The following is a 69,376-nucleotide window of genomic DNA, read 5'->3' on the forward strand; positions in this document are numbered from 1 at the left end:
TTCAAAAAATAAAAGAGAGAGAGAGATCTAGAAAAAAGCCAATTTTGCGAGCTTGGCATTTTCACCTTAAGGTGTATGGCCTTAGAATGTTGGGATTTTCATCTTAATAGGGCCTAAATCTTCATCCATCTAATCATGATTCCCAAAATCATAAAAATTACCCTCTTGACCAATTGACCCCTTTGTTGAAATCCATTACCCCTTTGGTTTCTAGGCTACCAAAATCTATCTCTATATCCTATAGATACACTATCTAAACTATCATCTCTCATATTTGTATTATCATCAACAAACTCATTAAAAGTTGCATTCGCATGCCTTTCGGGCCTCCTAACATTGGAACCCTCTAAAAAACCTTGTCTTTTAATCAACCAATTGTGTTATCATGCCATCCATATGATCTTGTACTCCCTAACCACCAAAGTCAGCCTCTCTAAACATTAAATATTGATGTGATCCCTAAAAGCCTAATTGTCCCTTTTCATTGGTGGTGATGTATGACTTTTTTGTAGACATTGTTGGATCTATAAAATACATAAATGGTAAGAAAAAATATATCCTCACACCACTCATGTTTCACATAATTTTGGTTTTTCACTCTAATATGCTTCTCTTTGTCTTTTTCCACTCGTCTCATTTTTTTCAGTTCCTTTAGAACTAAAATTCAATAAAATCAAAAGGAGAAAAACTTAGTAGCATGTGTGTGTGTGTGTGTTGACTCAATGAATAAGAAATATATAAAAACAAGCAAATGCAAAAGTATAATTACACAAGTACGAAATGAATTCGTACAAAATATGGATGATTTTGAAGACACAAATTAAATCAATTTTGAATTTAATGATAGTAAACATCCAACAAAAAAAAAGTAAAACTAGAAACGACTCCATTGTCACTACCGATTTCTGCATCGACAGTGACACAATTTTCGCTGCTGATTTTTGGATCGGTAGCGACATGATTTCCGCTGCAGATTTCTAGATTGGTAGCTACACAATTTTTTTGTTGCTGATTTCTGAGTCGGTAGCGACATAATTTTCGTTGCCGATTTCTAAGTCAATGGTGGCTGGGTGCACTGGCAAATCCATGCGTTTTGTAAAACCCGATAGATCTTATCTTTGGCTGAACCATACTAGGAAGAATTAAAGGGTGAAAAACCGGCCAACTTTGGAGAAAAAATGTAAATCCCAATGAAAACTTGAACAAAAAGGCTGACCAACACTAAACAAAAATTAAAAGGACCAAACCAGTTTACTTTTGAGAGGCCTTGGAAAGAGGGAAAAATCGGTTATGAGATAACTTAATAAGGGACAAGGATAAGGTAGAACAACCCTCAAACACCCCAACACACTTATAGGAGCTATAAATACAAGGAGAGAGAAAAGGTGACCCTTTCTCTTCCCAAATACTACCTACAACAACTGCATGTGTCTAGTTGCATGCTCTTGCTCCTCTACCCCTTCTCCATAGAAAATCAAACCCAATCCAACTGCATGCCCCCTTCATTAAATGTGTGAGTTGAAGGAGACATAGAGAGTGAGGTTAGTGACTGAAATCATGGAAGGAGGAAGGGTGTAGCAGGCTGGCTAAGCTACAGAAGAAAAGAAGAAAAGAAAACCAAACAGAAAAAGAAAGAGATACCTCTGAAACTACACTTGGAACTTGTAAAAAAAAAAGCTTGAGGTAAGACCCATTTCATTTTTTGATTGAAGGATACCTCATGGTTTGGACAAGAAGAAAAAGGAGAGAGAAAAGAACCTAGAGGGCTGGCTAGATAACAGGTGAAAGAAGGAAGAAGCTGGATAGAAAGAGATGAACAAACCACCAAATCCCTTCCTAAAGCTGTTGAAAACTATGAGGTATGAACCATAACCCTTTTCCACTATTCTTGTGACTTTAGGACTGAAAAGGAAGAAGAAAACTCTAAGCAAATGGCCTAGGATTCTTACACCAGCTGTTGAGAAAATCTAGAGTAGAAAGAGGGACAAAAACGACGCTGAATAGTAGGACCTAATTCCAGAATACTTAACAAAGAAAAGGAACAATTTTGAATGCATAAACTTGGAGAGATGGCTGACCATAGTGAGGGTTGAACAGAGCATGGATTAAAGGGATAAAATGCAAAGATGATGACTTTGTTAGAGTTGCTGAATTATATGAAACCAAAACAGAACCTTTACTTGAGTTTATGACAGAATTTCTGCATAAGTGAATATGAAATTATGTGAAAATGTATTAGAAAGTGTTATGAACAGAATTGTACTATCATTTGAACCTTAGAAGCATATGGAAACTAGAATTGATTCACTTCATGTTGATGCCTTGAGTTTGTGTGTGTAATGGATGAACTTGTTTAATTAGGAAGCAAATGGTTATACGTATGAGTATGATATGTTGTTGGCTATACTATTGTGTTAAACTTGATTAAATGCATGCAAAAGATTGGATGAAAGAGACATATATGCTTCGACTAAGAATAGGAACATTGATGAAATCTCACATGATGAGCCTCTATAAGTTGGTGTGAAATAGCATGAATGTGGGACTTGTTTATGTGTCGTTGAATTGCTACAAATTATATTGATGAATTTTGGATAATACCATTGAGGACTTAAAGTGATGGTGGAAGGGATGAATTGGGGAAAACCTTGCTAAATGAACATGTGTTGTTTGGTGATGAGTGATTAATGAAGTGTGATTCGATGAGGTTCTATGCCCACCTAGGGTGAGAAACATTAGTAGAGGGAAGCCTAGTGTAAGCCTTACATTTGTTCGAAGGGAAGGAGTGAAACTAGAAATGACTTCATCATCACGATTTCTGAATCGGCAGTGACAAGGGTTGTGTTGATGATTTCTGAGTCGGTAACGACTTAGTTTCGTCAACAATTTATGCATCGGCTGTAAATTATATGCCCTGAAGATTTCAACGTCAGCTAGGAAACTGTGTTGCGTTGAGGATTTTTGGGTCGGTAGCGACTCAATTTTCATCAACAATTTCTGCGTCAGTAGTAGCCTATATTGCCTAGTGATTTCCGCCCCATATGTTTTTCCTAGCGAATCAGTTTCCCTGCTGAATTGTGGAGTCAATAGCGAATTAATTCTCACTACTGAATTATGGTGTCAGCAACAATCAGTTCTCGCTGCCGAGTTGTGGTGTCAGCAGCGAATCAGTTTTCATTACCAAATTTGTGGAGTCAGCAACGAATCAGTTTTTGCTGCTGAATTATAGTGTCAGCAGTGAACCAGTTTTCACTATCGATTTCTGTGTCAACAGTGAACCAATTTCCGCTACCGAATTTTGTGTCACCACCAAACCAGTTTCGCCGATGATTCTATATTCCAGCAAATCAGTTCGCTGATAAATCTGCATCACCAGTGAACCAGTTTCACTGACAAAGTACTACTGCAGATTACATATCAGAACTGGTTCAATGATTAAAATGATTGCATTGTATGATTGTAATATATAACGCTAGAATATGAACACGTGTGTTCATGAAATTTGTATGGTGATGAGTTGTTTGATTACCGAAATGCAAATGAACTGATTTGTAACCATTGATGTGTTAGGTGGTGCGACCAGGACCCGACCCGTAATCGAACAAGGACATCCCATGAAAGGAGCAAGTAGGTGATTTCCACCCCTCTTCTAGCATAATGTTAGCTTCTGAAGTGAATTTATTATAAAGGATCTATTGTTGTGCTCCATGGAATGATAAACTGTCATAAATGGTTATATAAGTATTACAAAGGATTTACCGTTGTATTATACAGAATGTAAATTGTCATGAATGATTATATAAGTATTACGAAGGATCTACTGTTGCATTATATTGAATTTTAATTGTTATGAATGGTTGTATGAGTATTATGAAGGATCTATCATTGTATTATGTTGAAGGTTATGACAACGAATATTTATATGAGTATTGCGAAGGATCTATTATTGTGCATATATAGTGTTAAATTGTTACAAAATTTTGTATGAGTATTACAAGGGATTTATTGTTGAATTATATATAACATTAATTGTGGTTGGATGAGTAATACAAAGGGTTTACTGTTGTGTTATACTGCATGCTAAACTATTACGGAATGTTTGTTCGAGTATTACAAAGGATTTATCGTTATGTACAAGGTTGTTAACATCGCGTTTTGACTCGTAAAATCGTATGATTTTACGAGTCAATATATGCTTAACGTGTTAAATCGTTTGAAAAACTAAAAAATGGTTAAAATCGGGTGAAATAGCACAAAAACGCAATTTCAGGACCATTTTAACGATTTCAATAAAATACATAAATTGAAGTATATGTTTCCTCCAGGCTCCAGTTGTCCAGCTCCTATTGGCTATTAACCAACTGAACATTAAATCGGCTTCCTTTCATCCTTTTCAATGAGAACAACGTTTGAACTCTAAATATTAAATCCCTGATCTCCTTCTCTATTAACCAACCATCATGAGATCAACTAACCCGCCATCATGAGATCAACGGCTCATGGCTTTAGAAAAATTAGCCAGCAATTATTGTTCCATCCAAGTACAGGCAACCATCTCCGAGTGGGAGGAAGCAGCCTTTTCCCAATGCTCAAAAGGCTTCGCTTTCTCCAAGGAAGAGGCTTTTTGGAGTGAGGCCTGCTGTCTCGACCTTTGCTGGAAAGAAGAAGATTGCAAATATTATCGTTGGGATTTCAAAAGTTTCAAAAGCGCTAGTTGGGTCTGCGAAGACTAGTAGGAAGAATTGGGACGAGATACCAACTGCAATGGGTTCAAGGGAGATGAAAGAGAAGGGTGAAGCCAAGAAGAAACCGGATCTGCAAGTAATTTTGTGAACTCAGGTAATATCCTATCCTACTTTTTAACGCTTCGTAAGAAGCCTATGTTGAAGAGTCTTCTTTTTAATGATGCCTATTACCCACTTCATTTGTAATACTCTGTGAGTTTGATTGCATGCCTTTGCAGTCTTACTAGTATTATTGAGCTTTTACTTTTGAATTCGTATTCGCTATATGGAATATATTTTCCAAAATACTATTGGTCTGTCAACTCCCTTTAACTACTTATTACACTGTCTTCTAAATTCATCAACCATGTTAACTGACTTTTAAAATGGAAACGAACCACCACACAACCCAACAGACAGAAAAATAGAAGAACCCTAACCTTGAAAAAATCTTAGGCATAAAAATAAAGTCCATTGGAGTCCTCGTGCCTTGTCCGATACACAAATACCTAGAACAACAGCTAGAAACCCACTTCAATCTCTTCAAACTATGGCACTGCAACTCTTTAATAACTGAATTCTTGAAAACCCATCAAGGAAACACAATCAAAGCAGTAGTGGGTAACATTGAGATTGGTGCAGATGCTGAACTAATTGTGTCATTGCCAAGTTTGGAAATTGTTGCTAGTTACAGTGTAGGATTAGATAAAATTGATTTGAGAAAGTGTGAAAAGAAAGGGATTAGAGTTGCTAATACCCTCTGATGTTTTGATTGATGATGTTGCTGATTTAGCAATTGGGTTGATATTGGGGGTTTTGAGGAGGATTTGTGCTTCTGATGCTTACGTATAGATTGACAAGTGGAAGGATGCTGATTTTGGATTGGCAACAAAGGTCTGTTAACCTCTCTCTCTCTCTCTCTCTCTCTCTCTTTTTGGTTACTTATCAGCATTTTAATATTGATTTTGTGTGATGTGGATTGTTGTCTTTGGATTCTCGGATTGATAATTGGTGAATGGAAGGTGCAGGTTTGTTAGGTATTGAAAATCTCGTATTTTAATATTGATTTTATTTGAATCATGTATTTTAAGATGCTTGAACTATGTATGAATTTTTATTTGAAGCATGTATTTTAAGGTGCTTAAACTATGTGTGAAAAAAAAATTCATTATGATTTTACTATCTGAGTTTATTTTGCATTTTTTGTGCCGTGTCAAAAATGCATTTTCGACAACCTTGGTTATGTATATTGAACGTTAAACTATTATGAAATATTTGTACGAGTTTTACGAAGGGTCTACTATTATGTTATAATGAATGTCAAATTGTTATGAATCATTTAAATGAGCATTACAAAGCATATATTATCATGTTATAGTGATTTCATAAACTGCTTATGAAACATTTAATTGGTTAATGATTAGCTTCGGTTAATGGCATCCTAAAAGGATGACCGAGTTGTGTTTTATGATTAGCTACGACTAATGGCATCCGAGACGGATGACCAGGTTGTGATTGATGATTAGCTTCGGCTAATGGCATTCTAAGTGGATAATCGGGATGAACAAATGATAAGCTTCAGCTAATGGCATAAGTGGATAATCGAGATGAACAAATGATAAGCTTCAGCTAATGGCATCCTAAGTGGATGACTGGGATGAAATCCTAAGAGGATTACCGGGATGAAGAAATGAGCATCATAAAGGGATGACCGGGATCAATAGATGATTAGCTTCGGCTAATGACATCCTAAGTGGATGACCGGGATGAAGAAATGATTAGCTCCGGCTAATAGCATCCTAAGAAAATGATCGGGATGAAGAAATGAGCATCCTAAAGGGATGACCGGGATCAATAGATGATTAGCTCCAGCTAATGACATCCTAAGGGGATGACCGAGATCAATAGATGATTAGCTCCGGCTAATGATATCTTAAGTGGATGACCGGGATGAAAAAATGATTAGCTCCGGCTAATGGCATCCTAAGGGAATGATCGGGATGAAGAAATGAGCATCCTGAGGGGATGACCGGGATCAATAGATGATTAGCTCCGGCTAATGAGATCCTAAGTGGATGACCGGGATGAAGAAATGATTAGCTTCGGCTAATGGCATCCTAAGGGAATGGTCGGGATGAAGAAATGAGCATCCTGAGGGGATGACTGGGATCAATAGATGATTAGCTCCGGCTAATGACATCCTAAGTGGATGACCGGGATGAAGAAATGATTAGCTCCGGCTAATGGCATCCTAAGGGAATGATCGGGATGAATAAATGAGCATCCTAAGGGAATGATCAGGATGAATAAATGAGCATTCTAAGGGGATGACCGGGATCAATAGATGATTAGCTTCGGCTAATGAGATCCTAAGTGGATGACCGGGATGAAGAAATGATTAGCTCCGGCTAATGGCATCCTAAGGGAATGATCGGGATGAATAAATTATTAGTTTTGACTAATGGCATCCTAAGTGGATGACCGAGATGAATAAATTATTAACTCTGTCTTAAGAATGACTAAGTTGAATAAATAATTAGCTTCAGCTAATGGCATTCTAAGTAGATGACCGGGATGAATAAACGATTGATTTCGACTAATGGCATCCTAAGAGGATAGCTGGATTTGGGAGTTATGAGTTAGTTTTAAGAATTGATGCATTCATGTGTACTATGTTTTGTATATACCAAGTATATGAAAGAACTACGATTCTTATGCTTTAAACAGAGAATAATGTTAGTTCGGTTAACGATATTCGAGACGGATGACCGGGTTTAAGTATTGTAATTAGCCTCGATAATTGATGAAATATTAAGGGTGGTATTTATGTAAGTAAGAAGAAATGAAAGAATTATACTCTTTTGGTCCATGAATGAAATGTATTGTTACTATTGTTTTATTATATTTTTAAATTGCTTATAATGCTTGAAATTACCTTGTGTTGTAACAGGGACATCATACCAACATAATGTGTAAAGAAATTCATTTCGCAACTCGCACATTTTGAAAAGAACTATATATTCGCATGTTATGGGTGATATGAGTTATGTATGAACAAACGTATTAATCATTCAATTAGTCATCCAACCCCTTTTGTAAAGACTTGTAATGAAAAATTAAAATGAAACACGGATGCGTATGTGATAACATGTAGATATGATGTGTATGAATATACAAATGTGATATTCTTCTTATGAGGATGTTATGTTATGAAATTACATGAGGTCGGGATAACAAAAGTACTAATTACGTAACTTGTTGTTCGGCCCTCTTATATGCACTCGTGATGATAATGAGATTAGAACAAGAATGTGAATTTATGAGTGTCAATATGATGTAATGTAAATCTATGAGTATAAAAATATAATATTATGGGCTTGTGTATTGAGAATCCGTTTTATAAAAATATTGATTTATGTTATCCTACGTGGATTGTGTCTTGTTAATGAATGGAATGCAATTACAAATCCGCAAAATGATATAGTGAAAAACATCCAAAACCTGACGACTTATATAAAAAAAAAATTCCATCGATTTTGGCTTTGAAAACCCCAGGTCGTTACAATGATAATGAGTTATTATAACCTAAATACCCCAAATATAAGATTATTATACTGATTAGGTCAAGTTCAATAGTAGCAAACATGAAATTATATATTAACGTAAAACTTACCTATTATATAATTATGCAATCAAAATTGAAACCAAAACAAAAGGATGTCCAAACAACCTCAAATTTAATATATGATGTTATGGTACCCAAAACCCCGAGATTATTAGTTTATAGGTGTTTTCAACGAGTTTTGATTCATTCCCCTTTGTAATTGTTATTTGCAACTAGAATGGAAATTTACACCTTTCAACGTCTTTCTTCTTTTTTGTATTATATCAATGTCATAACAAAAAAAATGAGTAGGAGATTGGGAAAACACAAAAAAAATTTACATATAGAATTTGAAAAAAAGAATTTTAGAATGATTTAACTTGATTTTTAAAGCCAAACTTTGACACCAATTAATGTGAACCTTATGAATATAAAGATCTAGAAACCCCCAAGCAAAATTAACACAATTCTAGCAAGCCAAAAATTAGATTTGATAAAAGAGTGTGACACAACAATTGCCTTGAATTGAGGCACCAACATTATTATAATTTAAACCCCCACTCAACGATTAAAGAATCGCGAACAAGAAATATTAGGAAGATACTACGAAGTAGTTATTCTTTGATATGTCAATATTCATTTATTTTTAGAGCTAAAAAAATATGAGTAGAGGACACATACTAACAGAGGGTTGCGTCAAAAATATCAATAATCATTAAACGAAAAATAGTTCTTACAAAGAAGTATTTATACTCCCTATATAACCTTAATGAACCCAAAGATGTGACTTAATTTGGACCCGCTTATAATTAAACTTAAAATAACTTAAATAAACCTAAAACCTGGTATAAATAATAAGTTTGATACAAAACCCAAAGTTATCACATATAATATTATGAAATAGCCTAAGATAAACTTAATTCCCTAACCTATTTAGTATTATGACCGAAATAAATATCCTAGGTATGCTAGGATCCAATTGTCAATTTTAGAATCTCAATTAAGCTAGGAAACATGCTTCTAGTTTGGTCACCCTTCTAGTTCCCCTTCTCCATTATGATAATTAATTATAGACTTAAATAATCCTCTCTATGAGAGGTAAATTATTGTTACCCCATATATTTTCTTTGTAGCACTAGGAAACTTCCCAATTTACTATAAGGATAGGAAGTGTAGTTGCCCTTGAGATTCTTGTTGCACATGGAGAAATTGTTCAAACAAGGTTGCTTTTATTGTTGTCAACCTTAAACCCATGGTGTGGATGAATTGGGCCCTTCTTGCTCTTAAATTAAATTAATTATGAGTTGCCCTATATATGTTATAGCCTGAAGTCTATATTGACCTAAATATGTTAAATAAGCTCATTTTGTACCTCCTTTAATTTCTTGGGCCTTGACGTTATAGTTGGCTCAGTTGACACCTTTAACGGATTCTTTGTATTGGTAGGTTAGTCTGAATCAAGGATGAAGTTGAAAAAAAAAAACCAAGAAAATGATAAAAAAAAACCAAGAATATATATATAAAATAAGGGTTAAAATTGAAAAATAACAATAAAAAGAATGGAGACAAAATATGATAAATGAAAAAAAAATAAAGAATAATGAAATTGAAAAAAGTTGCAATTTTAAAAATTATTTCAAGTAAAAAAAATAGTAACAAAAAAAAATAAGAACCAAATCCGAAGAAAAAAAAATTTAAGAGCTAGTTTAAGAAATTGAAAGGGTTGGTAGGGGGAATTGAAGAGAGAGAAAAAAAGCAATCCATTGACGCCAAACCGAAGGTATGTTCCTCACACATGTCGCCAAGGCATGTAGGGGTCACTGATGAGATTCCAACACCTCCCCGGAAACTGGTGTTTTGCCATCGGATGACACCGCACGCACCGTCTAAAGTGGATGAGCACCACCCACGTGTTGACGTGTGCAACACACGTGTCAACAATTTTTTTTAATAATATTTGTATTTATTAAAATATCAAATTGCCCCTCAATACACTTGATTACAACAAAAAAAAAACTATGATGAAAATATGAAAAACCCTGAAAGACAGTTTAGTAAAATTAGCTTTTAAGAGTATTTTAGTCATTTTACTGTTTTGAAAACAAAAATGAAAAGACTAAAAAGTCTATGTTCATCAATTTATTTAATTTTTTAAAAAGATAATTAAATTTTTTTATTATGCTAAAAAATATAAGGAGATCGATTTACCCAAATAATTTGATAATGGTAATTGAACCTTAAAAAAAAAAAAAAAATTTTTGCTCCCTAATTTCCACTCTTCGTTGCTAATGTGAAGGTTATTACACGGTAGAAATCCACGTGGAATGAATCTTGTTATATATTAAAACATTCAACCCTTTTAGTGTTTTTATAATTTAATAAAACATAAATTTTATTAAAAGAAAATCTGAAAGTAAATTTTAAATTTAGTTGTTTTTAGATCATTGTTCATGTGATGGTCAAGGAAAAAAAAGGAAGAAGGGGAAGATGTTAGATTAATCCCCAGCTATTTATCATTTCATGATTGAGTACCCCGCAACCAATTTGACTATCTGGGTTCTCTCTTCACTCAATTGCCTCCTTATATTAAAATGTTTTCAAATATATCTTTAATTTTCCTAAGTTTTGATCTAAACTATCAAATTTTTAGGGACCCAATTGATAAAACAAGTACTTTTTAGAGATTATATATAGTTTAGGATATTTTATATAGTAAGATATTTAAATATGAAGTGTATTGTGATTGTTAAAAATATTTTCTAAATGAAAATATATTAAAATAAATTTTTTATTTTTTTATATTAATATATTAAAATAATTAAAAAATAAAAATATTATTTTAATATTATTATTTTTTACTTTTAAAATATACTGTACGTAGATGAAAACAAAATATAACTTACAAAGGGCCACGTACAAAACGAAAAGAAAAAAGAAAAAAGAAAAAAGAAATAATTTCCCCAAAATTCGAACAGGGACACAAGCCAGAGAAAAAAGGGAGAGAAGGGTGAAAATTCCAATCACGATTTGGTCCTCTTTCTACCACCATCTCCCATCTTCCTCCCGTCCTTCCCATTTCTCTCTTCCGTCCTCATTTATTTCACATTTTAGATTTCATTTATACGAAGTAATTGACCAGTGACCTTTTCTCTCCACCTCCGTGCCCACATGATTTTCCTTGTCATTTAGCCGCTCTCCGTCTCCCCTCCGTCGGCTCTCTCTCAGATCTATATAAAAAAAATAATTCAAAATCTCCGCAGATCCACCAGCACGAAAAAAACTAATCCAAATTAATGGATGATTTTCCAGGTCTGTTAGCTCGCGACTTCGGGTACAAACCCCAAGGCAAATCGGCACCCATGGCTCCACCTCGGAACACAAACAGTGATAATACTAATTTTAACCTTGGATCCGGTGGCTCCGTTCACATCCGATCCTCCATCTCCAACAAATCCGCTCCTATTTTCGACGATCACGTCGGCACCGACGGTCTCTTGTTCAACAACGCCTTCGATGGTCCGCTGAAGTATTCAGAATCACGTGGCGGAGCTTCCACTACTACATCGTCATTTGATTATGATTCCATTTTCAAGGATCAGAATTCCAAATCGGCGTCGCTGCCGGTGTTTGATAAGCCTGTTTATGATGATGATATTTTTGATGGATTGCCTGGGTTGAAGAATTCGTCTACTGATGGTGGTTCTGCATCGGCTGCTCCCAAGTTTGATAATGTGTTTGCTTCCGTCAGTTCACCACCGAAGCAGCATCGAAGGCCGCCTGCGAGAGAGAGTTCGCCGTTTGATGATCTGTTGGGGAACTTAGGCAAAAAGGAGACGGAATCGAAGACAGAAAGTCGTAAAGTGGAAAAAGATTCGACGGCTTTTGATGATTTACTTCCTGGTTTTGGTGGCAGTAGCTCCCCTAGTGTTAACCGGTACTAATTTTTTTACTACTGTTGTTGTCGCTGCGGTTTTTGTATTTTGACAAGAGTGATTTTGCTAAATTAGCTTATATTATGTAGATTGGCATTGCTGTTTGAATTTGCATATTAGGCGATTTACATAGTAATTGGGTGACAGAGAACTGTGGTTTTGCATTTCTTGAGTTGGATGATTTAACAATACTGTTGGGATTTCGATGTGATGTTATGCCATGCCTTGATGCATTTTACAATCATGATGTGGTAGGGCTGCTTCAAGACACTCAAAAGACTTTTAAATGAAACTCTGTGTGGACTATATCAAGTTTTTCGTTTAGCAATTACATAAAGAATTGGTTCAAATTTTTATCTGGCATGGTTGTCTTAGAAATAAGTACTATTCGACTTTCATTCTATGCTTATAAGGTTGAGCTGATTGTGGAGAAGCTATTATAATGTGCTAATGTTCTAAGAAGCTGAGTTGCCCACCGAAGTCATTGCAGTCTCATTCCTTTTTATATGCTTGCATTCACCAAGTTTCATCGTGAAAGCAAAAATTGGCTCAAATCAGCTTCAAATCTGTGGGAATTTGGTGGAAAAGCATTTTGGTTGGGACAAAGGGAAAAAACAAGAAAAATTGAGAATTGGCTAGTTTTACAATAGCATCCATTAGCATTTCATTAGACTATCACTAGTTGTAGAGTGAATATGTGATGGCATAACTAATACATGATGCATTTGCCAGTATGTTGAGTTTGGAGGTAAAATTAGGTTTTGGGGATGGTTTAATTCTGAGTTGCTAGTACTTGTTGTTTTAATTCTAATAGATAAACCACCCCCCCGCACCTATGATATGGAACCATGAAATGTTGCCTTCTGGCTTTAAGTTCCTCTTTTAGGAGGTTTTTGTAAGCAGGCTTGCCATCCATTTATGTTCTGTGATTTAAACGAGTCAGATTACTTATATGCAAATAAACAAGATATTGGTTAGATGTCTGTATTATGTTTCCAAATGTGCCCTTTTTTTTGGAGAGTAATCATGTTTGCAACATGACAAGAAACAGTGTGTTTTTTATGCAGCATTAGACCCCATGTCTTCACTTTTGTTTCATCCTACTGTTGTCATCATTCCTTTTCCTTTTGTTTCTGAACCTATGGAGTCTAGCCATAGCTTAGACCACTTCAGGGAAAAGAACTACTGATGTTGGTTGTGAATCATGTTTAGTTAGAAAATTTTTATCCATATTTTATGTTTGATTAATTTGAGACGTATCTGTTTCTGTTTATTTGTTTGTGTTGTAAATATTAGTTGATTAATATTTTAGCACCATACTATTTTTTCACAGGTCAACTTCCGAGTCTGGTCAGTTCCAAAAGCCATCTTCAAATTCAGCCAGGCCAGTTCCTAGTGTGATGGAAGATCTCTTTGTAGTCCTAGAGTCAACTTCAACCCCTCCAACTTCATCATCGGGGCTGTTAACAGACCCATTGGAAGAAATTAGTAAAATCAGTAACACTGGAAACACTAAGATTAATAGTTCATCTGTAAATATGGCAGTATTTGATGACCTAGATCACCTTAATGATCTTGGGAAATCTGTGCCTCCTGAGATCAACAAGGGAGGGGAGAAAAGGAGCCCTTTAAGAACAAGATCAAGCTCAGGTGGTGCATATTCATCTGTGAGTAAAGAATCAGTTAACAAATATCCCTTGGAGAATGCTGTGGGCCACTCGCAGAAGAAGACACCAGATGATTATCAGGAATCTCATGAAGCCATATTTGATATGCCTGCTGCTTCAACAGATTTTCATAGATCTTTTGGTCAAAATGTCTCTCCTCCTTCATATGTGGATATCAATGCTAATGAGATAAATTCCTCTCCCAGATCTGAAGAGGTCTCTGAATCATCTGATGATGTATGGCTTACTGTGTCTGAAATCCCTCTTTTTACTCAACTCACAAGTGCACCACCACCTTCAAGACCCCCACCTCCAAGACCACCACGAATATCAAAGTCAGAGTTTGGCTCTTTTGCTTCCACAAACTCTAGAAAGAAGTTCAATGAGTATCCTTCTTTCCAAAATTCCACTTCATACTCTCAAAATACTAGACCAGACCATGCTTCAAGGAATTCAGTGACTTCTCAAATTGATGAACTTGAGGATTTTGTAACGGTAAGGACTCAAAATAATGTTAATGAATTTGCAGACGTTCTACCTGGTGATGATGCAGATAAAACTTCCTCTTCTGCTGCTTCTGCTGCTATGAAGGAGGCCGTGGATAAAGCAGAGGCTAAATTCCGCCAAATGAGGGAGAGGGAATATCTAAAGGCTGCTAGAAACAAAGAAGCTGGTCAGCTGGATAAAGATATGCAAGATGCTCAGCAGAGAGAATTAAAGGAAAGACATGAGAGATTTGATCGTGAGAGACAACAGAGGGAAAAGGAGGAGGAAGAGAGAGAGCAGAGAAGATTTGAGAAAGAGAGGGAGAGGGCTCGTGAAATTGAGAGGGAAAGGGAGGAAAAAGAAAGAGAGCAAAGGAGGCTTGAAAGAGAGAGGGAGCGAGCAAGGGAGATTGAGAGAGAAAGGGAAAAGGGCAGACAAGCAGTGGAAAGGGCTACTAGAGAGGCACGTGAAAGAGCAGCTACTGATGCTCGCCTGAAAGCTGAAAGGTCTGCTGTGGAAAAAGTATCTGCTGGGGCTCGAGAAAGAGCTGAGAGGTCTGCTGTGGAAAAAGTATCTGCTGGGGCTCGAGAAAGAGCAGAAAGGGCTGCTGTGCAGAGAGCACATGCCGAAGCACGTGAAAGGGCAGCAGCAGAGGCAAAAGAAAGGGCAGAAAAGGCTGCTGCAGAAGCCCGGGAAAGGGCAAATGCTGAAGTTAGGGAGAGGGAAGCCCGGGAAAGAGCTGCTGTTGCAAGGGCTGAAGCTGATGCTCGAATTAGAGCAGAACGAGCTGCTGTAGAAAGAGCTGCTGCAGAGGCTCGAGAGAGGGCTGCCGCTGCCGCTGCTGCCAGGGCAAATCAACAAAAGAGTGAAAATGATCTCGAATCATTCTTCAGTGCTCGAGCAACCAGTGCACAAAGACCTAGGACAAACACTTTGGTTAGGACCAAAAGCTTTCATTCATTCACTGACTTGTTGTGGTATCAGTGGGTTAATTTTCTGAACCTTTATTACAGGATCCTTTCTCTGACAGCCAGAACAAGGGAGGGCCTGAACCAGTTAGAAGGACATCTGTTGGGGCTACGTCTAGCGTGAGAAAAACATCTTCAACAACAAATGTTGTTGATGATTTAACTTCGATTTTTGGAGGTAGTTATGCTGTCCATGAGAATGTTTATTCATGATACCATGATTCTCTTTAGTTGTGAATTGGCTGAACTACTTCTGCTTTGTAAAGGAGGTACTGGATCATCTGGAGAGTTCCAAGATGTTGAAGGGGAAACTGAAGAAAGGCGAAAAGCCCGATTGGAACGCCACCAGAGGACTCAGGAGCGGGCTGTATGTTTTGCATGACATGATTTTATTGACAGTTTTGAGAGTTGCATCAGATACTTGTTTATTACTGCACATTAGTTCCACAGATTTTAATCAAGCCTATATGTTCAGGCAAAAGCACTGGCCGAGAAGAATCAACGTGACCTTCAAGCTCAGAGAGATCAAGCAGAGAGACATGTAAGTGGCCCAGCCTTCAGTAATCCTTTTTTAGCATTGTCTCTATTCGTATTGTCTTAAATCTTTGCTGAAAACTGGGGATGGGGGAGCCAGGGTGGCAGGGGTTGGATTTGGAGTTTAATGACTTTTCCCTCTAGAGTCAATACTGTTTTTGCTCATGCTATATGCAGCAGCATGAAGGCTTTTATTTGGCCTGAGTGGGATTTTCATAGACAGAACCATGTCAAACTTTGGTCATGTTTTGGTTTAACTACTATGGGCTGGCTGTAAGTAGGCTCTAACTATCTATAAGTTATCCTTTGAAATCAAAATTACAACAAAAGTCAGTCATAATATATCCAAAATGGTTAGTGGTTAGTAGCTAAACATATCTTGTTGAATGTACATTGACCCATATAATTGAGTCAAAAGAGGGTAGTCGTTATAGTGAACTACTTAAGATTGTGATTATGCTGGACTTGGGTGTCATACAGAGGCTCAGGCCTTGGACAACATTGTTAGCCAGAAGTGATTATGAGAATGATGTTTTTCTCCCAACTGTAAGTCCATTGATTGTTCTCAAATCCGGAAGTGAACCAAGCTGAATCCAGTTCCACTGTATCAGTTGGTTCTTCACTTATGTCAATGGTAAATACAAGTTTCAGCCCACCAAACAAGTTTATCTGTCTTATTGGAATTTGATTGTAACAGGTTTCATTTCTTAGAGAGTTAACAAACAGTATGTTGTTGATTGAAGCCTAGCTTCTTTTTTTCTTCCATTCCTTCCAGTATTCAAGAGTGTGAAAAATGTTTCAAGTTGCATCTTGTTCTTCTTTTCTCATGGCTTTTTATTTTTCCCAATTGTTAGATATCTGATACTGTTTTACATTGATTTCAGAGGATTGCTGAAACATTGGATGTTGAGATCAAGCGTTGGGCTGCAGGAAAAGAGGGGAATCTCCGTGCTCTGCTATCAACACTACAATATGTGCGTTTTTTTTTTTTGGATCCTATATGATCACATCCAGCATAATACTTATGTGGAGAATAATTTATGGATTACCTTTACTAAGTGGGTTTTTCCATATCCTTTATTGATATCTTTTATCCCAAAAAAAAAGCATACCCTTTATCTTGTGCATCAATATTAAACAGAATTTTTTTTTGGCTACTGCGATTTACGCATAGTAGTATTATGCAACATCTAGCTGTCCATGTGCTCATGTCCATTGTCTTTTTTCTTAGAACTGATTTGAACATTTAGGCTCCTGAAGTAATAAATAATTGTCCTTGTGGATTTGTTATCTGTGGAGCACCTCATTTCTGGTGAGTTTGCCAATGTTTCCTAAAATTATTTTCCATCTTATTGAAACTGAAACCTTGAAAGAGCTTATGAACACGAAATCTTCTCGTCTAAAGAACCTGAGCACGAGGATACCTTTTTCTTTGCTTCCTTTCCTTTCCTTTATCTGTCAATTAAGATGACAGATCTTGCTGCTCCCCTAGTTCACTTCATTCTTTACGTGTTACACATGCTACTTTCAGGTGCTGAGTTTTATCCTAGATGCACCTTTGATTTTAACTTGCTCTTAAGAGACTACTCCCTGCAGTTTTGTTAAAACAATGACTTTATAGGTTTGTCAAAATAAGAAAACTGATTTGTATATGCTGTTTCTTTTTTGTTAATTTGTGAATTAAAAAAAGAAGACGAAGAAGAAGGTAAGACCATCATGTAGCCTTGAAGATCCTAGGATGAGCTCTTCCATAAAACTTGTTATTAGTTCCGAACATCAGAATATTTAACATGTGATCGTCACTTCTATGATCTTTAGCTGTTGGTTAATTATAGCACTTTCTTTATTGATAGTCATTGTAAAGTAGAATATTGTTTTCATCTCTCTGTTTCTAAAATATTTTGTGCAATGATCAGGTTCTATGGCCTGAATGTGGATGGCAGCCTGTTTCCTTGACCGATTTGATCACTGGCGCTGCGGTTAAAAAAGTTTATAGAAAAGCAACCTTATGCATTCATCCTGATAAAGTGCAACAAAAAGGCGCCAATCTTCAACAAAAATACATTGCTGAGAAAGTGTTTGACTTACTTAAGGTATTTCTTCAATCTCTATGTGGCAAAGGAAAAGCATTGCGGGTCTCTATCTGTGATGTGTGAAAATACTTGTAGTGGCCTCTCAATCTCATTGCCTTGCTCTCATCACGAGTTTCTTTTGTTAAAATAGGAAGCATGGAACAAGTTAAATTCAGAAGAGCTTTTCTGAAACCCTGTGATTAATATTCTGCTCCGAGTACTCGATCTGGCCACTGCATGGTTCATTGGCAGTGGAAATGCTCAACTCTTATGGCAGATGTGTTTTTACTCTTACATCCGCCGCAGTTGTCGATTTGATACTGCAAAACATAAGCTGATGGGAGGGGGGCTTAGGAGGTTTCTTTTTAATGGTTGAGATGTGGGGGGGCGCGTGCCAGCCCTCCCTTGATTCAGGCTGCTGTAAATCATGTTCAAACAAACACACGGCACCTGAAAGTTGGGATGCTTCTTCATGTAGGGTTGTCGGCATTTGACACGATCGTCAAATTTAGGTGCCAAAGCCTATTTTGCGTGGGATGGAAGTGGTCTTTTTGTGTTAATTCTTTTTATAATCATATTTTTTTGGTGGGTTACCCGTTTAGCGGGCAAGAGCGTGATATATTGAGTGATTCCATATATGTTAAACGACGATATATTGGCATTGTATGATTATTGTTGATCCAATAACTCAGCCCTACATTTCACACTTACATTTATGCATGCATTTTTTTCCCCCGTCGCTTCCTCTTTCTTTTCTTTTTTCTTGTACTGTAAGATTTAAAACTTAACGGGAGGGAGCATGTGCCGTTATTTCACGCTCTCGGTCATATCATTGGAGCTTCTTTCAGTAGCTTTCCAGGTAATACACAAGCCACAGCTCTGAGAAAGCCAAATGCAATAGCTCCAAAGCAAAATCAACACCGCCATTGTTCCATGATGTTTTGTAAAACAAGCAAGCACTTGAACAACACTGCACTGTATGCATCAACTAGACATCTTCCTGTGATTATTACATTAAAGAAGTAAAAGAAACTATATAACCACCTCAAAGGTGCTGCAATCCTGACAAACAATAAATAATGCAGTTAAACCAAATCTAGTTTCACTGCAAAACTTTGGTTTCAATCTACAGCCACGGTCAAGATGTTCGTCGTGGGCTCCTCCCAGTTGGATCTGCAACACGTCCAGATTAATCTGAAATGACGAACCAGTACTATCAGTTGTTTTACTAAGAATCCCCCCAGCTAATATGATGTCAGTTTTCATGGAAATATGAGGGAAAGTAAGAAGTCGCAAGTTCCTAAACAAACAAATAATTTAGAGTCTAGGCAGGAAAGAGTTGAGAAATATGGTGGTGATAACACAATCGGTGGCAAAGCCAGGAATTTTTCCCAGTAGAGTCCATCAATAACCATCAGTTGTTTGAAAAGTTACGTCTTAAAATGCTTAAGAAGGTATATCATAAAGGTATTTAAATAATGAAAAATACAGTAGAGGCAGTGAACGATATTTTTTTCATAGACGTCCGTAATGGCTTCTCAATTTTTTTATGCTTATATATTAAAATGACAAGTATATGTAAATGAACAAATTCACAAAGTACAAAATACAAGGAATTAGACAAGCAAGAATGTGTGAGTCGTGTTTTGCTCGGTCAAATCTAAAAATACTGAAAGGAAAAGGGCTATGAGAGAAATGCTCAGTGAGAAAAAAAGCAAGGAACTTGGGAATGGATAAGAAAATGGCTGGGCACTAGAACAATATAATAAGAGAAGGAATTCTATCAACACTACCTGATAGAAAAGTTCCACTTTTATTTTAGCAAGTCCCTTTATAGGACAAAGTTCTTAAACAGCACAGTAGGTAAAAAGCACTGAACTAATTCTTTAGAAAAAAGAGCGCATGACAGAGAAATAAATTTTGCGGGATCATTTTAAGTTTTGTAATATTTTTAGTGAAATCAAGTTAGAAATCATACTGCGTAACTCGTTATACTCTAAACCAAAATTTACTACCATTAATATTTTTTTCTCTCTCAATTTAGACGATAATAATTCACTTAAATAGCCTCATCTCAACTACTTGTAAACTATGCAACCTTTGATTAGGTTAATGCATTGTATGTTTGGTTGTGAACCTCCTTTCCCAAAAAGAAAATAAAAGAAACTGCATACTGCAGTGTACTAAAAGGAAAGAAATGGGAAGAGTGGGTTTGTGAATGGGATGTTTGAGACACTGAGATGGAAAGAAAAGTTCGTTGAGGCTGGCATGATACCAAAACCAGTAAAAATAAAATACAAAGAAGAAGTTTGGAGTAGGTAAAATCATCCAGCATCAGATGGCTAAAAATTTGGGAATTCAATTTTTAACTTCTGCATGCAAGGCAATAAGGGATTTTGTCAAAAATTGGCTCTAGAGAACGCTCAAGTCGTACTTAAAATGAGGTACAATTGCAGTAAACTATATGCCACCTTTTTAAGTGTAATTGCATGGTAATTTATTACATGCCAAAAAAAAATCAGTGAAGTTGAGATGGAAAACCTCATCGCCTTTATTGAGTTCAAGTTCACAGAGAGTGCAATATATGCGCTGATGGTTCTCTCGCAACTTTCCTTGCTTACATATGGGACACCAGATCTCCTTGGCCACCTAGCATCAATGTCAGAAAGCTTTATAAACTCCATTTCTTTTAGGTTAGCATGAAAACAGCAGCAAAAGAAGCTTTATTGATCACAACTGCATTTTCTGTTATGCCCAGTGGCACAAAAGAAGAAAAATAATTTCTAGCAAGAAGGATTCCACAATCCTAATCTTAATTTCCAATAAGAATATATATGAATAACACCAGGAGAAGTCAGAGAGGATAAGAAGATATACTTCATACACGAAGCAGAAAGCCTAGGGCTTCTCAATCTCCACATTCTGTCACACTATCTGTCCTCTGGTTTTACTTAACCACTATTGCATTTGGCATAAGAACGGGCGACAGTTCTATCAATCTTTGGTATTTTAATTGGTTCCTTGAATCTCAAGCTAACTAAGTTGACTCAATCAAATAGTCTTGTTTAGTTTCATCGACTTGGTTAACCATTCTAGCAAGTTCTAACAGGTTGTATTTATTTGGTAACGTTCCCAGGGCTGGGATGTGGAAAATAACATCTAGTGGGCTTAAACCACAAGTTTGTTTACACGCACTAATATTTTACCCAAAATTGTGGGCATGAAATGCATCTAAATGGCATTATAATTGACACTAGTAGAAAATCAAACCTATAAATGCTAATGTCAGCTACAAGGATGAGTATTCTGTGCATCTATGTGCATATCAGATATATAATCAAGACTTGATTAGACAAATATCTGCAAGCTATCATACCTTCTTATCACTCAATTGCATGTGCTCATAAACAGCATGAGCCAAGTAATCATCTTCTTTGTCTTCCCAGGTTTCAATATAGTTTTTTGGTTCTGCATGGAGTTAAGAGTAAACAATTAAGCTCAAAAAACATGATTCAATTGATTAGAACCTCCTTAGCACATAAACAGACATAAAAACATGAGCAAATGCAACACTGAAGGTATGCAAAATTCAGATTGGCAATTTAGTTGACAATCAAATACACTCCCCGCGTGTTTTCAGGCGATAGATTAGAAAAACAAGTTGCAAAACATAAAAATGAAGAAAGTGCAATAACAATTGCAAGCAATTAACTTTGCATTTACATTCAAGTTATATTTATGCTGATAACAGAACCTGGGCGTACCCACTCCTATATATATATGCAGGACAAGATTTTTTTTTTTTCCCTCTAGAAACTAGTAAATTTTTGTAAGAGAGAAACACACTAACCTTCTCTAGTTGTCTCATCCCTAAGATCTTCATAGAAGATCTTTTGCATTTCTAACAAAATCTCTTCGCACTCGCCTTGATAAGCATCATGAAGACCATCATATTCCCACAACATATCATCATTCGCCTCAAGGGCATGAGTTGGAATTTTGAACTGTTCGTTTAACGACGACGACGACGACGACGACGAGTTCTTAATTTTTTCCAGTTCATCAGAAACTATGTCCTGGAGAGCATACTTGATGATATCCTAAACTCAAAAACAGTAAACAGGGGATTAAATCAAGAATTTCAAGAGATAAAAAAAGCAGCAAAGAAGAAGGGAGTAAAAGAAAGAGAAGATGACCTTATTATCTAAAGATTTAGCAGTGGGCAACCTCATATTCCAGAGCAATCGGGTCCTGTCTTCACGCACTCTTTTGTAACAGTTTTCCCTCAGCTGAAAAGATCGAAATTTTTTGTTTATTCATTTAGACAAGTCTAAAAACTCAAAGCATTCATTCAAGAAAAAGAAAAAAACCAACCTTGTTTTTCCAGGAGGGGTAACCGTTGAAAATTGATTGGGTTTTAAGAGACTGTCGTTTCGATGTTGGGGCTGAATCATTTTCCGTTCTGTCTTCCATTCTTGCTTGCGAGCTTTCTCCGACAAGTTGCTATGAAGCACCACACCCCAGAGAAAGGAAAGATTGCACCGCAGTCAGAAGAGGAGGTGATGGGTGATGGTGCCTTCTGGTTGGCGGGAGTTGGGTTGGTCTGGGCTTCTCACGGGAGCCCAGTTATCACTTAGTTTTGTCGGCCCGTAAACATTACAGGTTCTATCTTTGTTGGCCCTAAAAAATATTACTTGGTCCGGCCCATAAACGGCCCATTTATTCCTGGTCTAAAACCCCTAGATGACAGCGTAGCATGATGAAGATATATGGTAAAGACTTGAGCAACAGCAGATATTTTTTTATTTTTGTTTTTACGAGTTAAGAGGAAAAACAAAAAACAAAAAGAGCAGACACAAACTAGAAGGAGGATATTACAGTTAATATTATAAAAAAAAAACAGAAAATAAAAAAGGAGATGATAAAACCCAAAACCCTACTGCTTTTGGTGACATCTCCCCCCTAACCCCCTCTCCTCTCCCTGTTTCTTCTTCCTCTTCTCCAACCACCCACCCCTTCTCTCACGCACACTGACACACACCTCTTCATTTTCACTATCGCCACAATACTGTAAGAGTAAGCAAGCAATCTTCCACTATTCTCTTCCACTCACTCCACAATTCTCATAAAATATCCACGCTCATGCATCCTCCTTCTTTATTTTCAACTAATTACTACTGTTCTATTCTACTTCATTTGTCTACCCTAGGAAACATTTTGTTTTTCATAGGAATGGAGTGTTTCATTATCTGTGGCTTTAGAAGGAAGTGGAGAGTGATGAATAGTCTATATCAATTTTTTGTTTTTGTTTTTGTTTTTTTTTCTATCCGAGGATATTTGATTTTCTTGCTGATGATGGTGGGATTGGTTTGTTTGGTGTGGTCAGGATGTGGGAAATCCAATTTGATTAATTATCGTCAAATTCGTTAACTGAAAGGAGAGGTTTCACTGCAGACGGAAATGAAGAGGAAATCGCCACTCCAGCTTCAAGCCCTTCTGAAATTCTATGCAGGTCTTTTCAATATTTTGGGATTTTTCTTGTATTGTTTTTATTATTATTTTGAGTTAATTATAGTTTTTAATTCATAAGGGAAGGGAAGTTTCTGTGGTTTGATTACTTCATAAAAAACACCATTTGCTTTTCCTAGTAACAACTCAATTTTCCCAGCCTCCACAGCTTCTTCCTCCTCTTCTTTTTGATTTGTAAAAAACCCAAATTAATCGCCTTATTTGTTCCCCTCTCTTTCTGTTGTTAATTATTTTTGATTTGTTTACTTTTACTAATCTTCTTAAATCTAAACTCTCCCTTGAAATCTGTTCAGAGCACTGTGTTGTTTATAGGCTTTATTATATGCATTCTATATTGTATTCATTTTCTAAGCCGGCGGCAATGGTTTTTGCGTGAAGCAGAGGATAAGTATCCTTCGCAAAGGGCCATGGAAGACCTTGCTGCGGTCTCGAACTTGACATTCAAGCAGGTTCGCGGATGGTTTATCGAGAAAAGGAGGAGTGAAAAAAGCAAAAATGAATTGATTGAACCACCACGTTTGACCAAGAAACTGTCAGTTTTCAAAGGAAGAAAGGGAGCTGCAGTTGCTTCTGATGCTAGAAAAATGCTTAAACAGTTGGAGCTGTCTGCTAGTACTACAGATAAGTTGAACAAACCTTCATCTTCAAAGTACAAACATGCACCTTCAGAGGTTCAGGGTAGGATAGGCAAGAGGAAGAAGAAGTTGGTGCTCATTCAGGATTTGCTGACTTCTGATTATATTCTGGGGAAGATATTTCGCAAAGATGGTCCTCCCCTTGGTTTGGAGTTTGATTCTCTTCCTACTAGAGCATTTCATGGTTGTGAAGGTAAAAAGTTTGCGTTGACTTTTTTTTATTGTTATTTGGTTAGCGATGGTATTGCATTACAGATAAGTAGTTCTTGCTTATTTAAAATCAGAACCATCTATTGGGTTTTTATTTATTTGTTCCCTTAGAGATTAAGAGTTGGAAGATTTTTAGAAGATATTGAAATAAATGCAGGGTAGAGCTTCATGTTTTTGCTTGTCTTTGCTGTGGATTAATGCGCGAATAGTAGGATAAATATAGTGACCAACTGGATTCTTGTTCCTCTCTGTCATTTATATGAAGAACTTTGAGATGGATATGGATTGTGACTGCATAATGTTTGTACTTCCTCGCTGTCCCAATTTGCACCTCTGTATTTATGGTACTCATACAGCATTTGCATGTTTAGATTCCAGAAATTCTCATCCTGCTCACCAAGAGAACCAAAGAGCAAACAAAAGGGGAAAGGTAGTGCAAAGAATTTCTCTACATAGACAGTGTTTCCCCGCCTCTTTTACAAGGTTTCACATACGTTTGTTTTTCACTTGAAGGTATCCATGTGTGCTGCTTTTGATGATCAAAATTGCAACGAGAGTGCTCCAGTGAAGAAACATGGTATGGGGAAGGGTTTGATGACAGTATGGCGAGTAACAAATCCTGATGGTGGAGATTTTCCCACTGGCATTCATTGTGGTGGCTCTCAAATAACTGTTACACCTCAAATATCAACTCCCGTGCCACGGAAGCAGCCTCTTCAAAAAAAGAAGCGAAGACCGCCAGTGTCTTCTCTAGTTGTTAGTCATCTAATCTGCTTCTCATAAGATCTTTTGTTCTTGATGAATTATCATTCTTGTTTGCTGTCCCTGGGTACATCTTAGCAAATATCTGTTGCGTCTATCAATTCTTCAGTTTGAGCTATTTCCACTTTGCTGACACTGTTTTGCATTTTCAGAAACAGAGAATGCTGCAAAAAGAATTACAGGAGAAGAGGAAGCCTTCTGTTAAAAGGAGGGAGGTAATCATTTTTGTAGTGCTTTTAATGAATTGGAACAGTTCATATCTGGCAATGTGGTAACATCAATTTACCTGTTATGCAGGTGGAATCTAAAAGAGATGAGATCCAGAAACAGTCCTTCAGGGAAAAATGTGAACTCGCTCTGGAAAGGTTAATGAATCAGGAACGCCTTAATCAATTTGCTATGCTAGTGGATGATGAAGAGCTAGAGCTGAGAGAGTTACGAGCTGGACTAACATGTACGGAACACTTTGCGGCAAACAGACTCTATGGCTGTTCCCTTTGTAAAGGTTTGTTTTGGCTGTATTTCAGTGTGCCTCAAGAAGTGTCTATGTAGTTATCGCATATAGGATATACTTGAGTTCTTTCTACCAATAAGTGATTTCTTCCAGATTTGCTGGTGAAATTTCCTCCAAATTCTGTGAAGTTGAAGCAACCATTTGCTATGCAGCCTTGGGATTCTTCTCCAGAGGCTGTCAAGAAACTATTTAAGGTGCGTGGAGGATGAATAGCTGTTTAGTGCTTTGCAATGTAGCATATATCTTGCTTGAAAGATGTTTGTTATTATCTTATCCTTTTCAGAGAATTCATAATTTATTTCTTACTCAAATATGATATACCTAGAAGCAGCTTGCAACATTTGTCCATGAATATGGCCTAGTAATGTATACTCAATGTATCTTATCTTCTTTAAAAATACTTCTATTATGTAAATTGCACTCTTATATACCGGCCTATGATATATTTAATGAGTGTGTCAATACTATGTATTTAAAGATTATATCTGAAGATGCAGTGGTTAACATTAATCACCTGCATAAGTGAGTCAAAACTCTGGATGTTTTCTTCTGTGCATAATCATTTTGCTTGTATATTTAGATTGCTTTTGATTAGTGCTTGTCTGATCTACATGATCTTGAAAAAATCACTAATAAAAAAACTCCTTTGTGGCTACCTACTTGCTACATTTGTACTGGATTCAAGAAGACAACGGTGATTTATTTTTCTTTTGTGCCAGAGGGGGAGGCTAGGTAGGTGTGGATGTGCCAAAGCAGGGTGTAGTAGTCCAAGCCTTTCATGATTTTGTATAAACAGATGCTCTCAGGCATCAAATCTGCAACCTTCTGTTTGCAACCCCGATGCATTTACCAATTACCATTGAATTGGGCAGTACCTTGTTTTTATGTCTAGCAAGGATCCCCCATTTTTATTACATATTAGAGGAAATACTCTCACGATTGACTAAAGTCTCCAAAATTCTCCCTGAATCATTTGGGAAGCCAGTAAAGGCTCACTCCTGCATTTCAGAATGTGAATGCAATCAGCTATCACCTATGCTGACTGGGTAAAAAAAGCACTTTATCCACTTTAATTAGTGTAATATGCATATCAGAATCATCATGTTTGCTGCACTAATAGCTGTAAATACCCCCCCCCCCAAGATTAATTTGATTGTCTATGCTACCTTGTATAGGATTTAATATGTTTGTCTTCTCTATTAAATTCTCTTGCTGAAGTTAGTTTGGCATGTCTTTTGCAGGTCTTTCATTTTCTTTACACCTATTCTGTTACAGTTGATATATGCCCATTCACTCTTGATGAGCTGGCTCAAGCATTCCATGATAAGGTTGAAACTCTGACTAGTTCTTTTGTTGAACTCGTACTTAACTTAGTTTCTTTTATTTTCTTGCATTTAAATTTGTTGTCGTTGGTTTCATCTGTCTATATGTGACTTTCAGGATTCCTTTTTACTTGGAAAAATTCATGTGGCCCTTCTGAAGCTTCTTTTATCTGATGTCGAAACAGAGATCAGTAGTGGACTCCTCCCTCATTTGAGCATATCTTGCAAGTTTCTCGCACTCCTTCACTCAGTGAGTATATTATATAAGCTCAAGTCCATGAACATAAGTTTGATCCACAAGCGCATTGATGGTTTTGTTGAATGATCTTGTATGATAAAGATGTAATTCAGGTAGTAGTACTGTCAGATATCAAGAAATTTTGATATTTTGCTTGCATATGACCCAGCTGTGGTACCAATGAAGACAAGTAAAGCCATATTGCAACTAACAACTAATAATAAAAGGTCCAAGATGCTGAGAAACATGGAAAGTGATTGTTATTGAACAGGATTATTTTCATTCAGTGGTTATTGTAGGACTATAAAAGAGAAGGTGACAATTAGCATCGGTATAAATGTTATTATAATTTATAGTGCCAGTGTACATTATTCAAAATGTTTTTTAGAACAGGGAATGGTTAGTTAAATCCACAAAGCAATTGAAGTTTCTGCTAACTTTATATTCTGAGCCCTTGCGATGCAATGGCATTTCTATAAGAATTCATTGTGTTTGAATACCAAAGTTTCAGGCTGAAACAAACTTGTGAGTAACTTGATTTCCAAGGAAAAACTTGTTGATGTTTCAGGTACAATAATGAAAATGTTACACAATTATTAGAATTCTTTGGCTTTATGATGTGCCCTAATGCAAATCTTGCATTTTACAAAGTTCAGAAATCTCTAGTCACCTATAAATTCTCGATGTGTTTATGTATGAGAATCATGATGTTGGACACAATAAATGATTGGAGATAAGTCAATAACGTTTAAATGAATTCTTCCACTCATCCCCTCCCTTTCATAATCCGATTATGTTTCAGTTCTGAATATGTATGCTTTCTACAGATCGGTTTTTCTATTATCTAGTTTCTGTGCTTTTCCATTGGGGAGTGTGGAACATATCATATCTAGTCTCTCTCTCTTTCTCTCAATCTCAGCTTTTTGGGTAGAAGTTCAAATAACCATCCATAACCTTAGTATGGTTATTGCTATGTTTTGTCAGGTTGAAGATCAAGAATTTGTTGTGGATTTCTGGAAAAATTCTCTCAACCCTCTAACATGGACTGAAATACTGTGTCAAGTTTTGATTGCAGCTGGTTTTGGTTCAAAGCAAGGTGGATTTCGTAGGGAAGTCCTCAGCAAGGTATTATTTAATCAGCTTGCAATTTTTCTTTTGATATTTTTCATCTATTATTTATAATCTAGAATTTGTGTATCGATGTCAGACTCTTATATGTAACAATATTTCTTTGAAAGAGACATAAATCAGCACCTAAAGCGTTTTTTTTCTTAGGAGATGAGCCTTATGGTGAAGTATGGCCTACATCCTGGAACTCTTAAAGGTGAACTATTTCAACTTCTGTCAGTTCAAGGAAATAATGGATTGAAAGTTTCTGACCTGGCCAAGTCTTCTCAAGTAAGTTACTCCATCAGCTTTGAAGGAAATGATGTCACTAGATAGTTATTTTCTCAATCTTGTTCTTTAAATTGATACTTAATGAATGATCCTGTAGTGATGAATGTTTGGTTTTGTTTTGAAGATCGTGGAATTAAATCTTGCTGGCACAACTGATGAGCTGGAGCTTTTGATCTGCTCAACTCTTTCAAGCGATATCACTTTATTTGAAAAGATTTCATCATCTACTTTTCGTTTGCGAATCAATACTCTTGCAAAGGAAGCCAGTGGTTTTCAATCAGATACCGAGGACTCCGGAATTGTTCACGAAGACTTCCATGATAATGGTGCATCTAGCAGCAGCAATTCTGATTGTGATTCAGAAAATTCTAGTCCAAGAAATCTTAAGCTTATTGACTATCCCAAAAGAAAAAACAAGATGCTTACATTTGAGAATGAAATTGATGAGAGCCGTCCAGGAGAAGTGTGGTTGTTAGGACTAATGGAAGGTGAATATTCAGATCTAAGCATTGAAGAAAAATTGAATGGATTGGTGGCATTGATTGATCTTGTCAGTGCTGGGTCCAGTATAAGATTGGAGGTAACAGCTATAACCTTAATGAAGTTAAGATTTTAGGGCTCTGGTTTTTGCAGGAAAGCCAATTGCTTTCAGAAAATCAATTTCATGGACAAATGCACCCAACATGAGAAAGTTGGGAAAAAGTTTTTCTTGCAAATGATTGGAGCTTGTGAACTAGGTTGTTTTCTACCTTGGGTGTCTATACCATTCTTTTTTTGTTGGTAATTATCAGGTCCATGCTTATGAAAGTTTTTAAGCTCATTGCAGGTTACTTTGTTTGCAACTAGATATCTGTTTTGTCTTAATGAATTAAGTAGGATGGATATCATGATTTAATAAATCAGTTTTCAATTGAATTGAATCGTCGCTTTTCTTACTGGGTTGGTAACTGTGGTTTTGACACATTGTAAGGATTGTTATTTCAAATGCTGAGTATTTACTGGTTTTTAAGAATTTAGAGTTTTCCTAGTGTGTATTCTTCTAATGTGGTATTTCATTTTCCTTGCATTCTTCCCATTAATTGTGATTATCTCCTACTTTTTGTAACTAGAAAAATGGTTGATTCAAATTATTAGCTTTATAACAATCTTCTATATGAATATAATCTTGATTTAACTATTGAGTGATTGCTGCTGCTTTTCCCCCCTGTAGGATCTAGCAAAACCTACCGTTGAATCTGTTCCTAACATATACCACCATGGTTCCGGAGCAAAAATAAAAAGATCATCATCAATGAAAGATAACGTGCCCAGGCCATCCTGGGTCCATGCTGGGCAAATAAATGACACAAAAGAAGCGTACACATCATCCAAGTTTTTCCCTGTTGATTCTTCAGTGTTATTCTCAAAGTTTGATGGCAAGGATAAACTTTCTGGCAAAGAGAAAGAGACAGAAGGGACGGGACTTGAGATCAATTTGCACCCAATGCAATCCATCTTTTTAGGGTCTGATCGTAGGTACAATAGGTACTGGCTTTTCTTGGGCCCATGTAACTCATATGACCCCGGCCATAAGAGAGTCTATTTTGAATCTTCTGAAGACGGTCACTGGGAAGTGATTGATACTGAAGAGGTAGACTTCTCAGCCTTTGTCTTGATATTTACTGATTGCTAATTTTTTTTAATTTTGTGCCTTGGATTGCACATGTTTGTAGAAAGTGATTGTATGCTTTGTTTATGGTATTATTGAAATATATCTCCAACCACCTCTTCTTTGCATTTGCTTATTCCAAGTACAGGCTTTGCGTGCCTTATTGTCAGTTTTAGACGACAGAGGAAGACGGGAGGCCCTCCTAATTGAATCTTTGGAGAAAAGGGAAACTTTTCTCTGCCAAGAAATGTCAAGTAAGATGGTAAATGATTCTGGAGTTGGGTACTTCACACAATCAGACCAGTCTGAGCTGGAAACAGTTAGAGAAGACAGTTCTTCTCCAGTGTCTGATGTAGACAACAACCTAACCCTTACTGACATTGCAAATGATTCTTTGCCGCCAATGAGTGCAATAGTTCTTGAAACAGGAAAGAAGGGGAAAGAAGAAAACCAGAAATGGAACCGTCTCCGACAGTTTGATACCTGGATATGGAATTGCTTTTACTGTGATCTTAATGCAGTAAAACGAAGTAAAAGGTCATATCTTGAATCACTTAGAAGATGTGAAACTTGTCATGACTTGTACTGGAGAGATGAGAAGCATTGCAAGATCTGTCATACAACATTTGAGCTTGATTTTGATCTCGAGGAAAGATATGCCATCCATTCAGCTACTTGTAGACAGAAAGAGGACAACGTGATGTGTCCAAAGCATAAAGTTCTCTCATCAAAGTTGCAATCACTGAAAGCTGCAGTTTATGCAATTGAGGTATGCTCTTATGGTTTATCTCTGTCCCATTACAATTTCATTTATGCATGATTTGGCTGGCATGTGCTTGTTTTTGCTTGCATGTATATCTCACTGTGTTTGCGTGTTAAACATACAAGACAGTATGACATCACTGTCATACTATTTTTTAAATTGCTAAAATTTAGGAGGAAGAATTAGAAGCATATTTTGTTACTAGCACCTCTAATGCAGCATTGAGTTTCACCTGTATCAACCTCTTTATTTCTGTTTAAAAGTCAATCGAGCTCTGCTTTTGAGTCCTCCAGACCCAGTGACTTCTAAAGAGTAGCACGTGCCTGGTCAAGTAATTTTTTTTCTTGTAGTAATCATTCTGATCCATGGATGATGTGCTGACATTTGACAACTAGTTCGCTTGTATTTTGGTTGGTCAGCCTCCAAGATGTAGGAAGTTTTTTAGGCATGCGTGGTGTTTCATCATTCTATTTGTCCTTAATTTGTGGTTTTATGTGAATTTTATTAGAAACACGCATATCATGGCAAATTCACAGGCACACACAAAGAAATGAGTGAGATTAAGATAGTGAGAAGGTGTGGTGAGGTACATGTATGAGGTAAACTCTTGCATGTGGACGTTTCTGTGGCAGAAACTCTTATTCATCTAACATCTATTTTCCAATAAATTGCCCCCATCATACAGACTGTTATGCCGGAAGATGCCTTGGTGGGTGCCTGGACAAAATCTGCTCATAGGTTATGGGTCAGACGGCTTAGACGCACATCTTCTTTGGCTGAACTTTTGCAGGTTTTATTTTCTTGTCCTCTACATTTTGTGCTCAAAGAAGCACAAATGACTCTGGGTTTAACTCTGTTTTCCTGAAGCCAACCAGAGTAGCATGATTTTCTGAAAGAGTATCTTAATTTGCCTTTCAGGTAGTTGCTGATTTTGTTGCTGCAATTAATGAGGATTGGCTGTGTCAATGCAATCTTGCTCAAGGTTCCAGTACTTACATGGAAGAAATCATCACATGCTTTCCTACTATGCCTCAAACATCATCTGCACTTGCACTTTGGTTGATGAAGTTGGATGAATTAATTTCTCCATATTTGGAAAAGATTTGATGTGAAAACAAGCAGGAAGCCAAGAACAAAGGTACGGGCATGTTCTTATTGTGAACACATTCGTTCATTAATGGTGTTGAAATATATCAAGCTTAACTGCTGGGATTTTTTTATTATTATTATAATTCTTATTTTTGTGTAGATAAAGTCCAGGCAGTAGAAAAGATTCATCTCTTATTTTGTCTTTGATGAAAACTAGAATTGCATTTTCTTGCAACTTTGATTTCACAGAAACAACCGAATTCATGCTAAGTGGATTGTTGGTGCTTTATTACGATGCCACTAGTGTCTTTTATATATTTTCTTGTCTTTAATATAAAACTCCTTTTAATTTATTTATTAAGTCAGAAAAATAAAAATCTGTGGAAATTAGCATCTTTTGCGAAATTACTTTCTTCTACTTGCAAAAACCAGAGGCATTTGTCATAAATGGGCACTATATATGTTAGGACTACTAATTGCCACCTCTAAAAGACATTAACTTTGTTTGTGGCCATTCTTGTTTCATTGACATCAGGATATGCTTCTCTGCAGGTAACTATACTTCCCAGCAATATACCCAGGTTTGATATGGAGGTTGTGCAAGTGGGCCCTCAATCTGCACCTGGAAAACATCAAGGGTTAATATGGCCATCGCACTAGTCATCAATGCATGGTTTGCAGGTTTTGGCTACGAGGAGAATCGTTGGGATGCACTTTGAGGTCCAAGTGGAAGGGATGAAGGCAATCAATGTCTTTTGTAGAGTCAATGTTTGACTTTTTGCATTCTTTGACCGTTGCTGTACTAGTGCAGTCCGAGTGATTAGATGTTGTACAGCATTGAATAGTTTTATAAATATATATATATATCAAAGTCTAGTTTCGTTCATATCTTTACAATGCCCCCTTTTAGCTGCAAAATAAGCTCATTTCCCATGTTTCTTGTAGTGAAGGTTTTGCTCCTTTCTACTTCTGGTATGAAGGAATCAAGTTTTGTCCATGTATACCTGACAGTCGACTTTTGGCATGGAAAATAAAATTGTCAAAAAGTTCTTCAACTTCTTTATTCGAGCATATGATCCGCTTTCCTCTGCCCTATATTTCTCTCTGTTATTATGCCTTCATGCAATTGTGGGAAATTATTACCCATAACGTTTTGATTCTATAATTCTAACCGTGAAGTTCTCATCTAATATTGGAATTGGTTTGTTGCTGCACAAGCCAAGTGTATGTTCAAGTAGAAAGTTTGTTGTTTATCCTGCCAAGCAAATTATGTTTATTTTCACGGCCAAAGAGTTCTGGTGAAAGAAATGAAAAAAAAAAAAAAACAGAACAAAAATTGAAGTCAACAATTCATTCATTAAAGGAGCTTCATCATCTAGCTTGTGATTGATGAACTAGGCTACAACTTCCAGGGCTGCAAACCAAGTCCGAGCTGCGCATTGTGTTTTGAATCAATGTCATGTGAACTATCAAGGAGTGATTAATCCTTGGTCATCTTCAGAATCTCATGCACAGCTGAAAAGTCTAGGTCCCCCAATCCCATGCTTCTGGCCTTCTTGAAAGACTGCAAACAAATGCAATTGCTGAGTTTGGGTTCAATTATCCGAAGCTACTCGTTTCTACTTTCAACAGTTACTGACATTTGCTTTTCTAAACTGACACAAGAATGCGCATCAATATCAATCCATATCAAACATACTCCAAAACAACATTCACTGGTGATTAGCAAGGCCGGAGGGGAAATAACTCAATAACTCACAGAAGCTTATTTCCATGACTGTTCTATACATCTAGTATATTCATGAAGGATGTTTCAAATCTGCAATCTATCATAATCAGAGGTAACCCTCCTAGCTCCGTGCAACAACAAAACCACCACCATGAAATTCAATAATTATTCTCGTACCAGATCAATCCTAGTGCTAGCAGACAACAAGACCTAACTTGACCATCCAGAGCTAACACAAGCAAGAAACTCTTAAAGATCTTACAGCAAATCAGTATGAATTGAAAACTTCAGCAAATCTAAATATGAGAGGTTGCCTGGTCATAAAGACAATTGTAGAACTACTTGCACGGTTTATTCAAAACCACGGGGAAAAAAAACAAAATAGATGGCAATGAACTAATTTGCAAGGGCAGAAAAATATCTGGAAAAGTTACAGCTGCAAAGTTATCCAACTATCTTATGCAGACAAAAAGAAACAGTAGCTCATAGTCAAGTTGGAATTATCATTTTTGCAATTCAAAAACTATACACATGTTGATCGTTCTTGTTCAGTTTGTTTGAAATGATCCAGTACCAGTTCTTGGGTGTCATCTTTTTAAAATTCACTGATCATACTAAATCATATGCTTTTTAACACCAGAACCAAACAACTTGTTTGAAAAAGATAACTAAGATGAAAGGAGTGTAACCTCATTTGCTGCCGCTGCTACTGGCATTGACACAGCATTTTCATCCCCAAGAGCTAGAGCCAACCGCATGTCCTTTTGCTGATGTTTCAGAGGAAATGCAGGGGAGTGATTACTCTTGAGCATAGCTGGTCCTTTTCCCCTGAACATTGGATTAGCTATTGCACCAAGATCCTGCCAGAAAAGTAGCTCATTAAGACTTAGACACTAATCCAACACAAGTCACATGAAATTTCTTGTTTCCTATCTCACCAAGATATCAAGAAGATCATGTGGGTTGAGTCCACTCCTTTCTGACAGCACCAGTCCCTCAGAAAATGCATTCATCATACTGCAAAACACGAGAGATCATAATCTATATCCAACATTGAGAGCATCAACACTTCAACATACAGCAAATGCGCATTATGCTGCAACAAATACTCAGTCGGAGTGTAGAGTTTATTGTGCCAGCTCTAATCACAATAAATATTCGCTTCTGACATGCAAAATGCAAGGTTAAAATTGGTTTCTCATATATACATTGACATTTAAATACTGCTGATATAGAAGCAACTATTTATTAGTTATATTTGCCTCAATGATAAAAGCAATCTTTACCTGCCCATTATCATGTTGACCACGAGTTTCATTTTTGCTCCATTTCCGACTTGCCCCAAGAAGAAAGACTTCTTCCCCAAAACATCAAAAGCTGGAATTGATTCCTCATACAACCCCTAAAATTATAAATTGTAAGCAGCGGTAAACAACAGATGCATACAGAAACATACTTTTGTTCCTCATATCAATGTAGATATCAAGACGTCTGCATTGCATAGTTGTATTATCAAAATTGTCTTTCTTAACAACAGAAGCAAATGAATCCTTTGCATATCCCACACGACCCTATATTGTCATTTTACAAACCTCAGGAAGGAATTACAACATCCGTCAGTGTTAAGAGTAAAGTTTACTAGTAAATTTATGTCGCATGCAACACCATTTCTGAACAACTACTAGCTTGTACATTAGCACAGTCCAATCAACGGCTTCAAACTATTTATTAAGACATGATGCTGCAGGATTGTACATATGAAACCAATTTATAGCAGCGATAATTCTGATAGCAACTTTCCCATCTAAGTGGCAATAAAAGATCAATTAGAGTATCAACCTATTCATGCAAAAGTAACAGGTGGAAATAACTACAGGACAAGATTACAGTCATGTAAAACTCCATCCATTTATACCTTTCTACATTCAATTTATATCTATATCTCCAACATGTTGGATGAAGTATGCCCGAGATGTTGTCCAAAATCAGATGAATCCACAGTTGAAGTTATTTATTTAAGAGATACAACTTGGTCATCTATGTATGCAAATAAATGGCAATAGCCTGTGCAGAAATGGGGGTTGATTTTACTGCCTCTGATATTTTAAAGGAATAGTTCAGCAAACATGCAAATATATCAGATAGCAAGAAACAGCTCAATCATAAAACAATTCACTAATTGACCTTATCCCCAGCAGCAAGGATTACAAGTTGACCAGTTTCTGCAGGCTGCTTGCTACCTGACACAGGAGCCTCAAGGAAAGCACCGCCCTTTGATGTAATTGCCTGTAGATATAAGCTGCATGGCTTAGTAATTTATAAAAAAGTGGCAACCAATATCTTGCTCATAAGAAAAGAAACCATCGCCAGATGTTTAAGGATGTTTTGCAGTCTTCAGTAATGAAAACAGAAGGAGTAGAACAGATAATTATAAAGGGGAAGGTCTCCAAAGCTTTGGATTTATGCATCCTAAGTCCACACATTAGTAACATGACATCTTCTAAACACATTGTACTTTTAAAATTCTTTTCTTTTCCTTCCTCGAACAAAATCCAAATTCATATTAGGATATCAGCCTAAAAAGAAATATCCACAATTGCTAGAGTGTTATGATCAGATAACAATCCTTTAATCTACCCTTCAAAGCTTCAACCAAGGTCAGTATAAGGAAGATACACCAAGAGCATAACGAGAGCTATTCCTATTGTTTTTTTTTTTAGCACGCCTCAACAATTCCCAAATTATTGATGTTAGATGCAGTTCACTCATCTCATCTCTTTCGAAAATTAATGGAGTATCATTTCCTCTTGGACTAACCATCACCAAATTGGAAATCTCTAAGCATACCATATGACAGTTTCCATAAAAATTCATTGACATTCTACCAAACACAAGAAAGGATTGACAGTAAATAGTAGCATTATCATCCAATTAGAACCTGGCTGATCTTGGAAGATGTTTCTGGATCAACCGTGGACATGTCAATATAACCTTTTCCGCTGTCAATTTGCTCAAGTACACCATCTTTATCAAAAACCACCTAAACAAAGGGATTTCAGTAAGAAGAGTCAAATTACCCGGCAATCAGAAATCATTATTCATAATAATTTCCACAAAAAGGGAAGTATTCAACAAAAACCAAAAACTAAAACATTTTGGTAAAATTACAGACCGAAAGAGCCGCGGCAGGATCCGACAACATAGCAATAGTAAGCCTGCATTTCTTGACTACTTGTGCAGGGGTTTCTCCAATTGATGCACCAAACTCCACCAGTTCATTACACTGCAGTTACAGCAACCAAACTTTTAGTCATCAATTAAGCAAGAACACAAAAATAATACTAAAGCAGCATGTTTATCTAGTTAACTACTGTCCATTAAGTACATAGAAACTTATTTGCCACATTAATCACAAGTACTTTCACAGTACATAAAAACACATAAATCAGATCCCAAGAACAGGAAAAAAAAGTGAGAATTTTTTTTGCAAAAGTAAGGGTAGTAGTAGAGGACAAAAGGTGGGTACCTTGGAGAGCGTCCTGTTCCAGACAGTGACCTTGAAGCCATTTTTAAGTAAATTCATGGACATGGCCTTTCCCATTATCCCTAACCCCAAGAACCCTACCTCCATTTTCTTCTCTCTCTAGTTCTTAGAAGAAGAAGAAGAAGAAGAAGAAGAAGAAACTCTGCTCTTAATTTTAGGAGTATCAATTTATAAATAAGTATAGCAAATAGTATCTTTCATTAGAATCGTGGACAAGGAAAAAATTATCATAAAATTATTTAATTATTGAGTGATAAACATTAAAAACAGCGTCACATCAACAATCCTCGTCAGATTAGCATTGAGGCGATGTTTGCTTGGTGTAAAAAGTAGTTTTTAAAAAATTATTTTTAAAATTTTTATGAATTTATTTGTTATTAAAAAAATTAATCAATGAAAAATATTTTTCGATCAATAAAAAAAAAATTTTGATAAATGAAAAATACTTTTTAGTCAAAGAAAAATCTGGCTTGGTTTTCAGGAAAGTGTATTTTTTTTACTGTGTTTGTTTTTCAAAAGGTGGTTTCCGGAAAATTACTTTTCAAACTTTCATGTGTTTTTTTGCCGTTAGGAAAGTTGGTCAACAAAGAACACTTTCCAGTCAAAGGAAAATTTGGCTTAGTTTTTAGAAAAGTATTTTCCTGAAAAATTTAGACGGAAAATTTTTTTTCGTAAGTTGTAAAAAATATAAAAATGTCATTATTTGCTGATTATATCAAATTTGATCCTTAAACTTTTAATTGCTATATATATTTTGTTTTGAATATTTATTTTTTAATTTCATCTCTTAAAATTTAATTTTTAAATTAACTTTGGTCTTTATTTTTATAATTGTTATTTGCTTTTTCCTTATCATTTTTTTATTGAAATTTTTTATCTATCATATTTGGTCCTCATTCTTTTAATTGTTATTTATTTTATTTGAAATAATTTATGAAATGTTGATTATTATTATTATTTTAATTTCTTCATCTTTTATTTTTTTTAATTTTTTAGATTTGATCTCTATTATTTTGATTATTATTTATTTTATTTGAGATAATTTATGAAATTATATTTTTTTCAATTTCATTCTCATTCATCTATTTAATTTGTAAGATTTGTTCCTTATTATTTTAATAAACTTGAGAAAAATAAAATATTAATAAGTAATTTTCCAGCTTATTTTTCATGACATAACTAAACACTGGAAACTGTTTTCCAACTTATTTTTCATTACACTACCAAACATCAGAAAATAATTCACTTTCCTAGAATTCACTTTCCCGGAATTCACTTTCGAAAAGAAAACTACTTTCCAGCAAACAAACGAGGTCTTAATAATGTTTCTTTTTATGGACATTAACGTGATGTAATAAGACTCAGTAGTCAGTTATTTTTTATAAAAAAAATTACTGTTTCACTACCGCTATAATAATATTTGATTTATTTACTAATTTTCATGTTGTCGTCGTTATTTGTTTGCTTCCTCCTCGGAGCCATGGAGGGATGGATGTTTTGTGTCCTTTTATAAGGACCTGTTTTATTTTTGTGTTTTAAAAATATTTTTAAAAAGTTTTAATTTTTTTATTTCAAATTAATATTTTTTTTATGTTTTTAAATCATTTTAATCCGTTGATATCAAAAATAATTTTAAAAAAATAAAAAATATATTATTTTGATATATTTTTGAGTGAAAAGCACTTTGAAAAGCAACCGCAACCATACTTCCAAACAGACTAAATAAAGATTGTGTGGCTTATGGTCCGTTGGGTGCCTGCCACGTCAGCTTACATGGCAGTTACTCATGCTTTCCACTATGCTAGGAGAGTAGCCACTAGCCACCAGTATTAAGGTTAGCTCGTTATTTTTTGATTAAAGTCTCTCGGTTTTTCTTGTATCCACTTTCGCCACGTGTCCATGCCCACTTATCCATAATTCCTTCAAAACTAGGTATTTGGTGTTTTTTCATAACTCTTTCCTAGTTAAAATCTTATCGTCATGATTTTTCTAATGGTACTAGATGTATTGAAAATAGAATCTCGGTGTGTTCCTGGTGACCCTTTTTTCTTTTATTTTTTTCTTCTCTTATTTCTCTCTCTTGACACATTACTTTATCTTCTTTTTTTTTTCTTGGTTGTTGGATCTTCATAAAACACACAAATATTGTAACAACAAATGTCACTAAGAGTGGAAAAAGCTTGATCTCATCCATTGCTATTGAGAAGACATTACAAAAAGGTGGGGAAGTGTTTCTTGCAACAGTAATAAATGAGAAAATGGACTGTTGTGATGAGGTATTGAAAGAAATTGCTAATGTATTGCAACAATTTGAGGATGTGATGTTGCTTTAGCTGCCAAAGAAACTCCCACCAAGAAGGGTTATAGATCATCGCATTGAGTTGGTGTCAGGAGTGAAGCCACCATCCCAACCCTTTACCGAATGTCATCTATAGAGTTGGTAAAATTAAGGAAGAAGTTGAGAGAGTTGATTGACGTTGGATATATCCGTCCTTTCAAGGCTCCTTATGGTGCTCCAATTTTGTGTAAAAAAAGGTGGATGAGAGTCTTCGCATGTGTGTGGACTACTATACACTAAACAAGGTGACAATTAAAAATAAATTTCCTTTGATTCAAGACTTGATGGACAAATTATGTAGGGCTTCCATCTTTACAAAGTTAGACTCACGATCCAAGTATTAGCAAGTCAGAATTGTTAAAGGGGATGAGCACAAAACAATATGTATAATGAGGTATGATGTATACAAATTCTTGGTTATGCCATTTGGATTAACAAATATTCCAACAACATTTTGTAATCTTATGAATGATGTCTTGTATGATTTCTTAGACTGTTTTGTTGTTGTCTATTTAGATGATATTGTAATTTATAGTAAGGGGATGTGAGACCATGTAATTCATCTTTTAAAAGTCTTGAATAGATTGAGGGAACATGAATTGTTTCTAAAGAGAGAAAAATATGAGTTTGTAAAGTCTGAGATTATATTTCTAGGCCACTTAATTGGAGAGGACCGGTAAAGATGGATTAATGCAAGATTCAAGCCTTCATTGAATGGTTAGCACGAAAAATTATCCTAGAGTTAAGATCCCTTTTGGGGGCTTGTAGACGATTACAGGTGATTTATTGAGGGTTACAACAAGAAAACAACTCCTCTTTTAGATCTTCTAAAAAAGAATAAGAGATGAGAATGGTCAAGTGATTTACCAACTGGCTTTTGAAAAACTAAAGACAGCAATAGCATCGACTTCAGTCTTAGGGTTACTTGATTTTAAGAAGCCATTCGAAGTTCATGTTGATGCTTTAGATAAGGCCATTGGGGGAGTGCTGGTAAAAGAGGGACATCTAATTGTTTTTTAGAGTTAGAAGTTGAATGATGTTGAACAAAAATACTCGATCTTTAATAAAAAAAACAACAATAATAGTACACTACTTTTGTGTATAGAGAGTATACTTATTGGGACTAAGGTTCATTATCAAGACTAATAACATTGCTAACACCTTCTTTAAGATAAAAGAAGTTGTCACAATAATAAGCTTAGTGGTAATAATTCTTGGCTGAATATGACTTTGTATGGGAAAAAAAACCAGAGAGGTATAATCAAGTTGTGAATGCACTCAGTAGACACTAGGTAATTGCTACTATTTTTGCTATTATTTAGTTGGAGTCAGACATGCTAGATCAATTTTGCCAAGTTGTTGGGGAAGATACAACGTATAAGAATTTGGTTGATCTTGTATGAGAAGAGACAATACAAAGATATTGGTTGAGATATGACCTATTTTGTGTAAAAGAGGGTCGAATCTTTGTGCCAAAAAGGAAGCTATGAAAATATTTGATGATGAAGACTCATGACCCGCAGTGGGTTGGACATCTAGGTTGAAAGATGATGCTTGCCCTTTTATCCCAAACTTATTATTGATAAAAGATGGATGGTGATATAGAACTTTACATCAAAACTTATCTAGTGTGTTAGTAAAACAAAACCTTATGACAACAAGAGGCAAGCTTGTTACAACCGTGGCTGATTTCAGACAAACCTTGGGTATCAATTTCAATGGACTTCATTGTTAGGTTTCTGAAGGTGGGTGGTATAAACACCGTCATGGTTGTCATGAACAGATTCACCAACTATGTAGTGTTTGTGGTTACCTCGATAGTATGTACAATTAAGATTATTGTTAGGTTGTTATATTAAAATGTGGTAAAGTATTTTGAAGTGCCTTTTGATTTTGTTAGTGATCATAATGTGTGATTCACAAGCAGATTATGGACAACATTGTTTAACATGATAAGGACAAGACTGAAGTTTTCCATTGTCAATCATTCGCAAACCAATGGGCAGACAAACAAGATAAATGCTTTACTTGAGGAATATTTGAGACACTTCATGATGGCAATGTTACGAAATTGGTTGAAATTGTTGGATGGTGTGCAGTTTTGCTACAATCTTTAAAAGTTCTCACAGAAGTAAGCCTATTTCAGTTAGTTTTGGGAACACAACCCTAAAATCCTACCGAGATTTTTGTGCAAAAATCTAGTAGGAAAGTCTAGTTGCATATAGGTTTGCAATGGAAAAACAAAAATTGTATGAGCAAGCCCAAGATAGCATGCATGAGAAAAGAAAAAGGATGTTGAAGTATGTTGACCAGAAATGAAGGCTACTAGAATTCAGTGAGGGTGATAAATTTTTGCTCAAATTAACTTTATAAATCTAGAAAAACATTATAGGGAAGTCAAAGCATCGAGGGTTGGTGCTGAGATATGATGGACTTTTCGAAATCATGAAAAAAGTGAGGGTTGTTTGCTATAGATTGAAGCTGCCATAATGACTAAAGCTTCATCCAACTTTTTATGTAAGCTATTTGAGACATTTCCATAAAGACCAAGAGGATTTAGAAGAAAGTAAGTTGCAAAAATCTCCTCCAACGATTCACAAACAATTTGACAATGGTATTGTCAAGATTATGGATTATCGTTGGCTCAGCTAGCATAGGAAGAATTGACAAACTGAGTTTATAGTAAAATGAGAGAAAAAGTTGGAGGTTTTGTGGGAAAATAACACCAATTTATGGCAGTTCAAAAACAAAGTGCATGAATAACCCTACCTTTATTTCGATGAGGACGTCAAACTCTTCTGGTGGGGATAATTTGTTAAAGGTCTAGGTATGGGGATATGCCAATGAATGCACATTGCTTAGAATTCAACAGCGATAAACAGTGATAGCCTTGCATAGGCAATGATAAATTCGACAGGCAACATGCAATGGTTTGTGTAAGTTATTGGGTTCTTGACTTGGAATAAACATGGGGCTTGGATCACGAACCTTTTAAGCTGGTAATAAACATAACAAAAATTGGAAGTAGGGGCTGGCATTTAGACATACGGATTGTGGGTTAGTTATAACAGTTATAAACATCTAGATTATGATGGATAGGTGGCTGAACATGGGGTAGAGATGGGATTGCTCTATAATCCACTAAAGTTATGGGAACATAGGAGAGAAACTACCCAACACTTGCTGGAAAACAGGCTGCTAAGTTAATAGAGAACATGAGGGAGAAAATACCCTACTATGTCTTGAAAAATAGGGATGATAGTTGTGCCTTGTAATTCACATATCTTTATCTATAAATAGGTTGGAAAGCTTTGGTTGTGTAGCATGCAATATTTGTGTATAATACACATACTTGTATTGTGTAAATCTTTTGTTTACGAGATTAATAAAGGTTGGGAAATTTTTCTATATTTATTGTGTGTTTTTCATACATGTGTTGGTTATTTGCTTATAACAAGTCAATTGTGTGAACCTTTATAAGTGAGCAAAACACATAGTTGTAGGGAAACATGAATGAAATGATGAGTCAAAACTTAGTTTAGTTGGGACTAAACTACTATATATGGCTGAATTTTAGGGTGAAAAAATTAACTTTGTGATAAGTGGTATCAAGGCGTAGTTAGTTCTAAGATCGTGCAACCTAAAGTCTTCAAAGCTATTTAGGAACAGTTGGTGCGTCTTGAGACTTAGATATAACAAAAGGAAGAGGGTGAAAAACACTCTATCATTGATCGATTAAGGGAAGCTACGAAAAGCACCAAAAGAGTTAAAAGCTTATACATTTCTCCTGCGACAAAATTGAGTGAATTATTGAAACCCAATGAAGAAACTATTGTCATTATGAAACGAGTAGTAACAAACACTCCTAGTAAGGTAAGTACATATAAGCCTAAAGTGACTAAACTAAAGTCTTTGGGTGGGGCAAGAAGTTTAAAGGAATCTAAAAATCTCTTTTAGGATATAGAGCAATACATTATTATTGTGAAGATTAACATGTCTGAATAAATGGATCCCATTGTGGTGTATCTAATGGGTGATGCTAAACTTTGGTGGAGGACAAGAACCAAAAAGGATTTAAGTGTTGGACGTCCCAAGATTGAGATGTAGGATCATCTAAAGCCAAAGCTAAAAAAGCAATTCCTTCTGAACAACACGTCTTGGATTGTGCGGAAGAAATTGGAAAGGCTCAAATATGACAGGTCAATTCATGTGTATGTTAAATCTTTCAGTTATTTGATTCTTGACATCAAGAATATGTTCAGGGAGGACATGTTATTCAACTTTATGTCTAGAATCCAACTTTGGGCACAAACAGAATTAAGACAACAAAAGGTAAAAGACTTGTCCTCTATTATCGTTGTGTGTTCGGGGTTAGAGATAATGATAAGGATGAAGGGGTAGTTACTCACGTCAATCATATACGTGTGTTAACTTTTGAGTAGCTAAATCATTGGATGCGACTACTGAAACTAGTCTTATTGATCAAGACTTAACGAGGATTAATGCATTGCGAAAAGAGGAGTCAGTGGTAAGAGGTCTAATCTATGTATAAATCAATGTAAATGAGCAGCTAATTAATGCCATACTAGATTCAGGTGCAACCCATATATTCTTAGTTTATCGATTGGTGAGAGATCTTGGCTTGAGATTGAGTTGTAGCCATACCTTTATAAAGGTAGTAAATTTTAAGACATATAAGATTGCAAGTATGTCCTATGATGTGTCAATTATGTTGGATCAATGAAGAGGTAAGCAAGATATGTTAGTTATGAATTTAGATGATTATGGTATCATTCTTGGTCTTGATTTATTAAGAAAATCCAAGATCGTTTTAATGTTATATCTAAATGAAGTTATGATTACAAGTGAAGGCTGCCCATGTTTTGTCCTATGTTGCAATGTCACAACAACGAATGCCACTAAAAGAGTAAAAAGCTTGATCTTGACCATTGCTATTTAGAAGGCATTATAAAAGCATGAAAAGTATTTCTTGTGATACTAGTAGATGAGAAAAAAGACTATTATAATAAGGTACCAAAAGAATTTACTAACGTGTTCTAACAATTTAAAAATGTGATGTTGTCTTGACTGTAGAAGAAACTCCCACCAAAGAGAGATATAGAACATTGCATTGAGTTGGTGTTAGGAGCGAAACCACCATCTCAACCCTTTACTGAATGTCACCTATAGATTTGGTTGAATTAAAGAAGCAGATAGGATAGTTGATTGACACTGTATATATACATCCTTTCAATGCTCGTTATAGTACTCTTGTTTTGTTTCAAAAGAAGACAGATGGACTACTAGACACTAAAAAAGATAGAAATAAATAAAAATAAATATCCAATTCCTTTGATTCAAGACATGATGGACAAATTATAGGGGGCTTCCATCTTTACAAAGCTAGACTTGTGATCCAAGTATTGGAAAGTTAGAATTGTTGAAGGGGATGGGCACAAAATGACATGTGTAACAAGGTATGATGCATACGAATTCTTGGTTATGTCATTTGGCTTAACAAATGCTCTAGTAAGACTTTGATACATAGTTTAACAAAATCATATGAAAAGCAGACTTACTTCATTTGGCTTAACAAAATTATGTGGCCAACCTAATCAGTGGAAGATTTGGTATATGAATGTTCTATTTTAGTAGAGGCAGAATCTAAGGATTTTATGTATCTTGATGATGGACTATTCAAGGTGATGGAAACAAGATTTAATGGTTAAGTCAAGAGACTTGGTCATATGGCTAGACTATTCAGGAAGGATGTTGTTTGGCCAGACCACCTAGGATAAAGGCAGAATTGATGTCTTTGGAGGGAACCTTGGTGATGGACAATACAGGGTAAAGAAGATAGAATTGAGGAATGGATCATGTGAGAATTGGTCAAAAAAAAGATCCTTATGGTGGAAGATGTTGCTTTGCTAACTGTTTTGGGTAGGGCATAATATAGGATTGTTCTGTGCACTTCGATGTTGAGACAGATTGGAGTGACAGAAATAGAACATGTATGGTATGCATCTTGGCAAACAAATGGGCTAAGATGAAGGAAACAATGTTTAAGGGATTCGAAGTATCTTGATGATGGATTATGCAAGATGAAGAATTCAGTAACCAAGTCGCGAAGGATTTGGTTGAGGAACCGAACTAAACCATACGAGGGTTTGGTTTAATGTGCTATATTGGCGAGGAGGTAGAATATATGTATAAGCATCTTGACTAACAGATATGCTGGGATGGGAATTCATTACACCTTGATGATGGGGACTATTTGGGGTGAAAAATTCAGCAATCAAGTTAAGGATTTGGTTGAGGAATTAAACAAATTGATGAGGATAGTTTGGTACGCTGCCTTGGTGGGGGAAGGTAATGGCGTTGAGGATTTTGAGAGTTCTGCACTTGACAATGAGACTGTTCAGCGTGGAGAATTTTTTGCAAGTGAGGAAAGGGTTTGGTTAAGAAGCTGAACAAATCAATGAGGATTGTTTAGTATATTGTCTCGGAGGGAGGCAGTAGAGAATTATGGTTGTTCTATGAATTGTAAAGACGGATGGTTCATGGTGATGGAAGCAAAATGGCATGCCTTTATTGGGCTATCATATCATGAATTTTCAGTAGCTGAAACTTGTGACAAAGGTTGGACAACAGAGCTATTATGTCAATAAAATTTTATGATTAGTGAGGAAGTATCTTGGGTACAGCAATAGCGTATGAAAACCAGGTCATACAGATTCAATATTGGGATGTTATGTGTGTATGCTTAGACAGGATTGAGACTTACCAAAGAACTTTGGCACAAGATATGTTGATCACCAAAACATGGTTGCTCATTTCTATACTTGCAGGTTACATGTGAGATAACTGAGAGAGTTGGGTGAATTTATGAGGTTTATTTGATTTTTCAAAGTGGGAAAAATATAGTGTTGTTCATGGGGAAAATGAGATATCTAAGATGTTGTGGGAAGCATCTAAATTTCATGAAGATAACTTGTGGGTGAATGAACTTGGAATGTAAGGTTGCCAAGGAGATGAGTATTGTTATATGTGACTTGAGGTGAGTCGCATATAATTTTGGCAGATATATAGGTAGGTGATAGTATGGTGTTGTAACTGAGGTTTGTTAAAAATAGAGATCAATGAACTAGTCTTCGATACTTTGAGATGGTCTTAAAGTTTGATTTGACTAAGTTGAGAGACAAAGAGGGCCTTAGAGAAGAATATAGTCATGACTTGGTTCATAAACTAGTTGATGATGGGACTATCAAGGTTTCCCAGGCATCGTAGATTTGATGGATAAAATTCTATTTGGATATGAGCTAGACCGAGAGGTTATTTGAGGGTGACACAAAACTCTGATAATGGGCAAACTTGGTGTAGGGGTACTTCTGGTAAGGGAGGTTTGTAACGGGGTTAAAATCAGCAAAAGTACACTTATAAAAATAGTGTTGGAATGACATAGTGGTATAATATTGAAATCAATAGCATTGATGAAATCGACAAAGTCAACATAATAGAAAACTTGGGTTGACGACAAGTCTAGAGATAGATAGTCCAAGACTTGATGAAAAGCACTACTGACCTGGATGGAAACATACATAAATAGTGGCAGCATGTATGGGCAATGGTAGATTCAGCAATAATGTACGTCTAATAATTCAACAGGATATAGGTTGATGTTCAACATGAACTCAAACTTGGATAACGAACAATCCAAAACTTGCTGAGGCATAATAGAATTGGCAGCAAGGGTATTAGTAGTTCAACAATTAGTTTAAGTGAGGCAAGTTAAGGGAGTTACGACAATTTGGGATAGTTTATGATAGTTTTTAGTAGTTTCTTGTATAGGAAAGAAATGGCTAGAATTAAAGAACATATGTTATGAAATGTGCACGAACTTAGGGATAGATTCCTATTGTAACTTCCACTATACTTTGTAATATGTAGGCTGTAAATATTATTGTGTAGCATGTAGTGCAAGTTCTATAGGTAGGTAGAACCATTGTGTATAGCACACATATTAACGAACTTGTGTATATCCTTTTGAGTTAATGAAAGGTTGAGATTTGTTCTTATAATATCTTATGTGTTTGTACATGTTGCATCCTTTCTACTTGTGTATTCCATATGTCTTATAACAAGAGAGAGCGTAAAAAAACATCTTAGTGATGGGAAACACTTAGTTGTTAGGCAAACATGAGAGGATCAATAAAGGGAAGGCTAACTCTAGCATAGGGTTGGAAAATTTTGATGAGAAAAATTCAACCCCATATGGTATCGAAGCGTGATTGGTTCTAAGATTATGCACCCTAAAATCATGGTAGCTATTCGAGAACAGTTGGTGTTGAGATTTTGATAAGGCAAGAGAAAGAGGGTGAAGAATACTCTATCATTAAGGGAAACTACGAAAAACGTTGAAAGGGCTAAAAGTTTGTACATTTCTCTTGTGGCATAATCAAGTGAACGGTTGAAAGCTATCGAAGAAACTATTGCCATTATAAAACGGGCAATAGCAAACACTCTTAGTGGGGCAAATACATCTAAGCCTAAAGTTCTTGAATTGAAGTCTTTTGGTGGGGCAAGAAGTTCCAAGAAACTTGAAAACTTCTTATGGGACATGAAGCAATAATTTACTGTTGTGAAAATCAGTGTCGCCAAACAAATGGATCTCACTGTGATGTATCTTAAATTTAATTTTTCTTACCTTTTAGTCCTTAAATGTCGAGAAAGATAAGAGAAAATCATTGAAAAAATGAGTAGATAAGAAAAAGTTTTCGTCAACCACTTTCGATTGAGTTTTAAATTGATTAGACAATGTTTTATGTTAGAATTGGGATTATTTGGGCTCTTATGATGTTTTTCGAAAGTTTTTTGGTGAAAAATAGTTGAAATTTGAGTTTTTAGTCTAAAATACTTGTACCATGATTTTCAATGACCTTTAGTGGCTAGAATTTATACCAACAAACTACATGTCGTCTACCCAAAAGACTATAAAGTTTTTTAAAAAAAACAAAGAAGTTCAATCATGTTTGAGCTTTATAACAAGGCAGGCGCATAAGCCTAGACTTTCAAGAATTGCAACGCTTGACCTTTTTTAAAAGTTCAGACATGTTTGGGCCTTTCATTGCACGCCTAGACACACCTAGGCTTTATTTTCTTAGGTCATGCATGTTTTTTACTTTTTATTGTATATTTTTTATATTACTTCTTAAATTAAGAATATATGAACCTTTTATTTATTTATACAATTTTGTAAAAATTATAAAGGTATTTTTTTTGAAGTTTTCTTTTCAAACGATGATGAGTTTTTATTTTAAAAGTATTCTTTTAATAATAAAAATATGTTTTTGTCTAAACAAAAATGAAAACAAATTGATAAGAAAATAAAGTTTTGATTAAATAAATGCATTTTTCACTTTGATTTAAATCATTGATATTTTTATAAATATTTACTTTAATTTCTTTGTCATGAAAATATGTTTCCCATAAAAAAAGATATGCTTTTGTTAAAAAAAAGGATCAAATGAATAAGAATGAGGAATTTCAACTCAAGAAAAAAAAATCGTTGAATTTAGAATTTAAATTGGTTGATTTCTTATAAATATTTATTTTAATCACTATAAATAAAATAACAATAAAATTTAAAAATAACCTCATATCATCATGTAGACATACTGATTATAGGGTATTTTAAGGTTAAAATATCTTTGTTAAAGTTTATATGGTGTTTAAGAGGTGATTTAAATGAAAATGAGTTGTGAAGACCAAAAACTTCTACTCTGATTTTTCATTCATTAGAGATTACTGAAAAATATACATAAAGATGACTCATTGTTTGTCCAGGTGCATGACGTGTTGTTCATTGTATTAAATAGAATTGAACGGAAGGCATTTTGTTTTTTTTTTTTAAAAAAAAAAGGTGGGAATCAACTTTTTCTCATTAAGCCCAACATATGAGCTTGGCTTCTTCTTTGTTTTTTAATTTTTAAAATTTAATTTTTAATTAATAAACTCTTGGTTATTTTTTAAATTATTTAGTTTATTTTTTAAAACAGTAATTGATCTTTTAGATTGTTTATGGAATTTCATAATATTTTAAAGAGATTATTGTTATTTATCTTTAATTTTTTCTTAAATCTTAGATAAATAAATTGTATTTATATAATGCATTTATAAGAACAAAAATCACATGTAATTAACAACTAGAATTAACCTTGCGGATAAATAAATAAAATGCATAAACTAAAAAGAAAAACTGAGTTAACATTAATAACTATTTTATTATTATTCAATTAATCTTATTAAAGGTAAAAATAATCTTCCTATTACTTGATTAAAAAAATTATTATACTAGCAAAAGCATCCATAAAAAGCCTTTTTGCTAAATAATTTAACACGGTGCACTAGTTAGCTCTCTCTCTCTCTCTCTCTCTCTCTCTCTCTCTCTCTCTCTCTCTATATATATATATATATATATATATATGTATATGTTTTTTATATTAAAAAAGATTTAAAGTGTAAATTGAAAAGTCTATACAAGCATCTAATTAAATAAATTGATAATTATCTATGTAAATAAATAAGTCAATAACATCACCCTCTCGTTGGCGCGTGCCTAGCACGCAGCATCAATATTTAAGAAATTTAAAAGTCAACGTGAAAATACAAAAACACCCAATCGACCTTGATAATTACCCAAAAAACCTGTGTGAAAGTACAAATATACGCCCGAACACAAACTTTTTTTTTGTTTTTTCTAAGGTTTTAGATAGCCCTTAACAATCTCGCCCGAACGCAAAATATTTTTTTTTGTCTTTTTTAAGGTTTTAGATAGCCCTTAACAATCTTTTAATGAACAATGAGCCAATAAAAAAGATCAAAGCACCCCCACAACCAAGACCACTTTTTTTCCACTCAAGGGAAAAATAGTAATTGCAATATAATAATGCATAATAATATGTGTCTATTACCACAATAAAACATCCATGTTGTATGTATTTTGTTAAATATATCTATTTATCACATAATTCAGGTGGTCGATCGAAATCGGGCCCTTGCAACTCACCCTACCTGACATTGTGGTTTCATTGTTAAAGATATATTTTAGGTGCACTATAATTTTTCTCAAACTATTAGAGCCTATTTGTTTTTGTATTTTGGAAAAAAATAAATTTTTTTATTTTTTTCTCTACTTTAAATTTATTTTTTTTAGTATTTTTAAATTATTTTATGTACTAATATCAAAATAAATTTTTAAAAATAAAAAAATATTATTTTAATATATTTTTAAATAAAAAAACTTTAAAAATAATAACTGTTACAATAGTAAATAATTTTAATTATATTCACAACTGAAATAAAAGTAAACGGGAAACAGTTTTTGACTAGTAAGAAGGTAAGAAGGGAAGTAACGAGTAGAATTTGGCAGCAAAAATCGCAACATTGGACTTCGGTTTCACACATGTCTGGCAACACAAACCCAAAAGTGAGTGGGTGGCGCGGGGTGGGTCGATTCGAATTCTCGAAAGCACCTTCTTCAAGGAGCAGCAGGCTCATACAAAAAGTGAGCACAAAACCCCACCTCACAACAGCAACAACAATGGATGAGGAGGGTATTGAGAAGCCAGGTAAGAGGAAAAGAAATGCTGCCATAGCCAAACCAAATGAGCAGCGTCAACATTCATCTAAAAAACAAGTAGTAGCTGACATTGAAGACCTGTTCTCTGACAAAGAAACCCAGAAAATCAGAGCCTCATTGCTTGACTGGTACGACCACAACCAAAGAGACCTTCCTTGGAGAAGAATAACACAAACAAAAGAAACCCCATTTAAAGAAGAAGAAGAAGAAGAAGAAAGGAGGGCGTATGGGGTGTGGGTATCTGAAGTTATGTTGCAGCAGACCAGAGTTCAGACTGTGATTGATTACTTCAATCGATGGATGTTAAAATGGCCCACTCTACACCATCTGGCCCAGGCTTCTCTTGAGGTTTTTACACTTTTTAACTATAAATAAATTCAATGCCTTATTTTTCTAAAATCACTCATTGATTTTTTTTTTCTTGTTTATGTAGGAAGTGAATGAGATGTGGGCTGGTTTAGGGTATTATAGGAGAGCACGGTTTCTGTTGGAGGTAAACCTCTGGTTAATTGGTTTTGTATTTTTTGAGTTTTTGCTTATATTTCTCTTCTTCTGTTGCTTTACCATTACGTAATTTCAGTTGATATTAGATTTGTGGGAACTTTGATTTTTTAGCTTAATTTCTATTTGTAAGCGCATGTCTTAGAGTTTCTATGTTCCATTCATTTAGATGGTTAAAAAGCTTTCTTCAATGCTTAATGTAATTGGCTAATTATGGAAAATCTTCGTTCCCCAGACACCCTCAGGTTCTAAAAACTTGTGTGGAGTTTTATTTGCTCCATGTTGTCGGCCTTGTGTAAGGAAACTGAATTATTTGAGGAGAGAGTTCTTCTGAATCCTGATACACTCTTAATTGTTTAGGGTAGGAATTTTAGAGTTTATCCGTGGAGGTCCTGTAGAAATAGAGCGGTGCCTTTTCATTCTGAGCTGCTGTGGGAAGTTAGATATCATGGTCATGTTTGTGATCATGTTTACTGGTGATCATTACCTGTTGAGTTTCTCTGGTATAGTTGATGTCATTGCTCCAATGGTCCATGAAGCTGTATTCAGGATAATGGGATGACACCTGGGATTTGATGTACCCTGGATTAAACTTTATAGCTATTAATTTCCATTATGATTTTTATTTGTCTTATTTTTTGTTGGCATGTCTATTGGCTTTTTAGATTGCCTTCTTTTGCAATTTAGGAGCTTTTATGACTACATTGGTGATTGGTCCTAGTTCTCTATGCGAGTTTTGAATAAGAAATGAAACCTCGATCTGCTTTTTTTCAATTGGTGGGATATTGAAATGGAAATAAAAAAAAAAGAAGAGTTGAGATAGAAAAGGACATGTGTTTTCTCTTAAATAGAATGTGGATGGCTAACTTAAATAGAAGAAAAACAATTATATGCCTTACACTTAGAAATCATTTATATAGCCTCTGTAGCAATAGTGAACAATTTTTAGCTTCATTTTGTTATGGCTTTAGGGAGCCAAGATGATTGTAGCTGGCGGAGATGGATTTCCTAAAATTGTTTCTTCCCTACGGAAGGTTCCCGGAATAGGAGACTATACAGCTGGTGCAATTGCCTCAATAGCATTCAAAGAAGTGAGTATATTCTACGTTTTTTCCTTTTGAATTATACGAGGGGAAGTTTTCAAGATATGTTATGTCAGGTGGTGCCAGTGGTTGATGGGAATGTAATAAGGGTACTTGCTAGGTTGAAGGCAATTTCGGCTAATCCAAAAGACAAGGTGACAGTCAAGAAATTTTGGTGAGATTTTATGCTTTCTACAATTTATTTCTTCAATTCAGGGTTTTAGCCCATTCTAGTTTGATGGACAATAGTTTTACAACGGGACAAATTATCATCTCCAATGCAACCTGATTAATGTGGTAAAAAATTGGTGCCCTGTAGATCATGCAACTGCATGTATTGTGCCCCTGGTTCCTCTCTCTAACAATTCAGTATACCTTCAAGAGAGATTTTTTTTAGCTCTCCTCTTTCAATCTGGCAAACTGCTGTCGCTTACACTTGTATTCATAGTACATAACTGTCAATCTGCACCTGGCATCTACTTAAATTATTTCTGCATTTGTTAAGGTTGTTCATTTAAAATCCTTGTGGTCAGGAAGCTAGCAGCTCAACTAGTTGATCCTCATCGTCCTGGGGATTTCAATCAGTCTCTGATGGAACTTGGTGCAACCTTATGCACTCCAGTGAACCCAAGCTGTTCTTCATGTCCTGTTTCAGGCCAATGCCGTGCGCTTACAATCTCCAAGCTGGATAAGTTAGTTCTGATTACAGATTATCCTGCTAAGAGCATAAAGTTAAAGCAAAGACATGAATTTTCTGCTGTTTGTGCTGTGGAGATAACTGGAAGGCAAGATCTAATTGAGGGAGACCAATCCAGTAGTGTATTTCTCCTCGTAAAGAGGCCAGATGAAGGTTTGCTTGCTGGACTGTGGGAGTTCCCATCTGTCATGCTGGGAAAAGAAGCCGACTTGACCAGAAGGAGAAAGGAAATGAATCGCTTTCTGAAAAAATCATTTAGACTTGACCCACAGAAGACCTGTAGCGTACTTCTGAGGGAAGATATTGGAGAATTTATTCACATTTTCACTCACATTCGGCTTAAGGTTTATGTAGAACTGTTGATAGTACATCTTAAAGGTTTGAGAACCTCCTACTCCCCTTCCCTCTTTTCCTTTGCAAATGTTGTTTGCATTACAATTACTATTTCATCAAGTCTTCAAATTTCAAAATATTTCTGGTGTCATTGTTGGATAATGAATGGTTGAGATTGATGATGGAATCAATATATTTTAATCATATGGTGATACTTGATACTTAAATCTATAATATCCGGATGACATAAAATAGCCGTTTTGGCAAAGATTTTTGGCTGTCTCATTCATTTAGGGTTTATACATGTCTTGAGACTATAGATAGTCCGGAACTAATTTATAAGATACTCAAACACATTGCTACTCACTCTTGCCTGTCCATTATCTGCATCCTTCACTTTGTTTCTGTTTGCTTGCAGGTGACATGAGTGACTTGTTTAGTAAGCAAAGCGGAGAAAATATGACCTGGAAATGTGTGGATCGTGAGGCCCTTTCAAGCTTGGGATTAACATCTGGAGTGAGAAAGGTAATGATCGGACTGGGAAAAAAAAAAGTTATTTTTTCATTCCCCATCTTTTATATTATTCAGATGGGTAATTTGGTGATTGGATTGGTCCATGAAATCCTCATGCACTGCATTCATGATTAGGATGCTATGCTCCACATTGATGTAACTAGATTTTGTTAACCAATGAACAGATATTTGTGAGGCCGATGCACTGGTTGGTATTCATGGAAAAACACCATCCATTGGTCTTGCTTAGCTGGTAGCTAAAGATAGCCAGCAAAATCCACACAATTTACGTAGTTTTATGGATAATTTTCCTCTCATATAAGCTCCTGTTAGACTGGAATAACAGTTGCATATTTCAAACCTGATTGAAAAGGTGAAAATATCCACATCAAGCACACTCTCAAGTTGATTCATAACAAGGTTTATTCTTGAAATAGTAACAAGCCAAGCATTGTACAATACATTTCTTATTCTTTACTTGTTGTTTTCAGTGTGAGGCGTTCGACCATTGTTTTCTAAGTAGAAGCCATTTTGCTTTTAAAATTGTTTTCCCTGAAAATGTCTTCTTTGATGCAGGCCTGCACTATGGTTCAAAAGTTTAAGCAGAAAAGTTTGTCCACTGTTTCTGCTGCATCAAGAAAAAGAACCAACTCAAAGAAACCTGGATCATCCTGAACTGGAACATGCTGCAGTGGATTGGTTGGTAAAGATCATCGGTATTGTACTAAATCAGTGGAAAAGGTTTTCTTCATGCCTGTGAATAGACTCCAAGATTTATTTTTTATTGGCTTCCAGATATATCTAGCCACGTATTAGTATTGATGGAGTAAGATGCATGCTTAGAAATATTTTGACATTAGATTATGATGCTCCAAATGTTTGCTTCAGCATAAGCAACATCTTCTGCCTACTTTTTTGTATACAAAGCAGCGCAATGCTTCCAGGCTTTTAAGTTGTAATGCGGATTTTATTTATTAACAATGAAATTCATTGAAATGAGTTAACCTCTTCCTTTTTTTGACAATCGAAACAACAGGGTCAAATGCATGGAGGCACCACCATGCATGTGATCAACCTCTTGTAAGAATTTGCATGAACTGTTAGCAAATTGAACAATTTCGTGCTGTGGACTGTCAGAAAATTTTGTTTTTCTGATATGAAAAATTTAGTGAACTATAAAGCTCCTTTTCCCCATAAGTAGAGGAAATTAAGTTAATGGGGACTTCTTGTTCTTCTTTTGTATATAAATAGTGCAGAAGGTGTACATTCTCTATATATGAATTCTATCGAGATCCATTTTGGCCTATGATTTAGAGGTTGCTAGCCCTTGGCGCAAGGGGCGTTTCAGACTGGATGATGGAAATCATCCTGCAGTTTTTCTGCCAAGGAAAGGCTGCATTGCCAACCGTGGGAGGCTACAGACTTGTGTCCGAGGGCCCAGAGCAGGGATTGTGTCATGATGGTCTTTGTAGCGTAAGAGTTTTCTTTTATATATATATATATATATATTTTATTTGGATGCTTGCGCTACGTGGCGGGTTTACTTTTTATTGTTATAAAAAATACTGTAAAAATTATAATATAAAAAATAATATATTTTTAATATTAATAATATTGTTTTTCAAATTTATTAATTATTTTATTAATAATATTAATTATAATAATAATAATAATATTAAGAATTCCAATGATGATTATAACACAAATAATAAAATATTTTTTCTATCATTACTTTGAGTTATAATAAAAATAATAATATTTATAACACAATTAATAATATTTTTGATATGAACACTTTGAATTATAAGAAAAATAATAATATTTATAACACATTATTATATTAAGAAAACCGATGTGGGGTTGGGTGTGGACACATTCAGGTCTAACATAGAGTTGAGTGTGGACGCGTCCAGACCAACATGGGGTTAGCCGCGGTCGTGTTCAGGTCTAACGTGGGGTTGGGTGTGGACGCGTCCAGGTCTAACGTGGGGTTGGACACTGCCGCGTCTAGACCTAACGTGGGGTTAAGTGTGGACATGTCCAGTCTAACGTGGGGTTGGGCGGGGACGCGTCTAGGTCCAACATGAGGTTGGCTGTGGTCGCATCCAGCTCAACATGGGGTTGGTCGGGGACGCGTCCAGACCCTATTGGGCGCGGACGTGTCCTCACCAAACCTGGAGTTGGACGTGATCGCCTTCAGACCCAACATGGGGTTGGGCATGGACGCATCCAGGTCCAACATGTAGTTGGGCAGGGACGCGTCCAAACCCAACGTGAGGTTGGGTGTGGAAGCGTTCAAGTCCAACATGTTATTACCACCAAATAAAACCCATATGGTTGATTGAAAGATAAAATTAAAAGTTATTATTATTATTTGTGCCATAAATATTATCATTTTTATATAATTGAAGGTATTAATATTAAAAACAATATTATTTGTGTTATAAATATTACTATTTCTATTATAGTTCAAAGCATTAATATCAAAAATATTATTATTTGTGATACAATATTTTTATTTTTATTATAATTAAAAGTAATAATATTTATTTTCATTGTAGTTCAAAGTATTAATATAAAAGATATTGTTATTTGTGGTACAAAGATTATTATTTTTATTATCATAAAAAGTATTAATACTAAAAAATATTATTATTTGTGGTTATCAGGGCAGCTCAGGCGTCAGGTCTCGTCACGTGACGTGCAGGTTCGGTTGTACACCTTAGGCAAGGCAGCCCAAACGCCGGGAGTCCCCACGTGGGGGAGCAAGCCTGGCTCACGTCAGGGCAAGGGCAAGTCAGCCCCAGCGCCACGTGGCTCTCGGGTCTGACCTAGCGCAAGGGCAAGTTAGCCTATGGGCCAGGTGTCCTCACGTGGGGGCGCGGGCTTGGCAAACACCCGGGGCAGCCCCACCAAAACTTGAAGTGACTAGTTTCTCCCCAACCATCCATTCAATGCTAAATGCAATCCCAGTGAAAAAGACAACACCATCCCTTCCCTGCTGCCTTTACAACTCTTTATGGCAAGGGCTGGGCTACCATTATACTGCTCCAATCCATAGTGCTTTAAGTCTAGTTAAATAGTAAGAAGGGCACTGGGCCCTTTTAGTATATTGTACATAGGGTTGTCTGAGGACGCATCCTGGTCCAACATGGGGTTGGTCGTGGATGCGTCCACGCCCAACCTGGAGTTGGTCGCGGTCGCGTCCAGACCTAACATGGGGTTGGGCGGGGACGCGTCCAGGTTCAACATGGAGTTGGCAGTGGTCATATCCAGACCAAACGTGGGGTTGGGCGTGGATGCGTCCAGGTCCAACATGTTATTACCACCAAAGAAAAATCATATACTTGATTGAAAGATAAAATTAAAAGTTATTATTACTATTTGTGCCATAAATATTATCATTTTTATTATAATTGAAGGTATTAATATTAAAAATACTATTATTTGTGTTATAAATATTACTGTTTCTATTATAGTTCAAAGCATTAATATCAAAAATATTATTATTTGCGATACAAATATTTTTATTTTTATTATAATTGAAAGTAATAATATTTATTTTCATTGTAGTTCAAAGTATTAATATAAAAGATATTGTTATTTGTGGTACAAAGATTATTATTTTTATTATCATTAAAAGTATTAATACTTAAAAATATTATTATTTGTGGTCAGCAGGGCAGCTCAAGCGCCAGGTCTCGCCACGTGACGTGCAGGTTCGGCTGTACGCCCTAGGCAAGGCAGCCCAAACACCAGGAGTCCCCACGTGGGGGAGCAGGCCTGGCTAACGCCAGGGCAAGGGTAAGCCAGCCCCAGCACCACGTGGCGCTCGGGCCTGACCTAGCGCAAGGGTAGGTTAGCCTATGCGCCAGGTGTCCTCACGTGGGGGCACGGGCTTGGCAGACACCCGAGGTAGGCCCACCAAAACTTGAAGTGACTATTTTCTCCCCAACCATCCATTCAATGCTAAATGCAATCCCAGTGAAAAATACAACCTCACCCCTTCCCCGCTGCCCTTACAACTCTTTATGGCAAGGGCTGGGCTGCCATTACACTACTCCAAACCATAGTGCTTTAAGTCTAGGTAAATAGTAAAAAGGGCACTGAGCCCTTTTAGTATATTGTACATGGGATTGGATGAGGACGCATCCAGGTCCAACATGGGGTTGGTCGTGGATGCGTCCAGGTCCAACTTGTGGTTGGGCGCGGACCTGGTGTTGGTCGCGGTCGCGTCCAGGTCCAACATGGGGTTGGTCTTGGATGCGTTCAGGTCCAACTTGTGGTTGGGTGCGGACCTGGTGTTGGTCGCGTTCGCGTCCAGGTCCAACATGGGGTTGGATGGGGACGCGTTCAGGTCCAACATAGAGTTGGCAATGGTCATATCCAAACCAAACATGGAGTTGGGCGTGGATGCGTCCAGGTCCAATATGTTATTACCACCAAAGAAAAATCATATAGTTGATTGAAAGATAAAATTAAAAGTTATTATTATTATTATTTGTGCCATAAATATTATCATTTTTATTATAATTGAAGGTATTAATATTAAAAACAATATTATTTGTGTTATAAATATTACTATTTCTATTATAGTTCAAAGCATTAATATCAAAAATATTATTATTTGCGGTACAAATAGTTTTATTTTTGTTATAATTGAAAGTAATAATATTTATTTTCATTGTAGTTCAAAGTATTAATATAAAAAATATTGTTATTTGTGTTACAAAGATTATTATTTTTATTATCATTGATAGTATTAATACTAAAAATTATTATTATTTGTGGTCCTAGCGCATAGGCAGGGCAATCCAAGTGTCAAGTCTCGTCACGTGGCACGCGGGTCCGGCTAAATGCCCTAGGTAAGGCAGTCCAAGCGCCAAGTGTCCCCACGTGGGGGGAGTGGGCTTGGCTCACGCCAGGGCAAGGACAAGTCAGCCCCAGCACCACGTGGCGCTCAGGCCTGACCCAGCGTAAGGGCGGGTCAGCCCAAGAGCCATGTGTCCTTATATGGGGGGCACGGACCTAGCAGACACCTAGGGCAGTCTTCCCAAAACTTGAAGTGGTTATTTTCTCCTCAATCATCTATTAAATGTCAAATGCATCCCAGTAAAAATACAACCCCACCCTTTTCTCGTTACCTTTACAACTCTTTATAGCAAGAGCTGGACAAACATTAGACTGCTCCAATTCAAAGTGCTTTAAGTCGAGCAATCAGTAAGAGGGGCATATTGTGTAATATATATGGCGGTAAAGTAAACTTTCTGGATGATATTGCATACTCTGTAACTTGAGTTTTTATGCTACTTAGGTTAAAAAATATAAAAGATAAATATGCAAGTAAATATAGCCAACAGCCACTGAGTGGCAAGGGATGGTGGACAACTAGGGACCTAGGGTTTGAACTTTCAATTATCTTGATCTTGTCATCATGTGAAATACATATGTGTCCAAGAAGAAAAAGAAAAGGAAACAATAAAAGAAATCAGTGGCATGTATTCTACCAAACATTGTGTGGATCAGAAGACTCTTTTCTCTTTCCTCGCTGCTGCTTCTCTTCCAGTTTGTATACGATTAGCCCTCCAATCAGTCTGTTTTTCTTCTCATATAAAGAGCAAGTGAAATAATAATTAAAAAAAAAAAAAAGATAAATGAGTGGTCATTGAAAAAACGCAGAGACTACGATAATAAGAAATCCTCGGGTTATTAACAAAATTTCTAAAATATGACAACAAGAGGTGGAGCGGTGGGAGTTTCAAGCTTCCCGTCATCACCTTCATGTTTCAGGAAGAATGGCAGAGCCACCTCCTCTCCTCCACTCCATTTGGTATGCGTCTATTTCTGACATGCATGCAATTATTTATTCATTCCATGTCACATAAATCACACTTCCTTAATTGTCTGTTTAATCTATTTTATTTTAGCTCTTTAACATTTTGTATGGTCTGTGAGAATGAGAGCAGCAGATGGCCAGCAAGTTGGTATCATCGCGAAGAAGAATTACGTGCTCTGCTGTGCAGGAATCGTCCACTTCCACCGGTAAGCTGACATGTTCTTGGTTCATAGCAATAAGTCTAGTCGTGTTCAAGTGTCAGTTTTTAAAATTGTAAGTGAACCGTGTCAGTTGCTGCTGATGCAACGGAGGTAAAGCCAGTTGAAAAGAAGGCCCCAGCAAAACCCAAGAAAGCTCCTGCCAAGCCACTTGCTCAGCTGATGGAGGAGGATGTGATCCCTTCTCTGAAAGCTACTCTTGAGGCTCAAGATGATATCACTGAACTCGAGCTATCTTTCACAGACAACAGAGTAAGCATCCCATCTTGTTTCTTTGCAGTGTTTTTGCCTAAAATGTCATAAATGGATCCAACCTCTTAACAGCAATTAATCTTTCTATTGGTATATTAAAAATCCCAGTTGGAAGGCTCCTTTCTACAGAAGGGCACTCCTTATTCATTTTGGGCCTTCTTCCCTGATGGACTCACAGGTAACTTTTATTTGATGGCAGCTTGAGAGTTAAAACTATGGTATAGCCTGTCAATATTTCATCTTACAAGTAACAAAAACAACTGGCATCATTTCCTTGTTGGGGCAGGTCCAAAAGGGTTTTCTCTATCATCCTATGGTTCAGGAGTCAGCACAGTTGAGCCTTTTCTGATCGATGAGAAGAAAATTACTGAAAAACACATCGTGTTTTGGGTGGAAAAACGCTTGGCAGCTCAAGGAATCATTCCTGTGTGGAAAGGGTAGCCACTCACAAGTCACCTGATTAAAGTTTCTTCTATTCATTCGAGATGATGTAAGACAAACAAAATCACCAATTGTTTTGCATTTATGTTAAATAGCAAAGATGTTACATACCGTTATGTAAGGTAGAGACTGTTGATATCTAGTTGCATGAAGCCTGAAAAGAGAGAGAGAGAGAGAGAGAGAGAGAGAGAGAGTAATATATTGAGGAAGAAAAGAGTTCCCTGGGGATCAAGATCTCGGGAGCTTGTCGAAACAAGAGCGTGACAAAACGGTGACAGATCTTAAGGAAGCCAGTATTCCTGTAATGCCAGGTTAAACTAATGTAGCAAGAAGTTGACGTTGACCAATATGAAAATGCAATTTCCATTATTGCAACTTATAAATAGTGAAAGCTTGATAATCACAGTAAATTCCATGAAAATTCTCGAGGCTCGTCATGCAATCACTCGCACTTCCATGATTCCATCACATCATAACAGGACTACATATGCCAGATCATCCAACAAGCACACAAACATGCCCTGCATTTCGCTCTTGCATAAAGAGAACCTCAGTAACATTTGAACCGCACAGGGGCAATAGTATACATAAGTCATAAGTAGCACATTCTCACTTTCGCAAGGTCATGTCTACACAAAAGGACCATCGACTGTCTTCATAAATAACATCTCTAAATAAGTACCATGTTTTGGGTTTTAATAAACACCAAGAAATCATTACATGATTCCAGATCCAGAAATAGCATTTGCCTCGTGCAGTGATACGGTAGTGCTAGTTCTCATAACTGGCTTTGGCATTCTGAACTGCACGGTGAAGTTCACTTGCGAAGTCCATCTGTGGATTAGGAGCTCCAACACTGTTCACTGGAGACATTATCTGAAAAGCAATCCAATAGCAGATCACATGAGTGAGGGAGAGGGAGTGAGGGAGAGCGGGTGAGGGAGAGGGATTGACCTGATGAGGGAGTTTAAATTGTCCCCATGCTGGTGGGCTGCTTCCTGAATACATAACTGGTCTTTCTGAAAATGAAAAACAAGAAGAGAACAATATTGCTGGGGAACTAGGGATCAATAAACACACTACCCAATACATGATAGCACACATAGGCATTCTACATGGCCTTTCTGCCATCTATATAGATGCTTGCAAGGTTCTGGCAGAAATATATTTCATTGTTTTTGTTCCAATTGCAAAGAAAAGAATCGAGCACCATAGACAGGAGAGTGGAAAGGACTACCACATTACAAGAGAATCAAAACAAAACAAAAGCGCTGACATATCATACACCCAAACTAACAACAGCAACTAAAATCTAGAAGTAACGTTGCAAAAAAAAATCCACTTGACAAGAGGCAAAAATTTGTCCTTGTTGTGGCCTTATTGACAACTTTAACTATATCAGTATATCCAACCACTGAAAAGATACTGATGGATATCAGTAAGACATCAAAGTAATGTTGATAGCACCAGACACTGCCATTAAAACTTAAAAGTCCTGTACAATTCTGGTACCTAGAAGAAAACACTAGTGCTGGTTCAACCTATAAGATCAATATCATAGACATCAATAGAAAGAGGTGTTACAACACAACTCATTCTACTCCTTTTCTCTTCCATTTCCGAGCTCTCATTATCCATACAAACATCGATATGCTATAAGATCCGTCCAACATTCACAAAAATTAACATATGACATAATAAAGGTCCTCTTGACTTTACAATCAACATAAACATCATTTTATTAGAACTCTACCGGTCAAGGAACTTAGCATAAACAAAATGACATAAAAAATACAACTTTTACACAGGCAATGAAAAACACAACATCAAAAAGCTAACAAACAAGTATAATACCACTCACTCACCAGATAAATCTATCGATGTATCATTGTAGCTATGCATTATCGCTGCCCAACCTGCACTTGAAAACAAATATATGTATGTATGTATGTATGTACGTATGAAAAGCATGGAATAGAAAACAGATAGGTTATGAATAGCATTCAAAGTGCCTAAAATGAAAGGGGGCTTGAGCTTCACAGCTCAGCAGTTAACCTAGATTGGCGATGAAAATAAGCAACTAACTAAATAAATTTTTATTTTTATTCTTGAAAGGAACAGTAGTGGAGTGTGCATACGATCATTTAGAAGCTGAGAAGCCTCACTGCGACAGCATCCTTCTAATGGTATTAAAGTGTGGGGAGAGGAGTTGTCATTGAGGAGACTGCTGCTCCCTGCATCACCATGATGATCCGGGATATTATTTCTTGTATTAGCATGTGATTGTGGCTGCTGGTTCTTCTCTCCATCATTTTGATAAAGACTGTTACCTCTATCAAACCGATCTGCACCAGACCAAAATCCGAATTTCATTTTCAAGAATTTAAATTAAATTTAATTAATTAACTAAAAACGAGAAACTGACCTCCTGATTTGCGTCTATTGAGAGAACGGTTCCTGAAAAACAAACAAGCAAACAAAGAGGTTTTTGTGAGAAATAGAAGGGGATAAAAATTTAAAAGCTTAAAAAAAGGAGGCGGAGGCGTGCCTTTGATTGGGAGGAGCATAGCGCTTGACTGTTGTGGAATCTGGAGGAGGAGCAGTGGCAGCAGGTGTAGGGTTTTCCAGCATCTCTCCCTGTCTCTCTATCTCAGTCGATGAATCGGAGGCTTACCGCGACACCTTACCTGTGGGAAATCAGGTAGGATCCAGAGGTGTGCTGGTTTGTTTCCCACGCGCCTTTTCTGTCACTTTGCTTCCTAATTAATACTAGTATTATTTATTGTTACGCCACCAATTTGCTCGGAAGTCTTACTATTTTATTTCATTTTCATCCTCTTGTTTCACTCATTTTGACCTAACTCCTCTATAACTCTTTTTAACGAGCGTTAATTTTGCATTGGTCAGATTTTTCCTTAAATAAAAAAAAATTAAGTTAATGAAAAAAATATAAGAAAAATACAAGATTAAAATCATTAACTAATCGGGTTCAACAAGTTCGATTAATTTAATAATATAATTTTAAAGATACCATTATAAATAATGCAAATAAAAAAATAATAATTAATTATATTCGAGAAAGAAAAAAAGAAAAGTCCATCAAAGACCTACTATCGCTCAATAACTAGAAATAGTTTATCAAGATGGTTCAAACGTCATATGAAAGGTTTCATGTTGACATCAAGAAAAGTTGCATGTGTCATTAGAGCAATGAACTAGAAAACAAAAAAATTCAAATATCATGAGATGAGCATCTCATGCTTATATTTAATAATTTAATTAAATTAAATTAAAAACAAAATTTCTAAAAAAAAAGATAAATTAAACAGAGAACAATAAAAAAAGACATAGGATAACTCAGGTCATTATCAATATAAGTAAAAAATCATATAAAAAGAAAGAAAAAAAAAGAGTTCAATCTTCAATTAAATAAATGTTTAAGGATGAAACTAAAAAACATGAGTTTAAAACAAAAGGAAAAAAATAAGTAAACTCAAGTGAATTTTCTAAATTTAGGTTAATCTTTCAAACACACAACCTGTGAAATGTTAAACTCATAATTAATCAAGAAGCTCAATTTATAACAAATTAAATGTTGGAGTATGAAATAAAAAAAAATTGATTTAATAAAATTGCCAAGAAAAAAATAGCAATTAAAATAATGAGGATCAAATTAACAGAAAAAAAAAAATTAAAAAAGATAAGATTATAAAAAACACAATTTAAAAATCATCTCAAATAAAATAAATATTAATTAAAAGAATAAAGACCAAATCTGAAAGATAAAAAATTAAAAAAAAATAAATTTCATAAATTATCACAAATAAAATAAATAAAAATTAAAAAATTAATAATCAAATATAAAAAAATAACAAGATAAATGGCTGCTTTTATTTTTTGCAGTGTCGATGATGAAATAAGGAGATGAGAGGGAACGAATAAGAAAAAATGGGTCACGCACACCAAATTAGATGTTTAGAAAAAATCATGCTTAATTGTTTAGAAAAAAATTAAAAAAAAATGATAAAAAGCCTACATCCAAGTTTAGAAAGTTTTACTTTCAAAGGTGATTAAGTAACTTTAATATATTGAATATATGTGTAAAGATCTTACTGCTCAGTCCCATTGTATTCATAAATGATTTTTTGACAATTTGAAAAAGACTAATATACCCTTTCTGCAAGGCTTAATAATTTTGAAGTAAAAGAAAAAATTGTCACTTTACTATTATAATGTACAATAAATTTACTCTTGGTCTAAAGTGTTTGGGCTAAGCACTTGTAGTTTTTTTTTAATGGTAACCGATATTTTAACAAAATAATATAATTCTTTTTTTATTAATTTTAAGATATAATAAAAAAACTGGTCTATATATCCACGTAATGTTATGCATAAGATTTTAAGTTAATTTTTAACATAAGAAAAGATAGTGCTCGCATTATAAATATCATGAATTTTTTTATCTGAAAATTAAAAGCTAAATATCTAAGCTTAATAAAATAAATCGAAAAATATAGAAATTTATAAGTCAAAAAATACTTGTCAATGCTAATTAAAAACTAGAACGAGAAACTGATTTTTCTTGTTAGAAACAAACATACATGAAAATTTTTTATTTTAACTGTCATTTTATTTTATACATTTTTTACTTATCTTAGAGGCAATTTTAGGTCACCAAGTGTAAAAGATTTTTGTTTTTATAAATACATCATACAAATACAACTTATTTATCTAAGATCTAAGTAAAAAAAAAACATTAAAGATAAATTACAATAATTTCTTTTAAGTATTATGAAATTATAGAATCAATTCAAAAGATTAATTGCTAGTTGGAGAAAAACTAAGCTAAACAACTAAGAAAAATTGAAAAAGAGTATTAATTAAAATTTAAATTAAAAATAAAAGAAAATTCTTTAAAAAGAGACCACGCCTACGTGTCTGGTCAAAAATAAAATAGCCTAAGCTTGCATGTCTCTTTTATATGAACTCATTGACCATAAGTTCAGTTTTTTGTATTCGAAAACTTTCTCAATTAAAAATCTCAGGGACCCATAAAGAAAGAAAATGGCTACGAAAAGAAGCTGTGTTTGTGGATAGGCATAGCAGCGTAAAAATGTGTTCATAAGTGGTCTGAAACTATATATTTTCACTGAGCTATCAAGATTAGGTTATGATCAAAGCCTGACACGGCTTGCAAAACTTCACAACCTTCTAGACTGTCGAGCATAATTGGTTCAGCTTCATCACATGAGCTCCCTAGCCCAAGCCTGCCGTTCCTACCACAGCCCCAAACCCACACCTCTCCTTTAGACGTGACAGCGATGGAATGTACTCGACCTCCAGACACTAAGATAGCAGTTTCCCCTGCCAGTCCCTCAACCTCCATTGGGACATTCTCTGGCCCTGGCCTTCCAAGCTGGGAACTCTGGTTCCATCCCCATGAAACTATACTTGTGGCATCTCCTTTTCCCTCTGGTGATTTAGCTTGGCAAATTGCCAGAGAATGGCCGAGGCCTGATGCAATAGCCGAGGCCGGGAAGCTTATATCAACCGGAGAAAATCCCATGTCATGATTTGCCCTCCCCAGTTGTCCATATACATTGCTCCCCGAGCTTAATAGAGTGCCATCACCTGAAAATTGTACAGCTAAAATAAATAAGCAATGCACATTTAACACATTTTAACATTCACAACTATGTAATGTCATTACTCACGGCAAAGAACCAAAGAATGATCAAGCCCGCATGCAATGTCTACAACTTCAACTCCTTTTAATTCTTCTACTGAACAGGGATCCCAAACTATCGGCATGTCCTTTTCTTTCTCCATTCCTTCTAAAACCAGTCTTTCAGCAACTTCCACTGTTGATTGTGTGATTACTTCATGTTTAACTACATTCATACTGGAATCAAGTGGAGATGCCTCAACAAGACCACCCATCTTTCCTAACCTACCATCAGCCAGATAACCCCAGCCAAACAATTTTCCATCCACAGTCTGCGCGAGAGTGTGCCCCCAACCAAATGATACCTGTTGAAGAAAATTGAAATCAAGAAGCTTCCCATCTTTCGAATTAGATTGCTCGAAACATTCTGTAGTTATTATATCGACATGGGGTAGCCTTGCGCTGGTGCTACTCAAGAAAAATGAGAATTCATTCTACCTTAGCTATCTTTTCACCTTCAAGTGCTTCAACTTTAGAAGGCACCGAAGCTTCTGTTATGCCTTTGCCGAGACCAAGCTGTCCACGCTTAGACTTGCCCCAAACCCACAATGACCCATCATCTCCGATCGCTGCAGAGACAACACCAGATGCAAATGCAGCAGTGACTTGCACTTGATCCAACCCTTCTACTCTCTTCGGTTCATTCCATGTATCTCTGCTTATGATCAACCAACGTTCATACAATTATTTATTGGATCTTTTGTTCTCTGTTTTTTCAAATTAAAAACTGTGAAGTTGGGGAAATAAAACAAACAGTTGGCAGGCAATTTGTTTAATGAAAATGTGACCTGGGAGAAGGGAGGCCGCGGCCGAGCTGGACTTCGTGGTTGCGACCCCATGCCCAGAGCTGGCCATGAGAAGTGACGGCAAGTGAGTGGTAGTGTCCCGCGCTGACTGATGTGATATCAGAGGGAAGCCCAGTAACGGGGGTGGGCTCATAAGCATCCATACCGTGGCCTATCAGAGAAGTGGGCAGTCCCAGAGCTCCATGGCTCCCATCCCCAAAGCTCATCACTTCTGTACCGCTGCTCATCCATCTTGTTCTTGAGCTTCTTGCAATTAGATTCAGGAGTTTCTTCTCCTTTAACACTCTTCGAATTCGAAGCATCTCCTTGACTATCGTTCTCAGTTTATTGTGATTTAGGTCTTTGTTTAACTTGAAACCAAGGTTTTCAGTTCCATTGTTGCTTTGTCTTTGTTTAACTTAAACCAAAGTTTCTCAATTCCGTTGTTGGTGGTGTTTTGTTTTTTTGTTTTTTAATTGGAATGATCATTCGAGTTTATTAAAAGAAAAGCCGAAGCATGTCTATACTCTATACTTCATTGCTACAGTATTTTTTCATATTTAATTTTGCAATTAACATTAATAAATAGCTAGAAAGTTAAAGCATTCGGTATAACACTGTAACTTTTCTTACTAACTTTTTTTTTTCCTCGCTTTTTTGTGTTGCTTGAACCATAATTTCCAAACCCATTTAGGTAGAATACTCTATCCAAGACTCGAGTTATATATTTTAATTGGATTATTGAGTCATATCAGATTAATTTTATTTTTTTATAAAACAAAACATCATTGTTTTTGTTAAAAAAAAATAATTAACAAATTTTTGACCGAGTTTTTATCTTCTCTTTTTTTCTTAAACCTAGCCAGGTTCTGGTCTAGGGTTGGTTGGGTCCCAGATCAACTAGCCGGGTCAAATCGGGTTTTAAAATTTTGGCTTGAACATGTGGTTTTTTTTTCTTTTTTTGTTGCTATTAAATTTTTGTTTTTATTTTTTTAAAAAGAAATTTATCAATTTTATTTTTTAATATTAGGATAGTTGAAAATTTAGATTTGTAACTTCAATTTTTTTATAAAGTAAAATGACATCATTTTTGTTATAAAAAAAAACATCTTGATATTAGGTTGGTATTTGATTTCATAATTGTCTATTGTTGTTATCATATAGTAAAATAAAAAATTGTTTTGAAAAAAAAAACAAATTAGATTCCCAATGGAGTTCATAACCTAGTTCATAGATTTGACATGCTAACCCAAGTAACTTAATCACGAGTTTGACAAGTTTACCCATCGACCAGATATGAATTTTTGTTTCGTTTTAGGTCTTTTAATTTTTTTTATTCCTAAAGTCCATGATGTAGGTCATGAGAGGACTGAGATTAATCAAATCTGTCATTGTCTTAATATTTTTTAAAAAGTTGTTATCTTGATTTTTTCTTCAAAAAAAAAAAAAGCTAAGTCATGTTTTTACTAGTCATCAAGGTTGCATTTGAGCACCTAAAATCGATCAATTTAAGTCGAGCCAGCTCCTATACAGTTTAATTAGAAACTCAAGTTAAATAAATAGTTGATTCGGGAAATTTCAAAATTGACCTATCTAGTCAAGTTTAATAACACTGTTACAAAATTCTCCACACTCTTAATATTTTTTTA

General features: G+C 35.7%; 7 protein-coding genes and 1 pseudogene across 7 annotated transcripts; 4 read left to right on the forward strand and 4 right to left on the reverse strand.

Annotated features, from left to right (window-relative positions):
- Positions 1 to 11,313: 11,313 nt before the first annotated feature.
- On the forward strand, positions 11,314 to 18,697 carry LOC133682752 (auxilin-related protein 1). Its single transcript, XM_062106263.1, has 8 exons — positions 11,314 to 12,262; positions 13,594 to 15,349; positions 15,427 to 15,559; positions 15,648 to 15,748; positions 15,857 to 15,922; positions 16,800 to 16,889; positions 17,832 to 18,008; positions 18,139 to 18,697. Exons 1-8 carry the CDS (start codon positions 11,622 to 11,624, stop codon positions 18,175 to 18,177), a joined length of 3,003 nt encoding a protein of 1,000 aa, XP_061962247.1. The 5' UTR covers positions 11,314 to 11,621; the 3' UTR covers positions 18,178 to 18,697.
- A 168-nt stretch (positions 18,698 to 18,865) lies between these two features.
- On the reverse strand, positions 18,866 to 22,549 carry LOC133682753 (uncharacterized). The gene is made up of 6 exons (XM_062106264.1): positions 22,362 to 22,549; positions 22,184 to 22,276; positions 21,838 to 22,087; positions 21,364 to 21,455; positions 20,529 to 20,636; positions 18,866 to 19,181 (listed from the first exon to the last, which is right to left on the reverse strand). Exons 1-6 carry the CDS (start codon positions 22,458 to 22,460, stop codon positions 19,020 to 19,022), a joined length of 804 nt encoding a protein of 267 aa, XP_061962248.1. The 5' UTR covers positions 22,461 to 22,549; the 3' UTR covers positions 18,866 to 19,019.
- Positions 22,550 to 22,868: 319 nt separating this feature from the next.
- LOC133681797 (homeobox-DDT domain protein RLT3) lies at positions 22,869 to 33,150 on the forward strand. Its single transcript, XM_062104947.1, has 18 exons — positions 22,869 to 23,063; positions 23,374 to 23,499; positions 23,898 to 24,344; positions 24,733 to 24,791; positions 24,875 to 25,117; positions 25,276 to 25,338; positions 25,421 to 25,628; positions 25,731 to 25,831; positions 26,879 to 26,965; positions 27,078 to 27,209; positions 28,182 to 28,322; positions 28,473 to 28,595; positions 28,720 to 29,175; positions 29,806 to 30,225; positions 30,392 to 31,012; positions 31,692 to 31,796; positions 31,925 to 32,144; positions 32,648 to 33,150. The coding sequence occupies exons 2-17, from the start codon at positions 23,448 to 23,450 to the stop codon at positions 32,111 to 32,113; spliced, it is 3,447 nt and encodes a 1,148-aa protein (XP_061960931.1). The 5' UTR covers positions 22,869 to 23,063; positions 23,374 to 23,447; the 3' UTR covers positions 32,114 to 32,144; positions 32,648 to 33,150.
- A 172-nt stretch (positions 33,151 to 33,322) lies between these two features.
- On the reverse strand, positions 33,323 to 37,537 carry LOC133681798 (glyoxylate/succinic semialdehyde reductase 1). Its single transcript, XM_062104948.1, has 8 exons — positions 37,351 to 37,537; positions 36,997 to 37,107; positions 36,763 to 36,864; positions 36,009 to 36,110; positions 35,111 to 35,226; positions 34,763 to 34,841; positions 34,514 to 34,684; positions 33,323 to 33,659 (listed from the first exon to the last, which is right to left on the reverse strand). The coding sequence occupies exons 1-8, from the start codon at positions 37,453 to 37,455 to the stop codon at positions 33,576 to 33,578; spliced, it is 870 nt and encodes a 289-aa protein (XP_061960932.1). The 5' UTR covers positions 37,456 to 37,537; the 3' UTR covers positions 33,323 to 33,575.
- A 13,615-nt stretch (positions 37,538 to 51,152) lies between these two features.
- LOC133681950 (adenine DNA glycosylase) lies at positions 51,153 to 55,469 on the forward strand. The gene is made up of 7 exons (XM_062105160.1): positions 51,153 to 51,692; positions 51,778 to 51,837; positions 52,817 to 52,936; positions 53,005 to 53,102; positions 53,461 to 54,002; positions 54,376 to 54,482; positions 55,047 to 55,469. The coding sequence occupies exons 1-7, from the start codon at positions 51,168 to 51,170 to the stop codon at positions 55,143 to 55,145; spliced, it is 1,551 nt and encodes a 516-aa protein (XP_061961144.1). The 5' UTR covers positions 51,153 to 51,167; the 3' UTR covers positions 55,146 to 55,469.
- Positions 55,470 to 59,975: 4,506 nt separating this feature from the next.
- Positions 59,976 to 61,338, forward strand: LOC133682515 (uncharacterized; annotated as a pseudogene).
- Positions 61,339 to 61,751: 413 nt separating this feature from the next.
- On the reverse strand, positions 61,752 to 63,986 carry LOC133682514 (uncharacterized). Its single transcript, XM_062105875.1, has 6 exons — positions 63,766 to 63,986; positions 63,643 to 63,674; positions 63,356 to 63,562; positions 63,083 to 63,133; positions 62,172 to 62,236; positions 61,752 to 62,093 (listed from the first exon to the last, which is right to left on the reverse strand). Exons 1-6 carry the CDS (start codon positions 63,846 to 63,848, stop codon positions 61,989 to 61,991), a joined length of 543 nt encoding a protein of 180 aa, XP_061961859.1. The 5' UTR covers positions 63,849 to 63,986; the 3' UTR covers positions 61,752 to 61,988.
- A 2,296-nt stretch (positions 63,987 to 66,282) lies between these two features.
- LOC133681979 (ultraviolet-B receptor UVR8) lies at positions 66,283 to 68,233 on the reverse strand. The gene is made up of 4 exons (XM_062105192.1): positions 67,731 to 68,233; positions 67,381 to 67,597; positions 66,932 to 67,247; positions 66,283 to 66,848 (listed from the first exon to the last, which is right to left on the reverse strand). Exons 1-4 carry the CDS (start codon positions 68,048 to 68,050, stop codon positions 66,364 to 66,366), a joined length of 1,338 nt encoding a protein of 445 aa, XP_061961176.1. The 5' UTR covers positions 68,051 to 68,233; the 3' UTR covers positions 66,283 to 66,363.
- Between the last annotated feature and the right edge of the window lie 1,143 nt (positions 68,234 to 69,376).

This window comes from Populus nigra, chromosome 2 (assembly GCF_951802175.1).
Source record: "Populus nigra chromosome 2, ddPopNigr1.1, whole genome shotgun sequence".
In the NCBI taxonomy this organism is placed as follows: Eukaryota; Viridiplantae; Streptophyta; class Magnoliopsida; order Malpighiales; family Salicaceae; genus Populus; species Populus nigra.

What these genes read in the sequence shown, in the direction of transcription:
- LOC133682514 (XM_062105875.1), bottom strand. Translation starts at nt 63,848, where the DNA reads ATGCTGGAAAACCCTACACCTGCTGCCACTGCTCCTCCTCCAGATTCC. An exon ending in TATGCTCCTCCCAATCAAAG is followed by an intron (nt 63,675 to 63,765) that starts GCACGCCTCCGC and finishes TTTGTTTTTCAG; the next exon opens with GAACCGTTCTCTCAATAGAC. An exon ending in TACATCGATAGATTTATCTG is followed by an intron (nt 62,237 to 63,082) that starts GTGAGTGAGTGG and finishes TTTCATTTTCAG; the next exon opens with AAAGACCAGTTATGTATTCA.
- LOC133681798 (XM_062104948.1), bottom strand. Translation starts at nt 37,455, where the DNA reads ATGGAGGTAGGGTTCTTGGGGTTAGGGATAATGGGAAAGGCCATGTCC. An exon ending in ATCCTGCCGCGGCTCTTTCG is followed by an intron (nt 36,865 to 36,996) that starts GTCTGTAATTTT and finishes CCCTTTGTTTAG; the next exon opens with GTGGTTTTTGATAAAGATGG. An exon ending in TCCTTGCTGCTGGGGATAAG is followed by an intron (nt 35,227 to 36,008) that starts GTCAATTAGTGA and finishes TTATAATTTTAG; the next exon opens with GGGTTGTATGAGGAATCAAT.
- LOC133681979 (XM_062105192.1), bottom strand. Translation starts at nt 68,050, where the DNA reads ATGCTTCGAATTCGAAGAGTGTTAAAGGAGAAGAAACTCCTGAATCTA. An exon ending in AAGGTGAAAAGATAGCTAAG is followed by an intron (nt 67,248 to 67,380) that starts GTAGAATGAATT and finishes TTTCTTCAACAG; the next exon opens with GTATCATTTGGTTGGGGGCA. An exon ending in TCATTCTTTGGTTCTTTGCC is followed by an intron (nt 66,849 to 66,931) that starts GTGAGTAATGAC and finishes TACAATTTTCAG; the next exon opens with GTGATGGCACTCTATTAAGC.
- LOC133681950 (XM_062105160.1), top strand. Translation starts at nt 51,168, where the DNA reads ATGTCTGGCAACACAAACCCAAAAGTGAGTGGGTGGCGCGGGGTGGGT. An exon ending in CCTCAATAGCATTCAAAGAA is followed by an intron (nt 52,937 to 53,004) that starts GTGAGTATATTC and finishes ATGTTATGTCAG; the next exon opens with GTGGTGCCAGTGGTTGATGG. An exon ending in TAACATCTGGAGTGAGAAAG is followed by an intron (nt 54,483 to 55,046) that starts GTAATGATCGGA and finishes TCTTTGATGCAG; the next exon opens with GCCTGCACTATGGTTCAAAA.
- LOC133682752 (XM_062106263.1), top strand. Translation starts at nt 11,622, where the DNA reads ATGGATGATTTTCCAGGTCTGTTAGCTCGCGACTTCGGGTACAAACCC. An exon ending in AGCTCCCCTAGTGTTAACCG is followed by an intron (nt 12,263 to 13,593) that starts GTACTAATTTTT and finishes ATTTTTTCACAG; the next exon opens with GTCAACTTCCGAGTCTGGTC. An exon ending in GAGATCAAGCAGAGAGACAT is followed by an intron (nt 15,923 to 16,799) that starts GTAAGTGGCCCA and finishes CATTGATTTCAG; the next exon opens with AGGATTGCTGAAACATTGGA.
- LOC133682753 (XM_062106264.1), bottom strand. Translation starts at nt 22,460, where the DNA reads ATGGAAGACAGAACGGAAAATGATTCAGCCCCAACATCGAAACGACAG. An exon ending in CTAAATCTTTAGATAATAAG is followed by an intron (nt 22,088 to 22,183) that starts GTCATCTTCTCT and finishes TTTTGAGTTTAG; the next exon opens with GATATCATCAAGTATGCTCT. An exon ending in AACTCAATAAAGGCGATGAG is followed by an intron (nt 19,182 to 20,528) that starts GTTTTCCATCTC and finishes TCGTCATTTCAG; the next exon opens with ATTAATCTGGACGTGTTGCA.
- LOC133681797 (XM_062104947.1), top strand. Translation starts at nt 23,448, where the DNA reads ATGAAGAGGAAATCGCCACTCCAGCTTCAAGCCCTTCTGAAATTCTAT. An exon ending in GAGCAAACAAAAGGGGAAAG is followed by an intron (nt 24,792 to 24,874) that starts GTAGTGCAAAGA and finishes TTTCACTTGAAG; the next exon opens with GTATCCATGTGTGCTGCTTT. An exon ending in TTCTCGCACTCCTTCACTCA is followed by an intron (nt 27,210 to 28,181) that starts GTGAGTATATTA and finishes ATGTTTTGTCAG; the next exon opens with GTTGAAGATCAAGAATTTGT.